The sequence below is a fragment of the Labrus mixtus genome, chromosome 20 (genome assembly GCF_963584025.1).
Source record: "Labrus mixtus chromosome 20, fLabMix1.1, whole genome shotgun sequence".
Classification (NCBI taxonomy): domain Eukaryota; kingdom Metazoa; phylum Chordata; class Actinopteri; order Labriformes; family Labridae; genus Labrus; species Labrus mixtus.
The window spans coordinates 8,243,615-8,311,114 of NC_083631.1; the positions used below are offsets into that span (position 1 = coordinate 8,243,615).

General features: G+C 42.2%; 5 protein-coding genes across 5 annotated transcripts; 1 reads left to right on the top strand and 4 right to left on the bottom strand.

The window, feature by feature from the left end:
• Positions 1 to 9,691: 9,691 nt before the first annotated feature.
• Positions 9,692 to 19,691, bottom strand: LOC132954574 (adhesion G protein-coupled receptor E1-like). The gene is made up of 23 exons (XM_061027165.1): positions 19,609 to 19,691; positions 18,328 to 18,366; positions 17,840 to 18,208; positions 17,579 to 17,710; positions 17,326 to 17,472; positions 17,114 to 17,236; positions 16,814 to 16,957; positions 16,559 to 16,705; positions 16,319 to 16,465; positions 16,179 to 16,216; positions 15,547 to 15,627; positions 14,868 to 14,897; positions 14,606 to 14,768; positions 14,408 to 14,521; positions 13,340 to 13,515; positions 13,073 to 13,258; positions 12,765 to 12,968; positions 12,406 to 12,647; positions 12,245 to 12,311; positions 11,011 to 11,102; positions 10,697 to 10,856; positions 10,521 to 10,586; positions 9,692 to 10,249 (listed from the first exon to the last, which is right to left on the bottom strand). The coding sequence occupies exons 1-23, from the start codon at positions 19,637 to 19,639 to the stop codon at positions 10,205 to 10,207; spliced, it is 2,943 nt and encodes a 980-aa protein (XP_060883148.1). The 5' UTR covers positions 19,640 to 19,691; the 3' UTR covers positions 9,692 to 10,204.
• Positions 19,692 to 22,959: 3,268 nt separating this feature from the next.
• LOC132954290 (uncharacterized) lies at positions 22,960 to 24,920 on the bottom strand. The gene is made up of 3 exons (XM_061026822.1): positions 24,693 to 24,920; positions 24,254 to 24,435; positions 22,960 to 23,877 (listed from the first exon to the last, which is right to left on the bottom strand). The coding sequence occupies exons 1-3, from the start codon at positions 24,844 to 24,846 to the stop codon at positions 23,263 to 23,265; spliced, it is 951 nt and encodes a 316-aa protein (XP_060882805.1). The 5' UTR covers positions 24,847 to 24,920; the 3' UTR covers positions 22,960 to 23,262.
• Positions 24,921 to 26,613: 1,693 nt separating this feature from the next.
• On the top strand, positions 26,614 to 32,034 carry gtf2f1 (general transcription factor IIF, polypeptide 1). The gene is made up of 13 exons (XM_061065255.1): positions 26,614 to 27,100; positions 27,916 to 27,962; positions 28,327 to 28,399; positions 28,586 to 28,779; positions 28,986 to 29,156; positions 29,294 to 29,499; positions 29,621 to 29,771; positions 29,883 to 29,938; positions 30,112 to 30,243; positions 30,358 to 30,428; positions 30,523 to 30,664; positions 30,791 to 30,929; positions 31,687 to 32,034. Exons 1-13 carry the CDS (start codon positions 27,089 to 27,091, stop codon positions 31,889 to 31,891), a joined length of 1,599 nt encoding a protein of 532 aa, XP_060921238.1. The 5' UTR covers positions 26,614 to 27,088; the 3' UTR covers positions 31,892 to 32,034.
• Positions 32,035 to 32,949: 915 nt separating this feature from the next.
• LOC132995292 (GDP-L-fucose synthase-like) lies at positions 32,950 to 36,918 on the bottom strand. Its single transcript, XM_061065259.1, has 10 exons — positions 36,732 to 36,918; positions 35,729 to 35,843; positions 35,477 to 35,605; positions 35,191 to 35,264; positions 34,749 to 34,882; positions 34,578 to 34,642; positions 34,416 to 34,482; positions 34,184 to 34,263; positions 33,544 to 33,643; positions 32,950 to 33,295 (listed from the first exon to the last, which is right to left on the bottom strand). The coding sequence occupies exons 1-10, from the start codon at positions 36,872 to 36,874 to the stop codon at positions 33,240 to 33,242; spliced, it is 963 nt and encodes a 320-aa protein (XP_060921242.1). The 5' UTR covers positions 36,875 to 36,918; the 3' UTR covers positions 32,950 to 33,239.
• A 970-nt stretch (positions 36,919 to 37,888) lies between these two features.
• alkbh7 (alkB homolog 7) lies at positions 37,889 to 40,578 on the bottom strand. Its single transcript, XM_061026692.1, has 4 exons — positions 40,173 to 40,578; positions 39,263 to 39,436; positions 39,050 to 39,174; positions 37,889 to 38,508 (listed from the first exon to the last, which is right to left on the bottom strand). Exons 1-4 carry the CDS (start codon positions 40,446 to 40,448, stop codon positions 38,388 to 38,390), a joined length of 696 nt encoding a protein of 231 aa, XP_060882675.1. The 5' UTR covers positions 40,449 to 40,578; the 3' UTR covers positions 37,889 to 38,387.
• Positions 40,579 to 67,500: the final 26,922 nt, after the last annotated feature.

Sequence of the window (67,500 nt, forward strand, 5' to 3'; positions counted from 1 at the left end):
CCAGTGTGTGCTAATGCTGCTGCTCATGAATGAGGAAAAGAGGCCATATTTCTCCTGTGTTATTTGGCACTGGCTACATTCATATTCAAGAACAAGTTTTAAAATGCTTCTCACCTATAAAGCTCTTAATGGTATGGAATTTAAAATAGTACTTTTACCACTCTAGCACAGAACGCTCCCAAAATGCAGGCCTGTTTGTGGTACCTAAAGCCCTTAGACACAGTATGGGAGGTAGAGCTTTAGATATGAGGACCCTCTCCTTGTTTACTCATTCAGGGCCTCTCTACTTATAAGAGCAGGCCGAAGTCTTCTTTTTGGATAAAGCTTGAGTTAGGGCCCGCTCAGGCTTGCCTTAGATCCCCCAGTTTTGCTGCTATAGGCTGAGACTGCCGAGGGGCCCTAAGCTCCTGTCTCCCCCTCCTCTCTCTCTCTCTCTCTCCACCAGCAGGTTGAAAGCAGGTATTGATCGTCCCAAGAGACCCAAAGATACTGTCCCTCTGCAGGCATTTTGTAACAGCCTAAGCCTGCTGTCGCTTCATGAATAATTCTTTCCTAACTTAATTCCTTTTGTACAGAACCATTTTGACTTATGAAACTTTTCATGAAAGCCAAACAACTAATACCATCTCTCGTAAATTTCATACGCTGTGCAGAAACTTTCACTTTGGATCCGCCTTGAGAGGCTAGCTGTTAGCGTCAAGACACGTTGTCGTCATGCCACTTCTTGTGTTTTCAGGGCCACAAAATTGAGTGTCTGAGGCATCCCTTTTCCAGACACTGGAAAGGGGACACACAGCTGAGAACATTTCCTCTCTACACTTTCTACTTGAGTTATTTTTGTGCATTTTTCTTTTTGGGAACCTTCTTGTCAACTCCACCTTCTCGTGTGTTTCCTTTAATTAAAGCCCAACTGAATTTGGTTATTCCCCTTTTTGTGCTGTTGAAAGTTAGAGAAACGATCTTTGGGGAAATATCAGAAATGTTGAGTGCTGGGTGTAACACCTTAGGGAGCAAGAGAAAAAAGCAAACAGACTTCATGGATGTGGCACACGGCGTGTTGTTAGTGGGAGTGAAAGTGAGCATCCACCTTAAGCAGAGAAACAAACATTCTGCCATAAGCAGGTTGATGGAGTGTGACCACCTGGTCTGCAGATAGAAGAACGGCATCACTTCTTTTATTAAGATGTTATCGGCTCTATCGATACAAGTCATCAATAAATAATAAAGAACGCAGACAGACCCCTATCACAGACACAAACAGCTTTGGAGTGAAATTGAGGAGTTATTCATCGTACTTCACTTGGATACTACCTGGGAGGTCCAAGGTTTGAGTTCTGGGTTCTGGTGTCTGCTTCTCTAGTTTTCTCCAGTCTCAGAGTCAGAGGCAGGGTAGCAGAGGTGAGGTCTTGGAGCCGGGCGTTCAGATCTGCACAATGAGTGGAAGACTGAGCCAGCTTTTATACTGTGGAGTGTGTAGGTAGCTTGATTGCAGGCAAGCAGCAGGTTCTCAGGCTTCATTGGTGGCACGGTGTGTGGATCCACACCCAGCTGCAGGTGAACACACACACACTTGACAAACAAGAAAACACACAAAGAGGGAAAAGAGAAGGGGAAATAGACTGGGACCCTCACAAATATTCCTTTAGATTCCTTCACTTGATTGATCTTGTTTTTGACAATATCTACCTATGGGTGCAAATAAAGTCACCTTACCTTACCTTGCCTCAATTGCGGACACAAAAAAGTGTTTTTTAGAGGATATGTATGCAGAAGTCAAAAAAAAAACAAAAAAAAACATATTCGACTTCAGCTGGACTATAATGCTGACTCTTCTTCAATGGTGTAGCTTTGATTTGTGCTTGCTTGCAGTCTTGGTGAGTCAAGGCAAGACTTCCGTCAACATACCAAACAATCCTCCTCAAGTTTAAGTGCTACTGAATTGTTGCTGCACAACTTTTTCAAAAGGCCCAGGTAAAGGAAATATTGCCTTCACATTCTGTTTTCTTTAGCACCAGTCTCCCTTGTTTGCCCTTTTTATTGTGTTTGGCTAAAAAACTGAGCAGAAAAGGAGTGAATGTATTTTTCCTGCAGTACATCGAGACAGTGCGAAGCTGTGTTGTGTTTTCTGCTTTCAATTATTTAACTGAAATCAAATGTATAATGTGCATGTATGGTATGTATGCAAGTGTGCTGTATGTTTTATTCAGATACTCCACGGGCATGCAGAACTTCCCTGGTCAGCATGTGGCAATAATCCAGTGTTTCCTTATGATGCAACTCATCTCAAAAAGTGATGTTTAAGTGTTTAAATCATGACATCTGGTTCTCTTCATAGACATTAAGGATATGTCAGTGATTAGGATAGTTCTGGGCATGGAACTACTGCTCTGAAAATGCAGAAAGAACTATAAAGTAAAGATGTAGGAGGCATGATGTACCATTAAATTCCACCAACTGTACTGTTAAATCGCAGAGTGATATTTAACACTTCCTACTGATTCTCTGTGTAGCTTCTTTTTTCCCTTTTTAATGTCTTAACTGGAAAATAGGATATGACTGCACTTTTTCTGTTTCTGTTCTTCGGCAATTTAACAGATTCATTCAGTTTCTGTTACTGTCAGTGAAATATAACAACCAAACTTGAACGTTGGAAAGTTTAAAGTCATCTCAGCTGCTGTCTCTGTTCTCCCCCCCCCCCCCCCCCCCCCTCCCTGGTCCTACCACATCCATTACTTCTGTCGTCGGCTGTGTACATTATTTGATGAACACGTACTCTTCTTTTTTTTTCGGTTTTGCAGCGTTATTTACCAGACAAGGTTCCTCAGCCCGCATGGCCTCACGACTCGAGTGCTGCGAGTGTGTTTCCATGGCAACCAAGCATAGTATTAAGAAGAGGGAGCAAAGAGTGAGCGAGGGAGAGACACTGACGGTAACCCTGAGTGCCTGCATTCACCCGCTTTTTTCTCACTCCTGGTCTTTATGTCTCCCAGAGGTGCGGCTGTATAGCTCGAATATCACAGCAGAGCCTGTTAGATTAATTAGAGGCATCTTAAAAAAATGTGTTTTCAGTCGGTGAGCATTGTTGCCTCTTACAGCTCCAGTCAGAAAAAGATGCACACATCGAGTCAGGCCTGTAGGTTGTTAGAAACACTCGACACCACCTGCATTCAGTATCTGAACATAGACTTTGCTTAAACAAAAAGACCAAACAGATTCAGTCAGAATCTGCAGTAATTCAGTAAAGAAATCTAAATCTAAATTCCCTGTAATGTGTGTTCGAGCTAATATACATTTGGGCAGAGAGGTGAAATTGTAAAATGTAGATGACATAACTGGATAAAATGTCTACTATGCAACTTCTACAGTTGCTAACTGCAGAAATCTTTGGAGCGTTTTTTTTTTTATATTTCCAGGAGCATAAGAAGGTAATAGTAGAGGAACTTGGGCCCCTAAAAGTTGAGATACCCCTACCCGAGGTAGAACAAAGCACAACCATATTTTTTCATAACTTGAACATGTCTAGTTTATGAAACGGATGGTTGTATAAAAATATTTTACTGCAAAATAACTTTTTTTGGATGTTTTATGCATCTTACCAAAAAACGAAAATAGGTCAAATTAGGGCTTTTCCGAAAGGGACAGCTCTAGCCTTATCACATGTATCTCTGGGAATCAGAATCAGAATTTCACCAAATTTGGGCAGAATGTTCACAGATAGTTATTAGTAACAATTATGCAAAGTTTTTATCAATACCATTTTCAATTTTTGAATTTTTCACACTTAAACACACATGTAGTTTAGGCGGAAATTGAAAATTGAAACAAAAATTCAAAAGGTATGTATATCAAAGTCTGTAATTTTTTAAGTAAGGACACCAAACATTAAAATATGTCATTTGCATCTTCTTTAGACTGTTATCTCAACATAAAAGCAAGTTATTTGACTTTTCACTTGACCCTATGCTGTCACCAGCCCTTAACAGGAAACTAGTGCAGCCAGGATTTCAGGGCGACCTGGTACAATGGGGCCCTATGGATGTGTATGTGGGAGGAGGTGGCCACAAATAATTGATTAAGACTTAACAACAACAAAAAATAGAATAAAATGTGTACATGCTTGTGAAAAACTGTCTTAATTCATATGAAATAGCTTCAGTGTTTCAAGTGGATAATTGGTTGTGAGCAGCGTTTCACAGTGTGAATGTTGGCTGTGTCATCAGTGGCCTCATGCCTGGACGGAGTCAAGGGCTTCATCGCAAGACTCGACGGGGATGTAATCAGCACTCAAGCAGACAGAACGCAGAGCTCCAGCTGATCCTTACAGACACTTCATTAAACAGCAATTTCTATGGACAAACTTTCTCTCACAGTTCAAATCCATGCATGCAAACACATACGTCCGCTAAGTGTGGAAAAGTGGCTCTCGTACAGAGAAATCCCTCACCTCAAGTTCAAAAGTTTGAAGGCCTACATTTTTAAGTTTTGCAGAAAGCAATAGCTAAAGAAAAAATAGAAGTGTAAGTCGTAATCTCATACTGTTTGATTCATTCCTGTTGCATCATACATTTTTTAGAGTAAAGTTTACGAGTAGCCTAAACACATGGTCCACTCCCACTCGGCTGCATACCACCCCAATGCCTGCTGGAGGTCCCAGTCTGAAGAAGCCAACAAAACTATGTCATCTGTAAAAAGCAGAGATGAGATTTTAAGGCCCCCCCAAACAGGTTAAGAGGGGGTAAAGTGTATCGTGAGGACAACAGGTGGCTTGGTGCAGCATCCGCAGTAATGCTGGAGTTGTTGGACTGTCATGGTGAGGATGGAGTTGAGCCTGAAGGAAAAGCTTTCAGTCGATTTTCATTCCAACGCTCACCTGTGGTCCTGAGCTTTGGGTAGTGACCAAAAGAATGAGCGGAGGAAATTAGTTTCCTCTGCAAGGCTGTCTGGGCTCAGCCTTGGAGATGGGGTGACGAGCTCAGACATCCGGAGGGAGCTTGTAGTTGAGCCTCTACCCCCTTGCATCAGAAGGAGCCAGTTGAGGTGTTTCTGGCAACTGATTAGGATCTTTCTGGGCCCCATTCTTTGAAGTGGGAGGAGACCCTGGGTGAGCACGCTGGAGGGATTATATATCCCATCTGACCTGAGAAGGCCTCAGAATCCCCCAGGAAGAGTTGAAAATCGTTGCTGGGGAGAAGGATGTCTGGGTTGACTTGCTTAAGCTGCTGCCACTGCGACCCGACCCCGGATTCACAGAAGAAAATGGATGGATGGATAAAAGTGGAAAAATACAAATTATTTCTCACCCTTCTTTTTCTTATCCTAAGACCAAAGCATTCGTGCAAAGGATGCTTGCACTACTAAAACTTTTTTGTTCCTGGAAACAGAAAATATATTTTTATCTGGACTTCAGCGTTCTGTTACACAGGCGGTTTTATCTCCAGGCAAAGGAGGCAATTGTCTGGAGCCTTGTGTACCAAGGGGCCTCAGGGCCTCAGGGCATAGTTTGCCTAGGATGTCATATAACATTTTTGATTTAGCCCACTACTTATGTGGCTTAATTTATTGAAAAGGTATGATTGCTTTCAGCAAAATGGGGGAGGGTCTCACCCATAACTAAACCGCCTCCACAGTTAACATGATGAGACGCAAAAAATGAATGCAAAGTAATGCATAAAACCAGCATATAATAACCACCATGTGTCAGGTTCAATGGTAACAGAGGCTGTTCAGGTTTCACACCGGTTTGAGAGGCAACACAACCCAAACCTGAATTACTCAGTTTAAGGTTCAAGCAGTACAAAGCTCTTTGCTTACATCTAGTGGGAGTCATAGGTAACTACACCCACATTAGTAAGTCAGTCTCTTAAGTGTTTATGTGGCTAAATTGTGATGCTATTGCTAACAATAAAGCATTTGCAAACTGACGAGCCCTGTGGTTATTGGAAGTTATTTTCTCAAGCACATTTCAGCAACAAGGGAAATCAAAGTGCTTCACACAATAAAAGCATCATGACTAAGAGAAAGAGACATTTACACCTTTGCAGATCTACCCTGGAATACAACATTTCACCCTAAAGGTATATCAAAATTGCTCCCAGCTGTGGTGATAAAATGCAAACTGGTTCCTTAATTGGTAAAATAAAAACTAAAAGCCAGCTCTGTCTCCGTATTGTGTATTTTCAGGTAGTTCATTGTCGAACATTAGATGTGCTTACTCTGAGCCAAGTGGGGTTTTTCCTGTTTAAGGAGCCTAAAATATTAGTGACCACTGAGGCGCGCTGAAGTAATTGCCTCTGTTCAAAACACACTTAAGAAGCCCCCGGATAGTTTGAAGTTATTATTTAACAAAGGGCTCGTGTAATATTGACGGCACCTTTAATAGTCGGTGTTCAGCTGGAATCAGGATCTGTTTCCCTCCACTGTCTTTGACTTGTAACTGAAGTGTGTTTTTAAGTGTACTTAAGTGCCTGTGCCTAAAGGACCCTGAGGTTGTTGCCGTTAAAAAGAGAAGTGTCGGGGGGAGTGAGTATTATTTATTTCAACTCTGTGCTTAAATTTACACAAAGGATTTCAGCAGCTTCTGCAAATCTGCAGCCCGAGTCCGTCCCTGCACACTGGATCAACTGGAAAATCGTCCAATCCTCATTATTGTATAAAATGTTAAAGAATGAGGGGGATCGTAAAGTCTTTTATAGACAGTAGTAATTTCCAGTGATCACTCTTCTGCTTTGTCAGCGGTGTAGTGTCTGACATATTTGGGACAAAGGTTATGCTCCCCTTAGAATGTGCAAAACACCATCTGGGTAGTGTTTGTATCTGAGACCTGTGTTGCTCCTTGAGTTACATGGAAATACATAAATCTAAGTCAGGAGCCCCCACAGTGGAATGTATACATTGGGGCCCCTGTGTTCGGAGAATTGCCAAATATGGAAGCTGTATGGGGGAGTGCTGTCCTGGGTCCCAAAAACAGGAAACAGATATCCTCTTGTTGTTCTGTGAAATTCTGTATAAATATCACTCTCCTTCTATGTTCAAGAGAGATCGCTATTGGCTTCACGTCTCTCCCAGGCCGATCCAGGGCGAGCCTGGTTGATGCTGTTCTTCTTTGTAAATAAACATATTATTATACAAGCAAGTCAGTGTCAACGGAGATTCCTTCATCATCTGCACATCATCGATGACTGATAAACAACAGCGGTCTGTCCAAGAGTAATGGCGACAACAGATTACATGGAACGGGTGAATTACTTTTTCAAATGTCGGTTATTTTCCTTGTAATTATCATCGGTTATCTATCATAAGTCAACCAGTTTAAATAAGTCTCAGAGCTCCTCAAAACATGTGTGTGAAGTTTCTTGTTCTAAATCCACTCTGATCCTGTATTTGATCATGTCTATAAACCCCTCTATTTCAGCCCTGCTCAGAACAGGCTGTTTCTGTGTCTGTACCTTTAAATATGTAAATGAGCTGTGTCTGACCACGCCCCCTCTCTGGAAGGGCTTGGGTGTCTCGGTGCTTTCTCTCTCCATGTCCTATTGTTTACGGTGAGAAGGCAGACTTAGAGAGCAGAACAAACACCTAGCTGTGGGAGTGTCACCCACCTGGGGGAGGGGCTACTGTCCTTTGTGATGTCACAAAGTAAAAATCTCCAAACGGCCTGTTTGAGCACACATTTTCTGAAAAGTGGAGCAGGCAGAAGATGGAGAGGATGGACTTTTTTCATCTTTGGGGGGTTTGTGGACAGACTAGGGTCACATATTAGAGTTAGAGAAACATGGTGATTTGGCATAATATGTGACCTTTAACCTAACCTAACTGTTAAATTCATTGGTGACTCTAAATTGTCCGTAGGTGTGAGTGTGGCTGGTTGTCTGTCTCTATATGTCAGCCCTGTGATTGACTGGCAAACAGTCCAGAGTGTAACCCCGCCACTCGCCTAATGACAGCTGGGATCGGATCCAGCCCCCTGTGACCCTGAATGGGAAAAGCGGTACAGATAAAGATAAAGGATGGATGGATGTGACCTTTAATTTAGTGGAGCACAGTACTTTCTTTGGACTCCGCTTGAGAGAAGTCCATTGAATTCTCATGTACATTTTCTGGTCTGAATCAGTCTCATGAGCAGTGATATCTGTCACTAGTTCAGCTGAATCATTTGTGTTAACAGGCAAAGAGTAACACAAACAGAAGTTCAGTTATTCAAAAGAGCTTCAGAGGAAAAAACCTCCACCTGGCCTCTTGGATAACAATGCAAAGGTAAAATTGAAATACTGAACGCAACTTCATTTAAATAGAACATTTCAGACCAACATGATGGGAAAGACTTTCACACATCTTTAAGCAGCAGTCAGCAGAATACTTGAATGCATACATGGCATGCTATAGTCTGACCGGGACCTCTTGGTGTAACAAAAGTTAAAATGGTTGATCCGTGCACTGCTGGTGGATTTTCAAGTTGTGTATCTATTTGTATTGCAGGTGTCTTCTATCTTTGTTATCAGTGCGGTTCGATATGTAAGGTTTATATAACTTGGAAGCAAACAATGTAAATGAGAACATGCAGTATGTTTTTCCCCCCGTCTCCTTGTATTTGTCTTGTAAAGTTCGACACACCTCAAAGTGTCCCAGCTCTCATGTAAATGTGATACAAATGGAAGCAAAGAGAAAACAATAAGACATGAATGTTTTCTTTTGGGAGGGCATTTTTGTTTTTTTAAACACGACGCACTGAGAGTGTGAGCAGCAGCGTGTTTGTTGAAGCTCCCCGAACATGCAAAAGACTCAGGAGGAGACGGTTTCAACAAGACTGACCGAGTGTGTCTCAAGACTGTGAGGACTTTATATAATAAAGTATATTTTAGTATATGTCAGCACTGTTATTGTCTTTTTAATTGTGCTTACGTTTATTCATGTTTAGGGCTGCTTGGTTATGATACTTGTTAAATTCTGAAGCTGCTGGGGGTCATTCTTTAGCCCGTCATCTCTCTGTTTCTCAGGCTCAATTAAATCCTCCGAGGCTGATGTGAATCTCTGTCGTTATACTTTTAGTCTGGACACTGTGAGTCTTACACTTTTGTATGAACCAAAACACTTGTAATCTGCACTGTTTAACCAGCTGCTTGCAGGAATGCTCATCCTTTTCACTTAAATTACCCTGACTCTGGAACAGGAGAATCAATCAGGGTTATTCCTCATTTAAATCAATTAATAAGGGATGATCAGATCAGTGCATGAAAGGTTGCATGGTACTTTCCAGCAATGCAAGAAAGTTAGAACTATAGGTACTGTGAGGGGAAACTCCAGTAGTCGTCCCCTCTCTCTTTTTATTGGTTTATCTAATCTGGTATACGTTTTTTATGTACTCTGTCTCGGGACGGCCGGTTCCTCCCCTTGTGTATAAAAGCTGTTTTAGTCAAGGACTAGAGAGAAGAAGAAGAACATACTCACTGATTATTTGGATGTCACATAAGAGTTTTTAGATCACGATCATTCTGTGTCAGTTTCCATGCAATGTGAAGCTACGAGCTAACTAAAGTGTGCTAACATTAGCATGCTAACACTAACAATGCAGGACACTCGAGCACACTTATCTCGAGTAAAGGACGATTTTGTCTGCCACTTGCGCTAAACTTCTTCCTGCAAACTTCCTGAAGAGCAAAGGATTCAGTGTTTCTTTTGGTTTCATGCTGGTGCTCTAGGGAGACACCTACTGGATCAAAAAGTAGCATGTTCGTCCTTTAAATATGTCATAAAAAATAGATATTTACAAACCAAGTGAGGATACGTTGCTTTTGGTAACATTTGTTAAAGTATAATAAAAAACCTTCAGTGAAAAAAAACAGAATCACTTTGAATAAACCAGGTTAGAAACCTTTTATTAGGAAGATGAAATAATGTAGACTCGACAAATCATACAAAATGTCACGCAAAGGCACTCATCGGATCAAATCAGACTAACTTATAGAACAAACCTAAAAGTAGTTTATAGCAGATCAATGAGAAAGCTGAGCATTTACGTCTTTGTATGATTATGTATTTGTGTGGTTACGCAGTGGCCGTGATTACTAAACAGAAGCAAACACACTCAACAACAAAGAGAATAAAGAATTGTAATAAATAATGGTTAAAAGTGTCTCTGGCATGCTCCTCTCTCTTCTCTGGCTCCAGGCTCTCCTTTGTACCGCACACGTTATCTCCGACAGTCCGTCTATTCGCACTTGTCCAAGTCCTCGGAGACTGAGGGTACATCCTTCTGTTGAAAATATATTGTACACATTCTTACCATTTTATTACAAGAATCAAATACATACTGTACTCCAAAATGATTCCAGGAAGATATTTTAGAGAACAAATCGCAAACACAAAGAAACAAGATTTACTGCCTTCATGGTTTTACATCGACTACAAAGACATTTAAGAGGTCAACTATATATATATATATATATATATATATATATATATATATATGTATGTATAAACACTGCCTCCTCTCATCATGCATCGTTAACTCTCATCAAACGTACCACAGATCCTCCATGTCGCTGCTTATTGAAAGAGCAGGTCAGCCATTTCATGTACTCCTCTCTGACCTAGAAAACACAATTAAAAACACTTTGTTTCAGAGTTATGTGTTAACACCACTATGGCTGTCATCATAGTTGTAATGCATGCAAGTACTTTAAAGAGCAGTCAGTCGTACCTCCTTATTGAGCAGACAGTGCACGATGAACAGGAAGGTTCCCTGCTGCGAGTTCAGAATGATAAAGAGGACCTGGAAGAAGAGATTGGTCTGGTACAGGCCCAGGATCCAGGTACAGCCCAGTATGACAAACTGGGCCAGGATCTTGAACACAATCAACCTGAAAATAGTTTGTTAGACGTTTACTGAAGGTAAAAGCATGCATGTATCTGCATTAGACCATTGAATACATTCAAATAGAAATATTTAGAGCCTTGAGTGAAATAGATTATCTATACTGATGCAACAACGATCTTGAACACTTTAGCTCATACCGGGTGTCTTTAGATTGAGAAACATCACTCCTCATGTTGGCCAGCGTGGGTCGAAGACTCCAGAGAGTGGCACAGAACAACATCCAGTTCAGCTAAAAGAAAAAGAAAAAGAAAAAGAAAAAACACAGATGCTGGATTGAGATAAAACAACATGTCATCTGCAAAAACAAGAGCAAATAACTGTTAATTCTACTTATGAGGACATAGGGCCCGATCACACCGTGTAGCCTTTACAAGGACAGTGATTATAAAACAACATGATCATAAGTTAAGGCCAAAATTAAGAAATATAAAAACATTTTAGGAAATCAAATTAATTTTAAATAATTTTAAAAAGTAAAATTAAAGTAAACTAAAATCAGGAAAGACCCGTCGGTAAAAGTGTGTCACAAAGAGGGACGTAAAAGAGAAGACTGACTCGGCTCATTTGCTGCATGCATTGCTGCAGTGCCAACTGTCCATACGATCTAAGTTTACATCCCATCACTGGCAAATCCTGGTCATTTGCATTTCACACTTTTTACCCCACTGGTTATACCTAAGTGGCCTGATGTTTCAAGGTTTGATAGCAAAGCCACTCTCTGCAACCACAAATGAATAAGGCTGAATTATCTTTAGATTTTCTCTCATTCAGTTGATCTTCACCATGAAGACAGCAGTGCAGAGTGTGAGCTTGAAGAGAGAAATCCTGTATTTGCCTTTTAAATTCTCAACATTATTTTGTGAGCAGGTTCTTTAAAAGTGCTCTTGGCTTGTTTACTGCAGTTAGCTTTTTAGCTTAAGCCTGGTACACACTACACGATTTTTAAAATTTTAAACGATTTTGATAAAGTGAGAGACCCCACGCATGACAACAAACCTGTCCGATTAACACTTAAGATCGCATAGTGTGTGGTGTGCAACGAGACGATCAACTCGGCACACCACACACTAACTGATTCATTCGCCGACAATCAGCGTCTCCACTATCACAAAGTGTAATCTTGCGCGGTCAGACACGATTTAAGAGTAAACAAATATGACGGGCAAGCTAAATGTGGCTAGCTGTTAGCTGGTTCAACCATCACAGTAAACATTTTGGTCAAACTCCTTTCATTGTCAGTTGGAATGTGGTTTGTTTTACAGGACATGTTGTAATATAACTCGGGCCCAAAATCAGCCCGGTTATCTTGTCGTGTGTACCCCGCTTTAGAGAAATAGATTGGATGCAATTATTTATACACAAAAAACTCACTCCAAGGATAACAATCACAGGTCCCGTCAGAGCCCAGTTGAAGTTGCGATTTCTGGAGAGCCAGCACCTGCAACAGAATCAAACAAATGAACGATCCTTTCGACCAACATGCACACAGGAGAATATGAATGCGAGCATGTATTACTGTTTGTGTTACTTACACCCCGGCCTCCGTGGCACCATATCCATCAGAATATACCAGTGCAGAAACACCCACAATCACAAATGGAACTCCGTAGCCAATCAGGTAGAGAAGCACACGGGGGAGGCCATCCCTCTGAATGACCTGCACCTTGGAGAGTCTCCTGACTAACAGGTGGAGCTGGAGAGCCTCCAGCAGCATCCACACAAAACTTGCAACGACTAAGAAGTGCAGAAGACCTGCCATGACAGTGCAAGCCAGCTGTGGAGACACACAACAAAAGTCTTTTTGAATGAAATGCTTTGCTTCGCTTTTGGAGAGATCCATTTGAGTATTTTGAAAACCAAAAACAACAATCTGCATCTCATTCCAGTGTACCTCATGTTCAGTATATCTGTCGTTCCACAGCAGCAGCAGGTGGGAAAAGGCGAGGTTGAGGCAGAGGTGAAGACGGGCTGTGTTGTTGATCTTTGGGTTCCAGCTACACAAGAGGAAGGTGAAGATGGCCAAACCGAAGAAGGCAAGTCCTACCATCACACACATTCGGTTCAGCCAATCCAGGAAAGGATTCTCTGCTGGAGGCTGAGGAGACACAGCACACATTCAAACGATTTTTTTTGATCTTCGATTCTGTAGAGGAAACTGAAATATTTCTAAATGAGCACCAACACACTAATCTCTGATACCTCGCCGATCTGCATGATGAGGGCAAATGTGGAGAGATGAGAGCAGCTGCACACGGTGACATTTTCAGTGGTGTAAGCAACCCAGCAGCCCTCCACAGACCAACGCAGCATCCTATTCTTTCTTTGTCCTGTCTCCTCTGTTTTGTCCTCCCAGTACACACACGTCACAAAACCATTTTCGGGTACCTGAAGAAACCACAGAAACAAAGATTTTACCAGCTGTACGTCATCTTAAAAAAGAAGCTCGATAGATAAATTGAGCTGAACCGTCTTGTGCTGGATGGTGAAGTTGACAGGCTCGGTGAGGTTGGTGTTGTTTATCGAGGGTAAGACAGCGGTGATGATGTCAGAGTACATCTCTGTTTGGTTTTCTGTTTTAAAGTAGGTATGACTGAGAAGACTTTCCATGCCTGTTATTGTCAGGAAAGCAGCTGCAGCAGAACCTGGAAAATGTCCACATATTGAAGGAACACATTAGGGAAAATGTACAGCAAGCATGTTATGTGAATATGTAAAGGATAATGTATAGTGAGCAGGTTGTTATCACAGAAAGGAACCCTTACAGGATGAGGAGGACCCCGACATGAAGTGTGCTTAGTTAAAAGACAGACAGACTCAAAAAGAAAGGACGCTTGGATGTGCACATCGGAGCTCTACGCAGAGACCATGACAGCTACTTTACTGATTTTTTGGCTTATTTTGAGTCATTCTAGTCAGATACAGCCAGAGCACTCCAGGATTTCTCGATAAAGGAGGCAGGGATCGATTATATCTCTTCCACCCAGGGCCAAAGAAGTGTACAATGCCTGAGCACTGAACAGAGCACTCACACTAGTCAAACAAACTGGACTTTGGGGGTCAAGCGTGCTCAGGAAAACGGTACAGATTGCCTAGTGTGAGTGCGCCCTTTGTCCATCTATATCACCCAATATCTGAATCTGTTAATTTCTCATTGACAGCAAGCTTCTTTTTCCTCTTGTTTAAGTTGTCACAGTCAAAGTTCTGACGCTTCATTTACTTGACTTCTTGCTGCAGATTGATGTAATATGAGTACAAAATCTAAAGTCTGGGATAAGAGCTCCATCACTCGCAAGACTCTTCTTCAAGATTCTTCACAGCAGAAGTCTTCAATCAATAAATAGCAGAACTAAGAGTGCTGCATTTGACCAATCAGAATCTAGTTTTCAGTACATCCTTGCAATCATTTGGTTGGTTTCTGAACTTAATTTGAGTCCAATTTCAAATCAATATGCACTGAGCACACAATCACATGCGGGGATTTATGACAATAAAGTTTCACTGTCATCCTGGTTTACATAATGAAACTTTTCTCACCGTTGTTATTGTCGGCCAGCCCATCCAGGTTGATCTCCATGCTGTTTCCTTTGGCTGTGAGAACCGAGCTCTCTGCGTTGTGTACTCCAGGCCCGATCATCTCCAGACTTAAGTCTAATACACAGACGAGCGTTACAACAGCCACTCAGTTAAAACAAAAAAAACATCTGCAGTAAACTTAAGAAATGGACCTCTTACCCACTGCTGAACCCTTCACTGATCTCTTTGTTTCGTTCTGACTCGAATGCACTAAGCTAGAAACGAAACGGTCTGAGATGCCCAGGATCACACTGCCGGTCTCCCCGTCACCTTCGCTGCTCACCCTGCTTGACTTGGCGTGTGGTCCAACACCAGAGACTTCCTACAAGAATCATAACAGTTCGTAGACACTGTGTGATTATACTCAAAACTTCCTGAAATCACAGAGTTTGAGTGAAAAGGTTAAATGAGGAACTCGTACCATAGATGCTGCGAAGCCGTTTGCCACAGTCTGTAAAGAAAGCACAAGACAAAAACGTTTACAATGATGTTAAATGTTGCACCTAAGTTTGCAGATTTTGTTTGCATTTCTAGTTTATGTGAAACTAGTTTGGCATACTCTCAGGCACTCCCATTCTAAGTTATTTCAAGAAAGTATTTTTCTCCTACCTTTATTCAAGAGGTCTATCTTTCAAGTTCTATTGGACGTTCTGATGTCAAAGTTAGTTTTTTTTAAAGATACATTTTTGGGGCTTTCAGGTTTTATTTTGATAGGACAGTTGACATGGTAGGAAATCAGGGAAAAAAGCAGGGAACATTTCACTGGTCAAAGCTACGCCTTAGCTTTATTAGTTTGTTGTGAGATCGGTGTGAACAGAAAAAGAGTGCAGTCAAAGGGTCCGAGTACAAGTCAGGCAAATCTACGTGAAAGCAAGAATTTATTAGGCAGGGTTTTTAACTTTTATATTCGTATGCTCCAGTTTTTTCTTTGGTTCCTGTCTTGAAGAAGGTTTCCACAGAAATATAATAGTGTCCAACCGTGCATCATGACAAAGTCAAACACTAATCACATTATCCTCTTTAAATTGCAGTGAAAGATAAATCATGGGTCATTTTTAAAGTTTATCGGAGAGGGCTAACTCTTCTTTTTCTTTCCTCACCGGGCCTGGTAAAAAAATGCCTTCATTGTCTTTCAGTTGTTGATCCATGTTGCCGAGAAAAGCTCTCTCTTTAGTCTCACCCTGCAGCAGAAAGGGAAAAAAAAGAGACTCGTTATAAGGTTACATGATGCAGGGTCTGATCCAAACTTTTACATAGTTTTCCTAATGATATTGTTATTTGTACACCAGCCTTATCTCTGGCTACTTCTGATGACGATGGTTTTTGTTTGATAACGACGACTTATAAGATGGTTTCTATACTGATGTTGTGTCCGTCAATGTTGTGCTTTGCCTCTGGTCACTTCCTGTCAGCAGCTGTGTGTCCAATTGGACTCAAAGCTGATCGTTTGCTCTTACTGACATTGTTCCCTTTTTTCTAGATCCTTGCTTGAGTTGTACTTACTCTCTGATGTACCTCGCTTTGGATAAAAGCATCTGCTAAGTGAATTGTAGAATTGTAGAAAACTTCCCATTACAAGGAAAGTATTCTAGGCCGTGGTATCTAATGTGAAAGAGATGAAACTGATTGTATTCTAACAAACCTCTTGGAAAAACATTTGAGAAACAATATTCCACTAGTGTTAGTAAACTAGTTCACTCTTTGGCAATTAAATTTTGCAGGTAATGTTTACCTCTGCAGGTTCGATCTCATCTAAAATATTCTGAAGACCTGTGGAAGAAAATGACAATAAGAACCTGTGCAGGCTTAAAAAGCATGTCATTATATGAAAGTGTACTAAATATACTTTAACTGGTTATATTCTGAACATACTTTGACAGAATGAGACCCCTACTTCCCAAAAGATCCCTGTTGAAGGGTAAAATCCATCGGGGCAAGAACAATAGAAGGTCCCAGGTACATTAGTGCATATAGTTTGTTTACCACATATACCAGGAGTCTCACTGCACTCGTCTATATCTGAGGAGAGAGAGATAACACACTGTTACACACAGAACACACTTTACATGGTCACAAAATCATGACATGTTAGCAGTAACCACGGTTACATACCTGTGCATGGGTTAGCATGGCTGGCTATCACCTTCAGGTTGTTCAGACGAAAACCCGAAAAGCAGACGCAGAAGTAAGATCCAATGGAGTTTGTGCAGTTGGCGTGAGGACCGCAGACTGCGGCGTATTTTTCACACTCGTCAACATCTGCAGCACGCATGAAAATACAAATGAAACCGCAGGAAAATCTGAGTGAAAAATATGCCATTTAATAAAAATGTTCTGCTTTTGGGATGTGGAAAAAAAGTCAAATACCGATACAGATGTTTTCCTCACTGGGCTCCTGGTCCGGTGCGGTCGGTTCATAGCCCAGATTACATGCACAGGTATAAACTCCAGGTATGTTGGTGCACTTGGACTCAGGGCCACAGACGGTGGAGTTGAAACACTCATCGATATCTGAGGAAAAGTTTACGCCGTTGGAATGTCATAGTTGAAAATGTAGTAGTTCAAATTGGGTATCTTTTTGCTGTGAGGCAACAGCACTAACCGTTCTGCCCCTGATAAGTTATAGTTATAGTCTTATCTTAAAAAGACAGCAGACAGTAGACAGACCTTGGCAAAGAGGAGTTGCATCGGTGTCAAGTTCGTAGCCTGCATTGCATGTACACACAAAACTTCCTATGTTGTTAACGCAGCTCCCCTCACCGCAGACATTTTCACTGCATTCATCTATATCTGTAAAGGAAGAAAATTCATTTATTTAATCACATTGATGTGATTGCAGCTCATAAAGAGCAGAGAGACAGGCTTGTTTGTATTTGTACCTTGGCAGGGGTTGGACGTTGAAACTGGTAAAGTCTCATTTGTTGCAGTAAATCCATCTAGACAGGTACAGAGGTGTGATCCGATGGTGTTCTCACAGGTGGATGAAGAACCACAAATACCGGCGGTCTTCACACACTCGTCAATGTCTGCCAAGAGATGTAAAACTGCATCAGCTAAATGATAGTTATACGGGGAGACATGGGACTGACCTCCCAGGATTTGTCCCACTTAGTATGAAATAAACAGGCTTACCAACACATCCAAATGACTCTAGAGTGGGCAGGTGGTCGGCAGGGATTTCATAGCCAGTAATACAAACACAGCCTCCACCGCTTGTACACTGAGCCAGTGGTCCGCAGGAGTCTGCTGTACAATTACTGTGATCTAAACAGAAGCAACAAAAGAAACAAGAGTGTTTTCATTGTGAAAAGATGACAGTAGCTCTTTTTTAAAACTGCTTTACATTGAAGGGAAATATAAAGTAAATGATGAAAATGAGTAAGCATGTCTTACAGGTTGCATAAATCAGATGGCTTGTTGGATGACTTGATGGTTTGTAAATGTAGAATCCCCCAGGGCAGAGGACAATGCTCATTGTTATAGCATAATTAGTGCAACCTCCAACGTCCGCATATGCCGTCCCTGTAGTTGCAGTGTCAGATTCAGTTGCTGGATATGAAAAAGGAACATGGACGTTGTAATGGCTACCACCTCTGGTGGTTCCATAGCATGTTGCAATGACTCTGTCTCCACCGAGCCCTGTGAAACGTATCCACTTCTCAACGAAAGCCGCGTCATTAAGTGGGAAACCGGGAAAGGAGGACGACTGAAATTCAAAATTCCGCCATGTTTGATTTGCGTTTATGTATCCATCACAAGAACCTGCATGGAAAAAACAACAACAAAGGAACTGCATGTTAAAAAATAAGAAGCAAACTACTGTTACTTCAACAAGCTGCATCTGTGTCTGATTTTTTTTTTAACAAGTGACAGATGCATACCAGAAGGGTAGGCACTGTGACCGAGGATGAAGAGTGAGCCTGTGACGTACACAAGGAGAGAGTGGTTAAAAACACATAATTCTTATGTTAATGCACACATGGAATAAGCAGCAACACAAGTCGTCATATACACACGGACCAATTGCCTATTCAACAGCTCCACAGCCTGTTGTGGGGTCTTCGATGATTCATGGATGATTGCCTCATCCGCATACAACTGGCAACAAACATTTTCACGGATGTTTGGTAGCTCGTTAATGAATAGACAAAATTGAAGCGGCCCCAGAATGGAGCCTTGTGGTATGCCCACATTACAGTTTTTGGGGGATGATATTGAGCTATTTATTTTAACACATTGCTTTTGAAATTTACAGATATGACTTCAACCAGCTGAGAGCTTGATTAGAGAAATTTAGCTTTTTATAATTATTTAAGAGTAAATTGTGGTTTACAGTATCAAAGGCCGTTTTCAGGTCTAGAAATACTGCTCCTACAACTTTAACGTCATCTATTTTAGATTATCTTTTTTTGGATTGGCCTGTAATTACATGCTTTGTCGGGTTCCCCAGATTTGAAAGTTGGGGTTATAACTCCTTGTTTAAATATTTTAGGAAATTATCCAGCGTTAACAAGTACATTTATTATGTGCTCTTTGGGCTTTTCTCGTCTTCTGACTACTCAAAGCGCATTTACACCGCAGGTTACACCTACACATTCAAACACTGATGGCAGAGGCTGCTATGTAAAGAGTCCATCAGTATTAACTCATCCATTCATACACATTCATGCATTCAAGCATTCAAGCTTTTCTGTCATAATTTAGTGGCTTTGGGAATTTTTGTATTGTCTTTGTTAATGAGTCCATCAAAGAATCACAACGTTTATTCAAATCACATGATTGATCAACTGAATCTCTTGTGAAGTTTCCGCACGATTAGCGCCAAATTATGATCAGACAGGCCCATCAATAAATGAGAAGTTCTTGTCTTTCGATCAGATTTGTTGGTAAAATTTTGATCTAAAAGTGTTTGTCTTTTTGTCATTTGATGCAACAACTGAGGGCAAGAAATAGACAAACACAATATATTAAAATAACTAAATCCTGACATTTTTGTAACAACAAGTTGGTGCTCGTTAAACAACAGTTTTCATAACACACATATTTGAGTGATTAAAGATTCAGGTCAAAATTAATTGTGAAGTTTTATACTGAGGACAAAATGCATTCTGTATCGCTTCCCAGTTTAATCACAACTACACAAATCAAAGAGATGAACTCACCCAGAAGGAGTGTGAAAGCGAAGCAGCTCATCGTGACGGGGCCCACTCCACGAAATGCCCATCACCAACGTTAGGGCTGCATACGTGTAGGCACTGCACCCAAAAATTGTTTTTGCAGTGTGTTGCAATGCAAAGGTCGATGCAAATTCATTAACTTGTGATGGAGATGCTTCAGATAAACATAGCTTCATGCCAAGACTGAAGGAGGGAACAGAGCTGCAGTAAAATTTACCACACATGGTAAGAATTCATAAACCAGAAAGTTAACTCAAGGAAAAAGATCCAGCAAATACGTTAACACCAGCCGTCTCCAGCAGATTTTTACAAAATAAAACAAATAATAATATTTAGAGAGAGAGTGTGAGGCAACAAGGATTTATAGGACTCCATCTGTGTGGTTTATTTTGAAAATATAAATCATTTCATATGCATATTTGATGAAGAAGTTGTTATGATATCAGTGATCTATTGTTGTTGTCTGGGGATGCAGACACTGGGGGTGCAGTGGTTAGCGCTGTCGCCTCACAGCGAGGAGGTTCCTGGTTTGAATCCCCATCTGACAGGAGCCTCTCTTTGTGGAGTTTGCATGTTCTCCCCTGTGCATGTGTGGGTTCTGTGGGTCCAAAGACATGCTCGTTAGGTTAACTGGTGACTCTAAATTACCCGTAGGTGAGAATGTGAGTGTGGCTGGTTGTCTGTCTCTAAATGTCAGCCCTGTGATTGGCTGGTGAACAGTCCGAGGGTGTACCCCGCCTCTCTCCCAATGACAGCTGGGATCAGCTCCAGCCCCCAGTGACCCCGAACGGGAAAAGCAGAACAGATAATGGATGGATTGTTATCTGTTTCCAAAGTGAGTCTTGAAATGGGGGGGAAAGAGTTTCAGGTTCTCTGCACCTGCAGCCTGGACTCTCCTGCAGGATGATCTGTGTGTCTGGAGGAGGTGGTCTTTTTTTTTTTAAAGTAGTTTGAAGGTGTTGAATGACGATGCATCAGGATGTAGATGCTTTGAATAATGACTTTTCTGCTCTGTTACTCAGGACATACTGATCTGTGTTTGTAACTGCTCTGTGGTTTATGCCACTCTTAGTCAGGACACTCTTGCAAAAAAGAGATTCTTAATCTTAATGAGGTTCTCCTGGTTTAAAGGGAGACTTTTGATCCAGTAGATGTCGCCCTTGAGCACCCGCACTGAACCAAAACAAACTGCTGTTTGACGACACCAAAGCTATTCTGAAGCCTCCGCTCTCCTCCAGCTGCACACCTTCAACCCACCTCCACTTGAGTTTGGACGAAGGAGTAATCAATTAGAACGCTCCATAATTAAGCACCATTAAGCGCAAGCAGAGGAAAAAATTGTCCTACAATTATGAATGTTTTAAATAATAGAAGTTAAAACAGTTTTGCTTTGAAGAGTCACATGTGACAGTCTGTTAGCGCTCATGATGATACAAAGACAGAAACGCCTCTAAGACGACAGATTGCCTGTCTCACCTGTCAGGCTATTTGTCTTGTAAAACTGTAACATGGCACCTCCAGTCTGTATGGAAATCACTTACAAATCCCTAAAACTACAAGTGGAGGGGGAAACAGACTTTCAGTATAGTTGCTCTTAGTAACTTAGTTCTAAAATAAATTCTTAGAGTTAGGACGTTTTCTAAGAATTTCCCCTTAAAGTTCAGACTAGATCCTGGTAAAGATGAAAGTTATTCACAAAGCTTCTTACTCCTTAAGAAAGCTAAGGTGTAAAACTGTGGAGGACTTTTAACACGAAGTAGAGTTTCTCAAGCTGAGGAGAAAACCGAGAAATGTTCATCAAACCCGACATAAAAAATCATCGTTTTTACTCTTATTTAAACCGAACAGACGACCATGATTTGTGCAGACATTTCAATCCATCTTTGATTTTTTCCAGTGCAGATTGAGACATGCATGTGGAGTTTCTCTACATGTGGTTACCTCCACAGGTGAATCCAATCGCTGATTAAGGCTCTTTACATGCTCTTATAACGATCAGCAAAGAGGCTGCTACAGAAGCGGGTCTTCAAACATTTTGTAGGCTATGTACTTTTAAAGTATGTCTTCCAAATGATCACACATATTTAAATTTCAGAGTTCATAATTACACAATGTCTTTGATTGGCTAGATTCTATATGTGACTTTTTTCTTTTTGGGTCAATCAATCACAGCTTCTGAAGAAATGTGTGTCACCTAGCAACTGGGTCGAGCCCGCCTCCTCACTAAGATAAAAGTTTCTGTCCATTTGTCGCTCTGAGAATGTTCCTGATCTAAAAATCCTCGCTAGACTTTTTGAAAGTTAGGAGCTCTCAGAGAGGATTCACAGGATGTTTGAGAATGAAACTTTACAGTTTATCCGTTTGGTTAAATAGTAAAGAGATGTTTTTCACTGAAACTAACGACTGCCTTTAGGGTTTTATATATTTTCATCTGGGGTTATGCCCAACAACAATAAGAGGTTATCAATCATCAATCAATCAAACTTTATTTATATAGCACCTTTCTGACAAATTAAATTGCAGTTCAAAATGCTTTAGAGTGCAGAAAAGTTATTTACAAAAAAGTAGTTTATAAAATCATTGAGAGACCAATGCACACCAATAAGAATTAAAAAATATGTATAAAAATGAAAAAATAAAATACGACACATAAAAGCAACAAGATATTAAAATAAATACATAAGAGGGAAATATTTAAAATTGTAGTAGGATAAAAAGACAATACAGTAATGTTAAGATTTGAATTGATATAAAACACTATGTAAAAGCCAGACTGAATAAATGAGTTTTAAGACTGCGTTTAAAAATCTCGATATTCTGGGCTCGTCTCAGACCCTCAGGAAGGTTGTTCCACAGTCTCGGAGCGTAACAGCTGAAAGCAGCATCGCCAAAGGTTTTTGTCCTGCTCTGTGGAACAACTAAGAGAGAGGAACTGGAGGATCTGAGGGGCCGTACTGGTTCATAAACTAAAATCATATCTGATAGGTAGTCTGGTGCAAGGCCATGTAATGCTTTATAAACTAATAAAATAATTTTAAAATCAACACGGAAACTAACAGGCAGCCAGTGTAAAGATTTTAAAACAGGTGTGATGTGTGCTCTCCTTCTGGTCTTTGTCAGTACTCGTGTGTATCTTGGCTCCATTAGGAAAACTATTCTAATGTATATCATAGTAAGTTACTCTTCAGGTTACCAGTTTTGTTAATTAAGTACGGTGGCCCTGAAGGTCAACTGTGCAAATATTTCATGAAACACCAAGACATTTAAAAATACACATTTTTCAGGGACTGCAAAAATATATTTCACTTGCTGCAAAAAAAAAAAAAAAGATACCTTCTGCAAAATATTTGGTACTGGTTTAGTTTTTATTCCATTTCATTTATATAATGCATGGATAATGCAATTTGTATTCAATAACTGAATACATTTCTAAGTAATCTGGCCCAACCCCGTCGGTTTCCCCTAATCGCTGCAGTCGGAAATCACAGAATTAAAATTGTGTATTTTGCTTTCTTGTCTGGTGTTCACTCTTGTTAAAGAAGAGCTATTGCAAATAGTCAAAGTGTTTTATTGTCACTTTAACAAGGTTATATAGTGGTATAAAAGATATACAATGAAATAATATACAATAAAAGAATATCAATCTTTCACTTCTGATTTGATATGGCTCTGCTCCACTGAGTATTTGAACAGACTGTTGTCCACCTCATGTTGAAAATATGGCAGCACATGTGGAGGCAACTTCCGCATTCTGCTCTCAACCATCTTGCAGTATATCGCGATTTCATCCGGTTCTTTCTTTGAATCTAGACACTCTAAGGTTTTTCTGATTGTCCGCAGTAATATTTTAGACGACGCCTCACTGGCAGACTCGTCAGACGACTCCTCGCTGGCAGACTCGTAGGGCATCCTTCTGCTTCTCTTCGCCCGGGGCCTGGAGGGGGCCGACCTAGAGGTGCTCGTCAACGGCTTCGACTGAGAGTCTTCTCTGCAGACGGTGGACTCTGCCAGGGGAGCGCATGTCCCTGTCGTAGCGTCGCAGAAGCTGGGCTCCTTCAGAGGGGAGCTGGGATCCTCAAGAGGGGCGCAGGGATCCTCTAGGGGGGCGCAGGGATCACCTAGAGGGGCGCAGGGATCCTCAAGGGGGGCGCAGTGATCCTCAAGAGGAGCGCAGTGATCCTCTAGAGGGGCACTGGTCCCGTTCTCGTTGCAGGCGCCGTCAGAGGGCGAGTCAGAGTCAGCCAGTGAATGTTCCTTTGAAGAAAAAAAAATTCACAATGAGGGGAATTTAACACGATGGATTCTTAAAACTGTTCAGCAAGCATCCGTAACAAAAGCAGAAGATTGCTATCGTTGGGTTAACCTGAAATTTGGGCCGGGGTGTGGTCAGGTGTCCAGTGCGAGTACACGCTTCCCTCACTGGTTAGACACTTTTAGATTATAAGTCTATGGCTGTATTCAGATGCTAAAGACACACTTCACGAGAATGAAACCAAGTTAATGTATGAAAGGCTACATGTGAACAGAGACAGAAACCCCCAACTGGACAATCAGCGGGCCACTCCTTATAAATGAAAAAGGCAAGAAAACAACGTTTTATTTAACTCAGCAGAAAATGTAGTTAATTTACCCTGATGGCAAGATTTGACGCGGTCTCCTTCCTCTTTGTATGAGGCTCCAAAAACTGCAGCCGGGTCAGGATCCACTGCTGCCTGCCTGTCTTTTGGACCCCAGAAGTTCCAGGTGGAGGAAGTCTCTTGTAGCGGGTGTACTGGGTCCTCAGAGACTCCCACTTCTTCTTGAGCTCTTTCTCTGAGACACAAAGGCATTTATTTATTTATTTTTTTTCGTGTGGCTCTTACCCTTTTATTATTATTGTTTATGTTGTGAATTTCACTGTGGACTGATGTGATGCATGCACAGGGACTACAGATGTAAACAATCTTATAGGTAACTCTGATAATAGTCTGCACAGTACACCATGTCCCTTTCAGTAGAAATACATAAATCATGTCTACATGCAGTGCCAACAACGTTTCCAGCTAAAGTGACTACAGTGAAAATCTAACCTGATATGATCATTTTATTTACGATCTCACTCCACAGTGCTATTTTAACCACTCGGTTGGAGTAGAGTTTGTCCGTGAGGTCGAACAGAGGTGGTCTCTCCTGGATCATGGTGATCAGACGGCCCTCTGTTGCCTCTGTCCAGGCCGCCATCATGTTGTGATCCTCGGATGAGACCGTCAGCGGGTACTTCTTCTCATGTGTGCCCTCTTGACTGTCGTCGTTTACTTGCCGTCCTCACTTCCGGTTTTCATTCTCGCGAATTGATTGGCTGAGCTGAACAGCCACTCAGAGTGAGTCCTCTCAACAAACCGCTTGCGGAGTTTATTTTTTTATTTCTAGCCACTTTGTTTCTTATTGTGAGTATTTTAATTATTCTCGGTTGTTTTTGTAATTGAATGATTATAGCTTGACCAGTTTAGGTCGGTGTAGTTCCGTACTGTGCCCACAGGAGGGCGCTAAGAATCCCAAACGACAAATTTAACAAAATGTTTATACAAACTCTTAAAGAGGATGAACATACAACAGCAAAATACACAGGAACAAGTTAATTCAAACTTAAATCAAGACTATATAAACATAAATAAATAAAAATCAATGTTTTCCAAAAGTAAATATCAGGCAAATGTAAGTAGACAACAATCTGGAGCGAGGACAAAAAAATTAAACAAGGGCCAGAAATCAAAACAACAAGAATTTCGATAAGTCAGCACTAATCTTTCTAGCAATCCTGCTAGATTTCAAACTGTAATGCTAAACTAAATCACAGAGTGGCCATAAGTTAGCTAACATTACACATTTTTATAATCGATTATAAGTGTTTGTTTTTTTGTTGCTGCTTGTTTTGATATGCTTTTAATCATTGGAAATGAGGGAAACCTCAATGTCCCTTGTTTCTACACCTTAATTTATACACTTCATTGTGGACAGAATATATATATTTTTTTTAAATATAGTTTTTTCGGAGATTTTGTGATTGTCTTCAGTATAATTGTTTGTCTTATTCATTTTCAGTCGTTTATTTATTCAATATTGTTATTATTATTTAATTATTATGTATTACTGCCGTGTTAGTTCGAGGTTTTAAGAGACACGTATTAAAAATGAGTTTCCACTACCATCTAGTGGTCAAAGTGTGGAACTGCAACACAAAAATTAAATCATCATTAGAGTTGTCATATTATTTTGAAAGTATTCACCGGAACAGGCTGAGTATTTTTTTCCGCTAGCTTGACTAATTGTGGTCATTGTAGTTCAAACTGTGGCCACAGGGGGGCGCCAAAACCTCTAAAGAATTAACCGTAATACTAAACTGCTCATCTAAATCACAGAGTGGTCCTGCATTATGTTAGATTAATAAAATCGACCTTGGTAGACACATAGCGAGATAATATCATTATGAACGACTGAAACGAAAACATTATAAACAAATAAGCGTTGTTCGTTTTGAAAATGGTTCTGTTAATAATCCCTGTTGTTCTGCAGTCTTGTTGTCATAGACAGTAACTGAAGTTGTACCCATGTAAACAAGCTAGATACAATTACATTTAATCACTATAAACAGAGGTGACGCCCATTGACCACTGGATAGCAGTTTTTTTTTATTATAGTATAAATTGTTTTAAATTAATTAAGTAGCGTTGTTGATCACAGTAGAGTCAAGGCAGACAGAGTAGTAAAGTCATACTTCCGGTCAATGGTTTCCAAACAAAACTCAAGGCTGAAACAAATATTATACAAACGAACTGTTCATTACTTGGTCCCTTGCAGTTGGGCACAATTTTGCTAACTTGAAAGATAATACAACGAAAGAAGAGCCGCCATAACTTCGCAAACATTAAACAGAAATAAAGGAGCGTCGATGGCGACTAGGAACCATTCTCCTGGTGGTCCTATGTTTACTGTCGACTACATAAACAAGCGGGACAACGACGTTGGTTACGGTTTGTAGACGAGTGTACGCACCGGTAAATGAGCTAGAAATGTTTAATTGAGTTTGTTGTTATCGTCTCCATGAGCTCGACTTCTGCTTATTGTTCACGTCCCTTCATTTAAACTTTATTTCCCGTTAAATTTGTAACTTTGAATGATGGCGGTACCGTCTCGACACGGCTAGCTAACGTGTTAGCATCTGCTGCTAACAGACTACAGATGTTTTGATACAAAGAAACCGCGTTATCGCGATTTATGTTAAATTATAACAACCTTCACTCCACTTTACGGGCTTCTGATAAAGGATAGACTTCCACTGATCACCAACAAACAGATAAATTACAGCTAGGGCTTCTCCGTCGTCTTTTATATCTTATTTAAGACATTAAACTTTTTGTTTACAGTGGACTCAACTATCCCGAAGCAGCTGTTTATGTGGTGAGAAAATCCAGAGAAACCAACAACAATGACTTCCCTGGTAAGTTTTCTCTTTTGTGACTTTTAATCAGGGACAGTGCATCACATAGTAATAATAATAATAATAACTTTATTTATATAGCACCTTTTAAAAACACAGGTTTACAAAGTGCTTTGACAAACAGCAAAAACAAGAACAAACTAAACCAAACACAGAAGAACATAAACAACAGTAAGAATATAACAGATGCAAAATACTAAAAATAATTAAATACAATTCAACAGAAAAGAACCCAAAGTGCACGATACCCAACAGACATATAGAACCCGACCATCACAAGAACCATCATAAGAACCCAGGCAACACAAGAACAAATACAGAATACAGAAATACAATTTAATCAGGAAGCGATGACTGCTGGAGACACAGTGGGGGAACAGGAAGCTTATCATTACCATATTAATAATTATAATAACTTCATTTATAGAACACATTTTTTGACAGTCAAAACAAAGACAGGAACTCAGTACAATAACAGAATAAACATCAACAGTCCGACTCTGCTGTTACTGTGGCGTTCCTGAAGTTAAGAAACATCTGTCCTTTTAGAACATGTGTTAAGTTAACATGTTGATTGTATTGTTTCTTGCATAACTGTGTAGATATTGATGTTGTCCAGTTTTACTGACACTGTAAGAAACATGAGAACAGTTCTATTTGTGCATGTTTTTACAACACTGGAGATAGTTGTGAGAACGATGTGTTTATTTGAATTGCGTGTTTCTGCATGGCCTTCATATTAAAACAGAACATTAAGCACTGAGACGACAACATCTCAATTAACTCCTCTGAATGTGTGTGTGTGTGTGTTTCAGGGGAGCAGCACTTCCTCGGGCACAGAATACACTGTGAGAGTCCCAAAGTGAGTACCATGGACTGACATGCAAATATTCAGGCTCGGGACAAGCCCTGTGACTGATTCTCTGTGTGATACAAGTGGACATAAATAGAAACACAGATGTTTCCTGACTGTTTGTGTGCAAAGATGAAATGTACCTGATAAGTAAAACAAAACTTTGAAATTGAGGAATGAATGAAACCTTTATTAACCCTCTGGGAAATGTCAACAACCACACAGAGGACAGCACATAGAAACATAGAAGACATTTATTAAAGCACAGCATGACTACATGTAGGGATTGTTAATGTCTTTATTCCTGTGGTGTTTAAAGGAGAAAGCAGGTACAGTGACTGACTTTTTATTTGCTCTTCTGTTTGTGTTGTAGAAACACCAGCAAGAAGTACAACATCATGGCCTTCAATTCAGGAGACAAAGTCAACTGTTCCGCCTGGACACAGGTGGGTTCAAGTCCGGGTGTCAACACATGACTGACAGCACTTGTTATATTTTTGGGCCTCGGATTCGCCTGATAGATCATTTCAAAGCAACCTATTTACCCCTTTATAGAAACATGGAAAGTAAGCAGTCATAATAACAATGCTTTAGTTTGAAGCGTCGTAACATCTCCTTCCTCCTTCTGTCAGGCTCGAATGGAAAGAGACATGAGCGCTCGGCGGATATACGGGGAAGAAGAGTCGCAGGACGGCGCGGCCGGCAGTGAGTTTGGTAAAAAACAGCGAGAGGAAGCGCGGAGGAAGAAGTACGGTATCGTGACGCGTGAGTTCAAAGTGGAGGACCAGCCCTGGATCTTAAAGGTCAACGGGAAGGCAGGCAAGAGGTGAGACCCTGACGCTTCTTGACCCCCTGACTGACTTATTTTCAACAATAAATGTACGATCTTCACATGCCTGAATATCTGCGCTATGACTGAAGCAGACGTTATAGATTTGTGTTTCTCTCCCGTTACACAGATCAGGTGATGGATCCTCCTGTGTACAATAAAACTAAAGTACTCTCTCCTGTCTGTGTTCACGTTTGTGTCAGGTTCAAAGGTCAAAAGAAGGGTGGTGTTACAGAAAATGCATCCTACTACATCTTCACTCAGTGTCCCGATGGAGCATTTGAGGCATTTCCTGTCCACGGCTGGTACAACTTCACACCTCTGGCCAAGCACCGAACTCTCACTGCTGAGGAGGCCGAGGAGGAATGGGGCAGGTGAGAGAGAGGGGAGGGAGGGGGGGGGGGGGGCAAAGAGGGAGGGTGGGTTGCTTTTATAGTGAACAAAAAAAAAACACACTCAGTTCACCCATCTGGTGTTTATAAACTTCAAGCTCAATCTCCTCCTCTTACAGGCGGAACAAAGTAGTGAATCACTTCAGCATCATGCTTCAGAGACGATTCAGGGAGCAGGAGCGAGGGCCGGACGATGAAGACGAGGGAGAGAAGTCTGGGAAGAAGAAGAAGAAGGGCGGTGGGAGAGGGGGCGACCTGCGCATTCACGACCTGGAAGAAGACCTGGAGATGAGCAGCGACGACAGCGACAGCAGTATGGGAGACGGTAAGGAGAGAGAAACTGGTGGGACTAAAGAGAGAGAGGGGATATTCCTCTGTAAGGGAAGAGTTGTTTTCTTCCCTCTGTCAGCAAGTTATCGTCTCCTTTTTTTATTTGTTTTGGACAGATGGAGAGAGCAAGGCGAAGGCGAAGAAAGACAAGGGGAAGGGAAAAGGAAAGAAGAAGAAGAAAAAGGGCGGCGAGCACGAGGCGTTAGAGGACAGCGATGATGGCGACTACGAGGGTCTGGAGGTGGATTACATGTCGGACGAAAGCAGGTCAGGTCCACGTCATTGTTTCACAAGATGTCTGGTACTGTGGTGTGAGAAAAACAGTGTGTTTTTTTGTTTTGACTTTAACCAGAACGTTGTTTTGTTTTCCAAAAACAGCTCAGACGAGGAGCCAGAGAAGGGACAGCCCAGCAAAGCAGAGGAGCATCCAAAAGGTAAACAACAACTACAGATTTATGAGTTATCTAATGAGAGTGTGTCCTCACACTGCCAACAATTCTCTTTCATTATAAGTGCCATTAGAAATGACATTAGATTATATAAGCACTTAGATTATATATCTCTGTGCTTTATCGAACGAGTGGTCAAATGTTTGTCGTTGTTGTAGGCATCGACGAGGCGTCTGAAAGCGAGGAAGAGAGCGAGGAGGAGAAGCCCAACGAAGAGGAGACAAAAGAGGAGGAGGAAGAAGAGGAAGGGAAGAAAACTCCGGTGCAGGCGGAAAAGAAGAAGAAAAAAGGTGAAAACAGACGACAATCTGAGAAAAGTCCTTTCAGGAATCAGATCTCAATGAACAGTGTCATGTGACTCCCCCTCCTGCTTCATTTGAGTTGTGTGGATTTTTCTATCACAGACAGCAGCGGAGAGTCGGAGAGCTCAGACGACAGCGACATCGAGGGAGAGACGGCCTCTGCTTTGTTCATGGTACATAATGTGTCTTTCTAATGTCAACAGAGAATGTGTGAAAGTGTTTGTCTTCGTTGCAACAAACATGTCTCTCTTTTTTCCCCCCTCTCAGAAGAAGCGCACGCCTCCTAAACGTGGAGGTGGGCGTGGCTCTGCAGGAAGCTCCAGGACAGGAAGTCGCCCCGGCACGCCGTCCATCGATTCTGCCGCCACCTCCAACACACTCCGCGCTGCTGCAAGCAAGCTGGAGCAAGGTGTTAGCCCGTACACCATAACACAGTTTAGAAACACACCTTTAGAAAGTGACCCCTTTATATAAGACAAATAAGAGATGTTTTTTTATAAAGTAACACGTCTATCTGAATGTCTCCGCCCCTCAGGTAAGAGGCCGACTCCGGGTCCTGGCACGGACTCACCAGCTGCCAAAAGGCTGAAGATGGAGCCCAGCAGTCAGAGCCCTGCCCCTTCAGGGAAGAGTACACCTCAACCCCCATCAGGGAAATCTACTCCTAGCTCAAGGTACTGAACTTCTTTACTGTTGTGCATGATAAATATGTCAGTTTAAAGTTTATTCAACCAGCCTCATGAGAAGAAGAATCTTTTTTTTGTTTTAAAGAGTGTCCACGACAGGCAGCGGCACATTTTAAGTTACAGGCACAGGCATCTTCCACCCGATGCATCCTCCTCCAACACCTTCTTTCTACTTTTAAATGGTTTTAAGACCCAAATCCTCCTGCAGCACGAGCGGCGTACCTGGAAAACCTCTTTTCCCCATTTCCAGACGCACTTCCTGGACAGAGAGGAAGAAGAAGCTTTGCCTAACGGGTCACAGATCGAAGACTGTAGCTTCCAACATTTTTCAAATGAATAAAATTAAACAAGAACGAGGGAAGGAAAGTTAAGGAATGCTCTTAAAATAAAAACATGCCCGGGATTTAGTCAATGCAGGCCGGCCAAGTCGAGCATACAAAGTACAATGAGGAGTTAGAGCCTTAATATTTGTTATTCATAAACCTCAATTCAGCATGATGTTACACAGTGTCCAGAGAGTGGAGCCACTGAGAGGATGCATGCATGTATCAAACATCTCTGTAGTCAATCAGGAGACTAAAAGTATCAGTAACAAGTCGCTCTTTTGGGGGCATCAAGAGAAAACTATGATGTAATCCTTAAACAAAACACAAAGATATGTGTTTAAAATCCTAAGAAGAAACCGCCTGACTGGCTGTTTGTGAACAGGATTACATATTGTCTTCTGTGTCCCTCTGCTCCGTAGTGATGTGCAGCTGACAGAGGAAGCGGTCCGGCGCTACCTGATCCGTAAACCGATGACCACCAAAGACCTGCTGAAGAAGTTCCAGACGAAGCGCACGGGTTTGAGCAGTGAGCAGACCGTCAACGTGCTGGCACAGATCCTGAAGCGCCTCAATCCGGAGCGCAAGAACGTGAACGACAAAATGCACTTTTACCTCACAGAGTAACCGAACAACAAGAGGCGGGGATGGAGCGACAAGGTGACACGTTTGTGGGTGTTTTTGGCAAACTCTGACCCCCTGGGGAAGAGGTTTAGGTTACGTTATTTTTGTGAGATGCCACAGGACTGAGGTTAAAACTGTCTGCACAGGTGGTAGTAATAAAAAAAGGATTGTGTTCAGTATTGGGAGCTTGTTTATTAGAGTCTGAGATCTGCTCAGAGTCTGTGTGGTTTTTCTCCATGTGTGAACACTTCAACTTAGAGCTGGATAAATAAAAAACAAATGTTTTTCTTTGGTAGTAACTTTTCTAATAAAGACTGAAATCCATAGCAGTGTTAAACTTTTCTCTTTGTATCCAATCTGTCTCATAAAATCAGTGAGATGTGTACTGAGTGAAATGATAAAGTGACCTTACTATCTGATCAGACATTAAGGAAACATGCTATGTTGAAGTGCTGGCTTCTCTGACAACAATGCAGCAGCCAGTATGTTCTCCTTTAGATTCTGGTCCTGAATGCTCTGGATTTGTTTGGACCAGAGAAGGTAGACGCTTTTAAGGCGACCCCACCACACGGCCGTTTTGGACGCCCCTCGGTTTGCCAGATATGAGAGCAGTTATCAGGTCAACAGGTGTTGCAGTGATGGAAGCGGGCAAGAGAAGTGGTTCAGATAGAAGTGATTGTACCCGACCTAAAAAGCCTCTGCATGTTTCTAATAAGCTCCACGAGCAGAAACGTGCTCAAACTAGGATCAATATTGGAGATGCTTTTGAAAAATGGAGAGAGGTTAGAACACAGAAAGGTTTACAGACCCATGCAGAGCTGGATAAACACTGAAGCTTCAGTGTTGACCACATGGCAACCTGCGTGAGCATTGACTCTAGAGAGGAGGGGGCGGGGGGGGGAGACAGCTCTCTCCACTGTTATGAATTTGGACTGCAGTACCCATTTTAAACACTAGGGGTCAGAGTTACATATTGTACCTTTAAAAAAGATTGCTATTGTATATTAATTGGCAAATGATAATACAAACACTTTAGTATTTAAATAAATAATTTAATAAAAGTGTAGCTAAAAGGAGTACTCTGAACACAGCTTTAAAAAGTACAGCATTGTCTCAACTCTCAACTTTAATTATTTCAAAAACACTACAGTAAAATCTGCTGAATATTCTCAGGGGTACAGCCAGGGACACGAGGAACAAGAATCCATTGAATGTTTCTTGTCACCTCTCACAGATTCTTTAAAAAAATTAATAAAAATTTCTAAAATATTGCAAACCAGCACCATATTGTCAAACAATACCACTCCACAACTAAAATCAGTCCACATTTGCAGCTCAGTGTTTGGTCTCGTCATGTCCGGGCTATGTCATAGTTGGTTATAAACCAGTCACAGGTCATCTTTATCGCTGAAACGACAGAAAGAAAGTAATCAAATCACTTTTAACCAGACTGAGGATGCATGCAAATATTCATTCAAATCTCTCGCTTGTAAGTTGAGCAGCACAGAGATGTCTTTCACTGAGCCTTTTTTTTAAGCTTCTCACACTTCTCTTAGGAAAACTACAGAATATATTTGTGATGTCAGCAAAAAAACAGAGTTTTAAAATTCCAGCCACTCAAACGGGCTTTAAAGTGACCTGTTTTTTTTTTTTACCTTCTTTCAGAGGGGTAAAGGTGAAGTCAGGGCGGTAGCTTCTCAGCTTGGCATTGCTGGCTGTCTTCTTCATCTGGCCGTCTGACATGTTGGTGTCATACTGGTGTTACGAGTCAAGGACAGTGTGTAATTTAAGGTAATACACCGATGCAGCAACAAAGTGTGTGACACACTTATTGCTGCAGAAGTGGCATATGACTATAACAAATTCTAAATTCATGACTTCAGGCCAGGCAGCTTTAGTTCATCTAAAATAAAGAAGTGTACAAGGTTCAAAGAAGCCTCTGAGGAGTTAAAGAGATACATTAACTAGGGCCCGACCGATTTTGGGGCCGATATCGATATTAGGAAGAGAAAAAATCTGATACAGCTAAATTTGCCGATATCTTTCTTTGATCTATGTCCAATCTTTAGAGATATATATTTATCGGTTATAGTTGGACCTTTGGTGAGCGGTCGTCGCTACCCGTCGGCCCCTGTTGGCCACAGGCGGCCATTCGTCGCTAGTAGTTCTTTGCCGTCTGCTTGGTGTGTCAGTATCAGCTGATATTATCGGCAGACTGATTAATCAGTCGGGCTCTGCTGGTATGATAAACTAGTTCGTCAACATCGGATCATTCTGGGAATGCAGCAAGGATACGTTTATTTGGCCTTCAAAATTCAAAGCCTCCGCAATCATGTCCACCGCCTCTGTAATGGAGACCTCATCGTCTTCACCGACTGAAAAAGAAACAAACAGTTAATGTGTGAATTTTATGTTCGCAAAGCAATGTGTCTTAACCTTCGATCTTTTCCCTTTGGAGCGTCAGACGACAGTTTCTCCAAAGTGCATTAAGACGATCACCACCATGTGAAAGCGGCTCCGCACTCACCAGACAGGATGATGGGGCTGATTTCTTCATATTCCCTCAGGGCCCAAATGATTAGGCGTCCCAAATCCTAAGAAATGGGCGATAAAGGAAGTTTGATAACGTAGGTTTTTCTTAACCGACGCGTTGTGTTATCATGATGTCATATCATGTCAGGTACCCTACCAGAGAATACACAAACTGTCTTCTAGGAGCTCCAGAGCCGCACACAGTCAGAGGAGTCCCTTCCTCTGAAAGAAAAAAAAAAAGACTCTTAAGTTTTAAGTGATATTATTAACACCTTGTAGCCTGCGCGAGCATCGAGCAGGAATGTGTGTGTGTGTGCGCGTTATTCACTTTGGGCCGTGTATGTCTTGTTGATCAGCGCCGACAGCACATGACCGTTTTCTGTGTTGAAGTTGTCGCAGGGACCGAACACGTTGGTGGGGATGACTGCTGTGTAATGATGACCATACTGCTGGAAGTAAGCCCTGTCAACACACACACACACACACACACACACACACACACACACACACACACACACACACACACACACACACACACACACACACACACACACAGAGGGAGAACTGGTTTTAAAAACAGGCTCAATACATATCAGCCAGTTATGGATGTTTTCTCAGTCACTAAAGCATGGATTTGAAGAGTAAAAACAACAAAAGAAACTACTTGTCTAATCAGGTGCGGCCTCTGCAGACTTTTGTTCGTCATGAATGTGATGGATTTGAACCGTGTCTCCACTCCGCGCCTTTGTTTGCGTTGCACAGCTGCTCACCTGTTTTGAACGTCGATCATCCTTTTAGCATGCGAGTATCCAAAGTTAGAGTCATGAGGGGGGCCGTCGTGGATCTGTGAGAGAGCGAGGAGTGAAAGTACAAAATACATTCAAATAATTAAGACAGATATGTGAGCCATATTGGGCGGGGGCGGGGGGGGGGAGCAAGAGTTCTGTGTGCTGCAGAGAGTCAGTGTATGGAGGAGGGAGGGAGGGGGTGAGGTGCTCTGGGTCCAGGTGAAGGGGGAAGGGAGCGTTCACTATCAAACACATTTTAAAAGCTTACCATGGTCTCATTGATGGGATACGTGGTTTTGTCGGGGAAAATGCAACTGGACAGACAGGACACCACCTTGGTGACCCCCATCTCATGGGCTGTTTGAAGCACGTTGTCGTTGATCTTTAGGTTGTCCCTCTGTTAAAAGTGTCAGACTGTTACTGCCCTGGCATCACATTTTAAAGACGACATTTTCCCCACAGACCCCCGCCTCGTCATCAGGGTCCACATATATTCCCCTAAATTGCATCATTGTCTCACCAGAAAGTGCAGGTTCTCCCTCATGTGCAGGTAGAGGCCTCCCACTTTTGCAGCCAGGTGGATGACGTGCGTGGGACGATACTTCTCAAACACCGCTCTGGTCTGTCCAGCGTCTCTGTTTTAGGATTTCACACAGAAAGTGCAGAGGTGAAATAGAACGTTTTGTAACCTTAGGGTGCTTAAACCTGTGTTTCCACAACAGGAACCTTTCCCCAGAGAGGAGAGACTCTTGGACGTAATCGGTGCGCTTCCATCGTAGGGACCAGGATCCCCCGTTCAGGGTCGTGGGGGGTGCTGGAGCTGATCCCAGCTGTAATTGGGCGAGAGGCGGGGTTACACCCTGGACTGATCGCCGGTCAATAACAGGGCTGACATATAGAGACAGACAACCAGCCGAGGTGACCAGTAACAATCATAACAACCTCTTATGTTCCCCTGAGCGAGGCTGTAGATTCCTTAAACCAGTGAAGTCTTTTTGCAACGTGCAGAAAAGTGCAGTAGAAGACAAATTGGAGACTAACACATTCACTCCTAAATAAGGATGTTACGATTCACTCATTTTTACAAAATGAGACTGAAGACAAATGATGACTGAGAAAGAATCCTTTAGGGGCTCAAACCCCGACAACTTGTCAGTGTGGTTTGGCCTTTTAATGTTTTTTTTTCTCTCAACAAGGGGAGGTGATTGGTTCTCGTCGTGGTGTGGATTAAATGCTGCATCATGTTGGTTGTGCTATTTGTGTAGTTCCCTATCTTCTTGTAATATTTGTACTCAGTTTTTAAAAGACGGCGGTGCGTCCTCAATTTCTAAATCTTGCTCTGCAGCAGCCAACCGCCTCTGCTCTACAGCTGCTGACGCTCACCATATTACTGCCATTCATTTTTCAGACTACCAATATGAATCTTGACTCCTTTGAATCGATTTACCGCGATTTTTACGATTCATCTTTACATCCCTACTACTAAATATATACAGTCAGTGTACAGGACAGGAGGAACTTACGTCAGATTTGCATCCTTGGAAGACAGAAAGATCCACTGTTCTCCCTCCAGTTTCCCTCCTTCCAGACCCACCACATGCTCGATGGCCTTACCCAGCAAACCAGATCCACCAGTCACCAAAACACGCATGGGCCTTGCTTCCATATTTGACCCGGGCTTTGAACTCTCCTTTTCCAAGTGACACAATGAAAACTAAACATGATAAATAAACATTAGGTCCTCACTGCATTCCTTTAAATACAGAAAACATCAGTCAACTGGATCCCCCCCCCCCCTGCATTTAAGCTCCTATGAAATATGTTGATTAGATCTACTATCTGCATATTCCCATTATTAAGGTTTTAAATAAAAGTATGATCAATTCTTCTTACCTGTGTGTTGGAGAGCTGAAGTGAGTCAGATTTTACTGCAGAATTTAATTTATCTGTACTCTCTCGTCTGACATGTACTCCAGGTACTGCTTGGGTTTGTTTCCCCTTCACTTTCAAAGTGATGAACAGGGTGAAGGTGTGGGAGGTCACTTGTGACTCCTCCTACCTCCTGTCTCTACCTGAGGTGCTACCACCTGCTGGTCACAATCAGAAGCAGCTTTATTGGCCAGGTGTGCTCACACACACTCGGTGAACTGAGCTCTCTGTGTACTAAAGGATAACATGAAATATCAGGAACAGTTTGTATCCAGGGTGGGAGGAGTCTGACTCTGCAGTGATGTCACCAGCCCGTTTCCTGGACTGGTGGTATATCTCTCGGATGCAGGGCAAGGTTGGCACCGATGATTTTTTTTTTTCTGCAATCCTGATTGTCATACAGTCTGTTACTACCACTTCACTTTTTCTCCTTGAACCTGACTTCCTGTGTGTAAACATTTAGAAACAAAAAGTGGAAACTTCAGTGGAATTGTGACTCAAACAAATCAATTGAAGAACTTTTAAAAAATGTGTAAAATACATCAAAAGTGACTTAAATATGCCAGCCTTCCAAAAGATCCAGCATGCCATTGTTGAATAATAATCGATGTTTCTGAAAATATGAAGTGATCTGATCCTCCTGTGCAGCGAACAAAACAAGCCATCTTTAACACAAGAGAATCCCATTCCCTCAAAGAACCTTGTAACATTAGCCGTGCAGTATTATCATTATTATTAAAGCGAGGAGAGCCTTTATACAGCCAAGCTTTATTTGTAAATTATTCACAAAGAGTCTGTATTATACAGAAGTAGAGAGACACAAAATAAATGTCAAAATCAAAGGGTTTGCAGCAGGCTCCGTTGAAAAAAGATCTCATAAACTGATATTTTATACATCAATATTGAACATTCCTGCTGTGATTCATAACTGAATTTATCTTTAATCTTAAGCCAAGATGATTCAGTGTTTGTGTAGAGTTGTGCAGAAACATGTTTACTTTAAATCAGCTGTTGCTTCTGCTCCACGGGAAACAGTTATTGGCTCATTCAGCGATCTTGATCTTGAGTGTAATACATACTTTGACAGGCGTGAGCTGACAACACAACAGTGCAGTGTGAAGAGTATCTCAGTTTGACACTTGCATTAAATAGAATGAGGATTAACCGCTTCATTTTTTTTGAATAAAGATAACAGTCCTCAAAATTCAGGTTTTGTTCTGTCAGTGTTTCAATTTGAGTCCAAGCGGGATTTAACCCGGGAGGTTCCGACAGATGATGGAGATACGGCGCAGACGGGGCACTAGCTGTCCACTGAACACAGAGTCTTCCTCTTTCAGGATCTCGTGAGTGAAGTTATATCTCGCCTCATCCCTGAATGGAAGTGAAAGGAACAAGACAATAAATAAATTACTGTTTGCTTAAAGGTCTCATATTCTGTAATTCTGTATTCTGTAATCACTAATACGTGTCTCTAGTCTGTCTACAAACCCCTCAAATGATGAGAAAAGTCCATCCTCTCTGTCTTTTGCCTGCTCCACTTTTCAGAAAATGTGTGCTCAAACAGGCCGTTTGGAGATTTTCCCTTCATGACATCACAAAGGCCAGTAACCCCTCCCCCAAGTGGGTGACACTCCCACAGCTAGGTGTTTGTTCTGCCCTCTGAGTCTGCCTTCTCACCGTAAACAATAGGACATGGAGCGAGAAGCACGAGCCACATCTCCTTCCAGAGAGGGGGCGTGCTCAGACACAGCTCATTTACATATTTAAAGGTACAGACACAGAAACAGCCTGTTCTGAGCCGAGCCGTTTCCTTGTGTATTGACATCCCTGCGTAGCCATAAGGATCTCACATACTTCCTGTTCAAACTAAACCAAATGATATTATTTGAGTAGAGTGCAGTAAATACTAAACCTCAGTATGTAGAGGGAGCGTCGCGGCAACAGCAGGTCCAACCATTCACTGCTGTTATCCTCCCTCACCAGGCGCATGATACTGTCAGACAGGAGACTCAACCCGGCGATGGTGCTACCACAGAACTGAAAACAAAAATGACAGCCAAATGATGAGAACAAACATCCTGAAGGTACTTTCTGTGGAGTGAGAAAAAAAAAGAAAGACAGCTACCTTGACACTGTCGATGTGAGGCTTGATGAAGCCGTTCTTGTCCAGATCTAAAATGTGCACCGGCCCGAGGAGCTGACTACCCTCAGGAAAGGCGGAGGACCGGACACGGTTCAAGACCTCCTCACAGGCCGCACCCCACCTCGCTCTCTCCGTCTCTCGGTACCCGTGAATCGCCTGAATGTGGGGCAAGTGAACACAGCACAAATACCTAAGATGAGTGTCACGCTGCTCTAGCTGTGTTATTACTTCAGTGAAATTATAATAACTGATCAAAATGCAAACATCTGGGAAGAAAGAGTTTTGTGTTGCTTTTGTCCCTTGAACTGTGGCCTTAAAAGGATTTGTGAAATAATGATGAGGTAGAACTGGATGCCGCCTTGAGCCTGTGAGCACATTTGTACACGGCTTTGAACAGTGCATCAACAGTTCAAGCTGTAACTGTAGTCCTTAAAAAAATCGCAAGTGCAAGTTATATCTGTGGTGATGTTGTCTAATTGTCGCCATAACAACAAAACAAAGTTACTACTGGGGGCGCACTTGTTGCTTTTCTTAATTGTTGCCAGAGTCCTTGAGAGAGGGCTTTCTTTCAAGGACTCTACTTGTTGCAAATTCGTAAAACTAAAACTCAGTGTGACGTCATTCCCAGCTCCGAAATCCGACTTCCGAGGTAAATGGAAAGCACCACTAGTGTTGGAAAGCAGCTCAGGGCTTCCGTAGTACTCTTTTGAATCTGAGGCTTCAGCTTCGCACAAAAAACCAGAGGTAAAAAAAAAAACATTAACAGTGACAACAGTGACATCAACTTTTATAACACAGTCACTTCATGAGGTTAGTTAAATCAGTACTTTAACTTTAACCTTCTACTTGAGTAACTCGACTTAATGCGTGTACCATCACTACCATGACTTACATCGTCCCAGTGGTCATATTCATAACGCTTCTTCTTCAGGCCAGGCTCCAGCTCCTGTAGAAAAGCCCCCTCCTCCTCCTCCGTGATGAAGCTCGTCCTCACCTCCACCTGCGAGCCGAGTCTCCGCACGAGCTCCTGGCTTGACCCGACGACCAGAGCGTCATCCCGGACAGGTGAGAGGCCGCTGCTGGGAGAGGAGCTCAGACTCCGGTTCCGGTGTCCGCGGTACAGAGCCGGTTTCTGGGTTCGTCTCAACACCGTCAGCAGCAGTTTCATCCTCCTCTCTGTGATGTCAGTACCTCGGTGCACTGTCCTTTATTCCTTTAGCAACGGTTTGGTCTTGTTGACAAATGTCACACTGCGAGGTGAGACGCCATGTTGGAAGCGCAATGCATTGTGGGAGGTGTAGTCTTTCAGGAGTAAACACGCAAACGCAGAGGGGTTGATGTTGAGATCACGATTACTCATTGATTTCTACATCTGCATCACATGTATTTATCAAATAAACACTCGTAACTTAATTATGCTGATCACAAAAACATGCAATACGTAAAAAACAATTGAGTAAAAAATATACAAAAAAAAAACATATCCTACCTAAATGATACAAAACGGGAAAAAACAGACATAAATAAAATAAACAATATAAAGCAAAAGAAAGGACGCCAGGGGACAGAATAACAAAACGGGTACATTTACGTTTATAACAAGAGTTTATATGAAAACCTTAAATTATGAGCATAAATTCAGTTTTAATACCTTTTTATATAATAATAATAATAATAATAATAATGTAATAGTAATTGTTTTAATGTAGTCTATAACTCCGTTTCTTTCTGAAAAGCAACAAAGTGGGGATTTACTTTGGTTTACTTAGGTTTGAACCTAAGTTGGCAACAAATGACAGTGGTGGGAAAAAACAGTCGAGGACTTTTCTTCTTCTCTTGTCTAATAATGTAGAGGCCAGTATTTGTTTCACTCTCTTCTCCTCAACCACGAAAAGCTTATTTAGAGAAAGTTTCTTTCTTGCTCTCCCTCCATTTCTCGTTTATGACACAACAAAGGTAAACATAAAATCTAGAGTGAATGCAGTAGGTCTTCACTGTAACCACTAGAGGGCGGTAAAAACTCATTATTGCAAATACTCTCCAGGTCAACTGTCCACTTCTCCCTGTGCACAAAATGTGGTGAACACACATTCAAAGTAGAAAACATCAAGTTTTTAATGAGTCCACTGCAGAGTGTGTCAATGCAGTTAATAAGTAAAACACTCTTTAAGGCCTTTTTATTTTGCAGCGCTGATAATTGTAATGCACTACATGGTTCAGGACGTTTGTCACAACTGTCCTGATTAATGAGATAAATATATATCTTAAGTCATTGATAACTTAACTGCTCATTTTCAATTTTTTCTTAGTAACAGAAGACACAAAATAAGATAATAAGATAATAATGAATTGATCCCCGGAGGAGGAAATGCGGACGTTGCAGCAACACAAAGACAAGTAGCAAGTAGGTAGTACAAAATAAAAAATAAAAAAACAGAATACACAAGATAAACACGAATAAAATAAGAGGTTTAAACAAGTCAAGTCAAGTCACATTTATTTATAAAGAATATTTAAAAACATCATCAGCTGACCAAAGTGCTGAACAATGCATTAAAGAAACAGTAGTGGCAGTAGCACAGACTGTAGGGACTCGAGTTGGGAACCAGAGGGTCCCCGGTTCAAGTCCTGGTGCGGACCAAGTCTGGAAATTGGTCCTGTAGCTGGAGAGGGTGTCAGTCGTTTCCTGAGCCTTGCCGAGGTGCCCTTGACCAAAGCACTATACCCCCCCCCCCCCCCCCCCCCATCCCCCAAGCAGGCCCAGGAGTGCTTGCTGAATTGAAATATTGAAAATCTGACAGAAACCTAGAACCTATTCAGGATCAGAGGACTCAAACACTGACATATAAACATTGAATATGAGGGTTTGAAAGAGTCAACAGAGGGGGGCAGACCTGATATACAACTGGAATATAAAGGAGGGACAGGAACTCTACAGGACAAATACAGAACATATATTTTGGGGCTGATGGCTCTATGAACGAAAATTCCATAAATAAAAGATAAAAATGAAGTTGTGAAAAGAAAAAAAAAAAATCTAAATACCAGAAATCAGAAGATGTATACAACAATCTGTGTTTTGTGGCCTGTACTGTAGTGAAAGTAGAGCGATGTGGAACTGAGAAATATTTGAAGGGTTGAAAATGAACAGGAGTATAAATAAAACAGAGAGCAGGAAGACAGTTATGAGAGCAGATAGAGAGATGATGACTTCACCCTCACTGAGATTCCCCCTGAAAACACAGTGGCCTATTTAGCAGTACGGACAGGTTAGCTCTCTCTCTCTCTCTCTCTCTCTCTCTCTCTCTCTCTCTCTTCTGTTCTCAAACGAACCCTTCAGTTGTAAAACGGACTGAATACAAGGAGAGTGAGGCTTCCTTGATGACCTCTCTATGATGTGTCAGATAGAACAGATGTGAAAAGTGTCAGCTCTTAAGGGAGCCAGGAAGAGGTCCAGATGGGGAAAGAAGATTTTTTGCAGAACCAGCGGTGTTACCCTTCTTAAGACTAGGTTAAAAATTCTAGCTCTTTAAAAATGCATTATGCTTATATCAGCAGGATGAAAGTCAGGTAATGTACTTTTGTCTAGCCTGACTTATTTTTGCCTTTGCCCATACGTACAGCGTGTACATCCACTGCGAGGGTTATTAGTGCTCCTTCTGTGAGCCGGCTGTTGGTCTCGGTCAGTGAGCATCCACAATAAAGCTAAGTCACACCACTCCCCCTCCTCCAACACAGACACACAACCGATGTGATGCCCACTTCATTGTTGATGCTATGTCGCTGCCTGCAGCATTACACTCATCCAGCCATGATGAGTGTTTTGGGTTCATATTCTAATTCCCAGTTGGTGCGCTCGTTTAAAGCTTCTACGATTCGCTGCATTATCGTCGGTCAGCTTGTCCTGAGGGCGTCCGTATGCCTTCTGTTGAATCATGCAATTAGACTGAAAACAGCCAGAAAAACACTTGGCAGTGGTCGATTTTGGAGGAAACATGTGTGCAGCCTGTCTGCTGGTAATTCTCAGCAATAAGCACAAAGGAATCATTAGATGTCAGTGCATCACAATATTGTGAATATTGTTAAAAATCCAGCACTGGTCATGCACAGAGACAGCATTTTTTATTTTACCACAGAGAATAATAATGATTTTGTTCGAGAGCGCGGAGAAGGATGTGAGATGAAACACATTTTTAGACGATCTTAAACACAAAAGATTCCAGCTCATACCCTCGCCTTCTCTGTCTCCAGATTTGTTTCCTGTTTCTGTTCTGGTTGCTGATTTTAGGAATATATTAGGGGAGGTTTAAAGCATCCAGTATGACAGCACAGCTTCTAAAATGTTCTGTGTCCTCCTCGTTTTTTGCTCCAACTGTGATCATCTACTGTCTTTGCTTTTAGCTCATCACAATGTGTCTATAAAATCTCAAAAAGTTCTTCATAATTCTTAGAGTCCAAAGTGATAAGTCACTAAAAAGCGTCTTTCTGTCAAACAAACAAAAGCAACATTATGGAGGAATTTGGTTTGGTGTGTTTTGCCGCCCACCGAAGGTCTCTTAGTGCAACTGCACTGTCGTAAAACACAATATAGTATACGACCAGCTGTCAAAGTTACATAGTGCAGAAAACAGGCTACCAGGCCGCTCTGTGGACGCGGGAGCGACGCCATTGTCTCTGTTGAACATTATTGTACTAATAGATCGACTTTGAAACTACCATTTTAAGGTGGAAAAATACATATTGTCATTTTATTATTACAAAAAATGTAAATAGCAGCCCATGCTCAAGTTTAAGAACCAGAAAATGTTCACTTTTGAGCTTGGAAAATGTCCCTAAGAATGTATTTCTGATCATCAATTTTTTTTTTAATGAAGCACTGCAAGTCTTGTAGCCTGCTAGCCACAAACAATCTGTTTCAGTGGATCTTTGTTGGTAAGACACATTTGGAAGTCAAACTAAACTAAAATCAATGTCTGACCCAGTTTTCATGGCTGGACACTTAAATCTACACCTGCCTTGACTCTTAAACTCTGGAAATATAAATATGGATCTTAGGGCAGTGACAAAGTAGCATGTATGCTACATATTGTGCACTGATGTTTTTTTTTAAAGTCATACACAATTTGTTTTGCACGGCCAGCCCGTCTCTCAGACGTTTCCATGTAGTTCTGCATCGGGTCTGTGGAGGAGCGGGTTCAGCAGGGGCGGAGTGCTCTACATGCATCCGGCCATTGAATTATTCAGCCTTATGAATCATTGAGTCACGACACTCCTTTTTAGGCTCTCGCCTCACAGCTCCAGCCTCGCAGCCCACCCGCCATTTGAACATCTGACTGAGGAGGACAAACAGCCGAGAAACAATCCCGACTCTTTTCAACTCCAGAGATAAACTCGATGGTTTTCTAAACAGCATGGAAACTTCCAGAGGAGACTTTGTCATGTTTATCATATGTAGTGATGTATTAATGATTATAGCGGTATCCGACTTACTTTGCTTACAGCGTGGTTGCACATTATTCTCAGTCCATTTAGGATTGTTCACTTGAGCATCATCCCCCTTTTGACGAAGTCATTTAAAGTTTAATTACTTTCTCCATCCAGTTGGGCTGAGTCATTACCTCGATTTTAGAAACGAGGCTGTCATTGTTACTGCTTCTCCGTACAGCTCAGCATCCAAACAGAATGTAAACATTAACTGTGGAGATTTCTGATTTATACCCACACTCACATTTTGCAGAAATAAGCCGGAGCATCGCAGTACAACTTTAGATTTTTTTTGTATGTTATCATGAAGAGGACAGCGAGGTGGAACACACTGTGGGGATGGTACTCAAAGCATTCAGAGTCATAACACCATGTCAGAGACCAAACATGTTGTTCCACCTGCCTCCTCTTTGTCAGCTTTGTTCTGTTGTTCATGTTTATATTCAAGCGTCAGTCATTTATTTTATTAGACTATCCCAGCTCAAAGAGCAGGCAGAGGGAAGCTGAGATGTCCTATCATGTTGCATTATTTTTCTCAGCCAAATCCACCATAAATACATCTATCATCATCATCATGCACCTCTATGTCCTCTGTAGAGACGGTGTATGTGTTCTTGTGAGGTAACAATGTTTTATGTATGTGTGGCCTTGATGCTGTTGCTCCTCGTGCGGCCCGTGTGGAGAAAAACAGGTTGGGACAGAAGTCTGCTGCTCCTCTAAGGCTCCAGCTCTGAGGGCCGATAGATCATTTCACAGATCATCACACGCGAGTGTAAACACACACACACACACACACACACACACACACACACACACACACACACACACACACACACACACACGATATATCAGTCTATGAGCAGGAATATGTATATTTAAAGCCTTTAACTAAGGCAAGTTTCATGTGCTCGTTTTTATTCTGAATTCCTTTGAGTTAGTTTGCTTTTGCATTTTTTTCATTTCAAATTGTAAACAACAAGCACATGAGTGTTAGGATTTAAACTAGGGCTGTCAAACCAAAATGTTAATTGAGATGAATCGCTAAATATCTATAGTTAATCTCGATTAATGGCATTTTGGATCGCATGTTTGAAATTCCTTTATAAAAATAAAAATTGTTAGACTTTTATTTTGATGTTTTACTCTCTTTGTCTAAGAATACTTTACTTGCTGTGTGCTTTTATTTTGAAATACAGTAAGGCCATTCTGGTAGATGGAAGGTTAGTTAGGACATGAAGTTAAGAACAGAAACAGGAAAAGGTTAAGGATCCCAAACTGACGTCAAACTGCTCAAAGGAACGGTAACAAAGGTCAATATGTGATGTCATAAGGTCAATGTGTGATGTCATAAGGTCAATGCGTGATGTCATAAGGTGGATATTACTTTGGACTCGTCAGCTGAGCTGTCTGAGAGTTTGTTGAAGTGAAATGAGACATTCAAAGATGCAGCAGTGTCCTTCTTTTACATCACTGAGACTACAGGGAGACACTGAGGACATCTACGGGGAGGCTAAAGGGACAAAATAGCATGTGCTTTAAAAAACGTAATGATGCCTTCATTTCAGACCTTAATTAATCACAATTTACTAGTTAATGCCGACAGCCCTAATTTAAACACATCCATTGTGGGAATTAAAAAGTTAAAATGTAAAATACCAAAAACAAGCAGAAAGGCAAAACCTCAAAGGGTTAAATAATAGCAAGGATTTTAAAGTTTCCCAGACTTTTCACTACTACGTGTGTTCAAACAATATAATCTCTTTCATTTCATTGACTTGATTGTATCGAAGAGTAACAACATTTAAAAAAAACTAAATCAATTTGATAAGACAGACGTGAAAAGTAGAGACATGAATCCATCAAAAATCGCAGGAAAACTCCTGCACATGTACTAAATTGCAGAAAAACACTGGCAGCGTTTCGGTACCAAAATGTTGCCATTTTTTTGTGCATATTGGACAGCGTTCACGAGCTTGTCTGCAATATCTGTCAACTGAAAAAAACAAACAAGAAAATACCCAATATAGGATTTCTAAAACTTCTATTTTTTGTTGCTGTGCTATCAAACCGGTATCCATGTTGTTTGATTTTTACTAGAATCATCTCAACGTTTTTAAATTAAAATATTGTGACAACCCTGATGATGCCATCATAAGATGCCGAGCTGTGTTGTTCAGGCGCTCTCCGTGGTCCTGACTTGATTGTAGTTGGTGGTGATGTGGTTCTAGGTTTTGGTGCTGTCCGTGGTTCTGAAGTGGAGCCAGAGAGGTTAGCGTTCATGACGTCACAGCACCAAAGGAGAACAACTGTTACCATTTGTATCAGGGTGTTGACTCTGTCAGTCGTGCTGATTGAACAAAAAGTTGTGAACTATCTATCTATCTATCTATCTATCTATCTATCTATCTATCTATCCATCTCTCTCTCTCTCTCTCTCTCTCTCTCTCTCTCTCTCTCTCTCTCTCTATCTATCTGTAGTTATGTATTTCAGTATGTTCCTCTCGTGCCCTTGTGGTGGGGTCAGTCTCGCCCCTCAGCCGGAAGTCTTCCTTAAGTGAACAAACCGATCCCTCTCTCTCTCTCTGACATATCGGATAGACGTTTAAGGTCGTGCAGTTATCGATTTGCGTCCTCGCGGCACGTGCACGGTTTCCTGTCCTGATTCAATATCTTGCACGAGGTGTATTAATTCCCCCGGTCTCCCTTAAATCTGTATTTGTATCATCATTTCCCATTCAAAGAAGCGGCTATTTCTGGAGTCTATCAATTAGGTCTCATAATAGATGAAGAGGAGGATGTCCTGTGATGTTGTGGGATACAAATATACAGAATGATCCCCCCTCCTATCTTGCGGAACTTTACATGGTGGGGCCCCTTGTTTTTGTGTCTTGAGTGACTCATTGCATTTGACTAATATAAGACCAATACCAATTCGGATAGTACAAACAAACAGATTATTATTATAGGAATGTTAATTAGAAATAGAGAGCAGTTCTTATTATCTTTCGGAATTTTTCATCCATATTGTCCTTGTTGCCTCTATGTCATTGAAAATGTGTGTTGTGCCTGGGCTTTGTCATAGAGCATATGGTCGCACCATGAAGAGGCACCTGGGTTTTGGTGGAGGTATAAGAAGGGTGGAGGGGAGAGGAGAAAAGAGGGGAGGAGAGGGAGCCTGGCAAGAAGATCCTCGACTTGGTTTCGGGTGGGAGAGGGCAAGGGAGGGAGGGAGGAGAGCTCTCTTCGTCCATTAATTTCTAAATGTCTGTTGCTAAGAATAGCCTCCCCCATCCACCTTCTCTAACAAACACACACCGTGCGCGCAGTCATTGTCGGCTTTGGTTGCAGCTGAATCTGTGCACATGCTGCATGATGCCAACACCCCGCCTTTCCATCACATACATACACACACACACACACACACACACACACACACACACACACACACACACACACACACACACAGTCAGCTATAATGAGCATACTTACGAGGTCCTGAATCACACATTCACACAGAATTGGAAGGATATGAGAGACACAAAGTCGCTGATGTCACCTTTACGCAAACATGCTGTTTACGTCTTTTTTTTTGGAAATGATTTGGAGTTGGACAGTTTAGAGGTCCAGTCCTGCTGTGCTAAAAGCCCGTGGCACCTTAAAACCAGGCAATAGACGGAGCCTCTGTCCGTGACATACGTCTGGAAGTTGGACGAGCTGCGTGCGTCATGTGCTGCTGCAGAACCCGTCAGGCGCTCATTATAGTTCACGCTGACTGAAAGACAACGATTCCGCGCGCGGGTGCGATCAATATGATTTATAGGCAGACACCAAAGAAATAGTCGGTCCCCTCCCTTTTATTTTTATCTCCATCCATTCACTGGCACATCAATCGGTCCGTCTGTCCGTCCGTCCGTCCCTCTCCTCCTCCCCTTGGGGCCGCTGGACGAAGAGAGAGGAGGCTGCGAGGAGTGCTTTACTCCACTGAGAGAGAGAGAGAGAGAGAGGAAGGACGCTCTGCCAAGACGTTTGGGCTTATCTGTGCCGACAAAAGGTAGACTTTTCGGGGCGGGGATGGTGAGCGACTTTCTCGGCACTGCTGCACCTCGACCGGCCGAACCGAGATCAGGAGAGGGAGTGAAGCGGTGGAGGAGCGGCCGTCATACCCGTGTCTTTGACGACGCCGTCCGTGTGTCCCCTGCTCAGCTCCTGGATGGCCGCGCAGGTGACGGAGAGGAGATGATGGTTGCAGAAAAGGAGGAATTCTGCTGAATTCTTTTGAGAAAAAAAATAATTTGATGAACAACGCTCGACAACAATGACACCATCGTTTCGAAGAAAAACGGTATTTTTTTTCTTTCTCCTTTCTACTCAAGATTGTGCTCTCTGAAATAAGGTGCTTTTAACAACAAATGTCAGCATTTTCCTGCTCTCAAGGCTTGTCAGGGCTCACTGGTGAAATAACTGTGAGGAGGTGGGAGCCACATTATTGCCACACACTGTGCCAAACATTGCGGATGTTTCAGAAATAAATAAATAATCGTAGCTTTCCCGTTTCCAATGCCTTTTAAGTCTTCGGAAACACGGCCGTTTTTTAAAATGCTAAGTTGATCACCACTGACAGCGCCAGCTATAGGCTGTTAATTATTTCCACATTGATTTTGGACAATCTAATTATTGAGGCCTGTGTGATATCAGAGGCGTTTAGATTGTTATTCCCTGCTGTCATGAGAGTAAAGGAATAACCATCCAGAGAGGTGCAGGAGGCTGTGCTGCGCTCTGCTGTAGATATGAACCATGGACAACATGAAACATTCATGTTCATTCGCTACAGTCTCCCCATGATTTCATGTTGGGGATAAAAAACCTGCTTTGAACGGACAGAAGAACCGACTGAGGCTGAGGCACCCCACAGCAGTACCACACAGTGCAACCAGTCAGCCAACCGACCACACATTTAATTTCCTCACACCCACAATTGGCCGTTGGCAGAGACGCGCAGAGAAGAGACGCTTCATGGGCGTCCTCGTCTGCTGAAGCCAGACCAGAGCTGCTCGCCGGCCGCAGGTGTTTAGCAGAAGCTTACAACACAACCCGTTGTGCATATGAGACGTTCTGATCCAGATGGGATGTAATGTTGTGTGGCTGCACAGCTGAGCATTGGTCTCCTTCTCCGCTGCTTCGTGAAGATTGGCTTTCGGTGACCAGAGAATGGCGCGGTTTGGAGATGAGGTACCGGCCAGGTACGGCGGGGGGCCCGGCGGAGGGGGCCCGGGCGGCCGCGGTGGTAGCAGGCAAGGAGGACCTCATGGACACGGACACGGACACGGGCATGGCCACGGTGGACATGGGGGCCATGGGGCGCACGGTCACGGTCCACCCGGAGGTCCCGGGGGCCAGAGAGTGTACAAGCAGTCTATGGCGCAGAGAGCCCGGACTATGGCTCTGTATAACCCCATCCCCGTGCGCCAGAACTGTTTCACAGTCAATCGCTCGCTGTTCATCTTCAGTGAGGATAACTTCGTCAGAAAATACGCCAAAAAGATCACCGAATGGCCATATCCTTTACCTGCTGTTGTAGAGTGAGTAAACTGGTGTGTAGGCCTGGCCCCAGGATCAGGTAAGGCCTGATGTACACACATATGTTTGATTGAAAGGGGGCTTTTTTTTTCTTATTCCAGGAGTTTTAGGCCACTGAGTCCTAATGACAAAGGTGTAACTAACACATACATAAAGGCAGGCCCATGTTAGGAGGTGCTACAGGAGGTGACACAGGCAGTGCACATGTAATTTATAGCTAATTAGGGGGGGGGGGGGGGGGGGGGGCATCAACTAGAGGTATATTTTATGTTGCTGTTTATCATCATCAATCACATTTGTAAGCAATTTCATGTCACAGTCGCGTGGGACCTGCCTGATTTACGTTTCATGTGTACATTGTGAGTGTGTTTGTCTGTGTGTGTGAGTGAGTGAGTGTGTGACAATATGTGCTGCTGCTGGTGATGGTAGTGGTGGAGGGGGTGTCTAGGGGGCGCTGCTGGTTGCTGATGTCAGCATGTGTGCGGTGTAGGCCCAGAGCCTCACGCCAGTGTAGAGAAACAGGAGAGAGAGAGAGAGTGGGGGGAGGGGATGAAGGAGGCAAGGAAAGGTGGGAGAGACTGAGTAAGAGACAGAGAGAGGGGGGTGAAATGAGCAGCTACAAATTGTGTGTATGTGTGTGTGTTCATTTGTGTGTGTCCTTGTAGTGATGCACACACCAGCTTCCATATCAGCATGATGCAGGTGTCTTCCTAGATTTGATGTTTGTGTGTGTGTGTGTGTGTGTGAGAGAGAGAGAGAGAGAGAGAGAGAGAGAGAAAGAGAGACTGTAGTAGGCTATTAACTTGTGCATTGACACAGTATTTACATTTTTTCCCATTTGGAGCCTCATCTTAATCACAAGATGCAGGTGTCACCAAATGAATTGCATCATTTCAAACTGTGTGTGTGTGTGTATGTTTGTGTATGCTATGTACTATAATCAGCGAGCGTGACAGCGTTACATTTCCAGCATTTCCCTGCATTTCATCTTTCATTACACCGGCACGTATTGCACCATTCGGTGGAGAAAATAGCAAGTGAGTGAAATTTTCATTTGCAGGATTTGTGTAAAGTCTGTGGGAATCCGTGCAAATGTGGAAGTAAGTTTCTGTGTGAGTGTTAATGACAAGAGGGGGGAAATTGGAGTAATGATTGTATTGATCTGTGCCGATGCTTGTGCCGTCACATAACTACACACACTAATTGGGCTGCTCTGGTGAAATGTAGGAGCAACTTTAAGTGCCTCTGAATCAAGTCTATTCACCTTCTACATGACGGACGTGTGTGAGTGACAGATGGAGTGTCTGCAGGAAGTCTTGTCTTTTTATTAAGAAGGAAATTCGTTTAAATTGAGATTCATTTGTGCAATGTTTGCAAGTGGCAGACTTTTACAGTTGAAGGTAAAATTTTAGGGTTCCTTTTTTTTTTACATGAAGGATGCTTTTGTCACCGCAACACCTGTGCTTACATGACGGGTCTGCAATAAAAGAAGGTCTCTGTCTTAAATACTAAACAGCCATATATTTGCTCCAAATAGTGCGCACCACTTTACCTAAAGATGAGTTTTCCCCTTCTTGTTTTGATTTATCATTTTGGCACATTGGCAAACATCCAAAGCCTGACAGAGATTGGGGTGGTGAAGGAAAATAAGCCCAAAGAACAGAACAGATTTGGTAGCTTCCTGTAATTGTTGACACAAACAGAGGTAGAGAACATGTAGCTGTACGTACTGCTGACAATACAATGGGTTCTGTTGGTTTCTGGGAACATGTTTGCTTGGTCTCAGATGGTTTCAAAAGCAGCTGAGGAGGAGTTTTTTTCCCATATCATCTGAAAGTTCCAATAACATATCTATCTGCTGTATTTGCATTGTCTTTTCAGGCCCACAGTCCCTGCACAGAGTCGTTTGATACAATAGAACGGTCTCATATAATCCAGGAAAATAGCTCTGCAATAAGTTGTGCCTTTTGTGAAGCTTATAATGTTCAATATTTGCCGCGACTGTGTCAGGCTGTTGATTCAATTTAAGGGTTATTTCTGAAGCCGTACCTCGTCTTTTTTTTTTTTGGTGTTTATTGGATTGTGATAAAGTGTACAGAATATTGAGTTTAACATTGTACACCTCTCCCCGGAGAACACAACGACGCTTTACTGTGTATTCATTCTATAACCTGGTCTATTGCGGGCGACCTTTAGTACGTTTCAGGCCGCAGATAATCTTGTTACTTCTGTGGCCTTACGTGGTGAAACGAACCACGATGAGCTGGAACATAAATGACCCGACCCACTGCAATCCTTGAAACGCTTAAACTGCCTATTTTATTACTATCTGCTTGTTTGGTGTTTGATTGTCTTTGCAACTAATAGAGTATTTAATCTGCCAAAAAGCTTGAGTCCACTGCGGACGTTCACAGTCTGCAGGAGGCGGTGTAGAGACAACATCCATATTGAGCATGTAAGGTCACCTCAGGTAACTCCAGAGCCTGCTGCAGCGTCGTGGACTGTGTCAAAATGTTCTTATCAATTTACATGCAAAGTGTATTTGATCTGAACACTGCTGTAGTGACATGGTTACCATGGTATTTATAGAACTGTTTACATATACATTTATCCAAATTAATATCTGACCTTTTTTATCTGCTCTTAAACTTAAATCAACTGTCTACTCACATTTTACATTCAAGTCGAACAGTGTCAAAGTTTGTATTACAAATATGGACATTCAGTCTGTACTCTGTATCACTCTGCAGATGTTTATTGTCTTTAAAATGCTTCATGTGTAGAAACAGCATTTGTACCTCCAGCCTCTTTGCATGCTGGGGTCAAACAGAAACCTTTGGTCCAATCCTGTCTGGTCAAACACAGATCATTCACCCTCACAGATTTGTACTACATGCTCATGATGTCAAACCTTGATCAAATAAAGACAAGAAGCAGATTAAAAATACAAGAAAGTTGTATTCCCGGTCTTAAAACAGAATCTGCGCTGAGGGAAAGTTTTCAATATGAATTTTATAATGGTCCCATGCATAGAACGCTTATCGGACATTTGGCCAGAATTAAGATCAACATTAAAAAAGAGATCTCACTGCATGCATGACAAAGTGAAGACTCAGTGTTGGAGTCCAGGGCGAGGTTGTCAACATTTGTGATACTTTGATTCTTTCAATGTGTTTAAAAATGATGCACTCTCTATTATTTTAACGACTGATAACTTTAAAATGTACTGAAGCTTTAAAGGTCTGAAATCCAGACAGCGTGCAGGAGTTGGCCTGCAATATGTAGGAATGAAAAAAACACACTGAAGTTACCTACTTGTGGTTACCTGGGACTTCTACTTTTGTTGCTGTGGTATTGAAACAGGTATCGATATTGTTTGTTGGTTTTTTAGTATCGTATTGAAGTTTTAGAATCTGGTATCGTGACAACCCTAGTTCAGGGAAAATAAAAGGAATTTAGATTGATTCATTTGAGCCTGAAGCCAACAGAAACGTTGCCATGTTGATCATCTCACTGATGTTTCACCGACTTCAGATTGGAAACGTTTTTTGATTGAGCCGCTGTACGAGTCTCAGTGGATTCACGATTCAGCAGAATTCTGACCTGCAGCTTTATTTAGTTGTGAACTGACTTCAGACCCTCGGGAGTGCCTTATAAATAACTCTATTCTCTTACATCCACTTTTAGATACAGCACAGAGATATTTGCTTGTTTTAATTAGAGTTCAGGCCTGTTACTGTTCTGTTTTCTTTTCCATAACAAGTGGCAGACATATTGTTAAATATGAATAATACCAACACGTGTCCTTCCTCACTGTAAATAAAGGTATTGACCTTTAGACACACGGCGCTCAGGGACCATCCTGCCTCAGGTTCTTTAGAATAAATTCTCATCACATGGACAGAAACAATAACATGCAATAGCATTTTTTACATTTGGGGATTTGAATGCCTCTATTTCAGAGACAGGACAGTAGAGAGAGTTGGAAATGAGGAGGCGAGAGTGAAAAGAAGCCACCGGTCAGACTCGAACCAGGGCCACCTGCATGGAGGAATGTAGCCTCTGTACATGTGACAAGCCACCTAACCACTGGCCATCTTGCACCCAACCTCATCAGATTTTTATATATTTTTATTTTCATTTGTGTTGTTTTTAGACGGTTATCGCTGTTATTTGCAGTTCTCGTTCTTTAAAGTCTTTATATGTGATTTTTCACACTTGTAATATAAATCAAGTCTATCCTCTGAAAATAACTCTGTGAGTCATGACTGTCTACAATGGGTGTAACACCTGAGTCCCACTGTCTGTGATGCTTTCCAAGTTTTCCGAGTCCTATCTTCAGTTTGTTTACATCGCACGGACAGCCGGCTCATCCCCTCGTGTATAAAAGTTGTTTAATTGAGGGACTAGAGAAAAGAAGAATAACATACTGTACTCACTGCTTAACTGTGTTTCTAGATCACGCTCATTTCAGGTAAATTTACATGCAGTGTGAAGATACGAGCATAATAAAGATCGCTAGCATTAACATGCTAACACAACAATGCAGCGCGAGTTGTTTTGGCTTCATGCTGGTGCTCAAGGGCGAAATCTGCTGGATCAAATAAAGCCTTTAAAAAATAATCTATTCAAGATTTATTTTGGGTCTTTTTATGTCTTTAACTCAGAGAAAGGACTCTGAAGTGCTGCTCAGGACATGTATTCTACTTCTTGTCCTAACGATGCTCTCAGACTCCACTTATCATCTTACATGGATGGGACACTCGAAACCAGATTAGTCACACTGTACGACCTTTCATATGATTTCTCTATTGACAGTCCTACTGACCTTTGACCCCCTCTATGCCCTTTCGACCTTGTCAGGAGCGTATCAGGTGTCATGCTCTGGAGAAATTCCTAACCCTACAATGTGTCAGCTAGGTTCATAATGTGCACAATCTGCAGAGCACTAATTATAGAACCTGCAAGTATATACACACACACACACACACCATATGGTGTAGCCTGCGTCATCAGCACACACTATTCCACTGTTATTGTAAATGGAGAGGAAGTCAATCTAATTTAAAAACGTACAACCCATCCACATGTTTGAATATTTATGTAGCTGTTTATTTAATGTGAATCATCTTTATTTAGATTGTGCACATGGCACACCTTGAGCTTTGTGATAATGTGCTCGTTTAGTGTGTTCTTGTGAGTCTGTTGTTGTGTCCTAATCTTCTTCTTCTGTATCTGATCCCACTCGATGACCCAGAATCAATGAGAGATCAAATGACCGTTCAAAGCTCGTCAGATTAATCTATATGCTTGGCTGCTCCCCCTCTTCCAGCTTCTATTAGTTTAAGAATCATCTCATTGGTTATAGTAAGTTGTAACTGTCCATCATGTTGACCATAAACGGGATTGGTAAATGTACTGACACCTCTGTTGGAGTTTAATTTAATTGACTGAGCTGCTTCCGGTGGTGTGTTGTATTTGTTACTTCCTGGTTTGTATCCACAGAAAGTCAGTACACATTTAGTGTTCCTAATCAGGGCACCACAGGCCCTTGTGGGAGTATATATATAAGATGTTTAAATCTGTATTCACATGTTCAAAAAACTCCTAAAAATTCCCTGAAAGTTTTCTGAAATTTCCTGAAATTTTCAGGGTAGGCGTCGTGTTTGAACCCAAATTGCCTGGAATTTTTCCTTCCAGCTCCCGAGTACATTACCAGTCAGGGTGAGCTGATGTGAGAACGCAGCGTGAAGTATTCAGGAAAAATGCACGGCGAGCAGGTGGGAGGGGTTGGTGACGTTTATGTCCTGCGACTTACAGGTGACCATAGATTGTGTAACCCACGACTGCAGCAATCATCATACTAGTGTTCTGCTCCACTCTTTTCATTGATACCTGGAATGTGTTGAACTACAAGAGGCATCGGTCGTGCTTCATACTTCATGTCCTTCCCCCTGAAATACCCCCCCCCCCACTCCCCCCTCTCCCGTCCGACAGGGTTAGTTAGCGTCCTGCTGTGAACATCTAATGCAGGAAGATTTCAGGGGGCAGTCTGCCTGAAATTTTCTAGAAACTGTCAGGAGTGCATATGAGAAAATGGGTTTAAGAGAGACAGACGGAGAGCAAGTGATACACACCAAGAAACACAGAGAGAAAGAGGGAGAGATGGAGAGAGAGAGAGAGAGAGACCTGTGTGTTTTTGGGTGGATGTAGAGAGTCAGTGATCTACATTCGCTGCAGAATCTAAATTATTTATTGGCCTTTCTCCAGCTTGCAACTGTCAGCTGATAACTTAACCGACTTAAAATCAGCTTGGGTTGTTTGTGTGTCTGAGATTTGTTTCTTTTTATGTGTACGTGCTTATTCATTTGTGTGTATTTGCCACTCGCTCTCACGCTTTGGTCTCTGTCCTGTCTTTCTTTGGGAAACACACACAAACTCACACACATGCTCTCTTACAGTACACACTGTGCTCATATTGATTCTGTGTCTCTGTCCTCAAACCGGTCACATCCATGAGTCACTGTCTCTCTCGGATCAGGACGGCCTCAAAATAACAGACGCATAAACTTTATATAGATTCATTTGCATTCAAGATCTTTGGAGAAGGGGTTAAGAGGTTAGGGTAAGGGTCTGAGGAAGGCAGCAGTGTGCGTGTGTCTGTGTGTCTGTGTCTGTGTGTGGACGAGTTGAGTTTTTCTTAAGTGGAGGAAGAAAGGGAAGCGAGCGAGTGAGAGAGAGAGCTGAGGTAAAAAGCTGTTTCTGCTCTGCCTCTAACATGCAGCTGGAGCGGAGAGAAAGATCAGAGAGATGGACTATTGAGTGACAGAGGCAGAGAAAGGAGGGGGGAGGGCAGTAAGACAGACTTTATAGAGAGGGGAAGACTAATGAGAAACGATGGAGGAGAAAGAGAGAGAGAGGAAGAATCAAACTGTCTGTCTGCATATAAATCATTTAACACAAAGCAGCGAGGGGAGACAAACACTCAAGGTGCTGCAGCTACAGATGGAAGACACACACACACACACACATCTGTGATTGTCACTTACAGACAGATGTTGCATTCACTTTTATCCCTTAAAAACTCACCTCTGCACTACTTACCCATCCATAAGTAAAGTTAACCACCATCACAGTGTCTCCAACTGCGACCCTGATACGAAACAGAAAAGTTAGCACCAAACATTGTGTGATGGTTTACTGTGTTTAGAAATGAAACCAACAACTGCCCTAACCCTGTCCACACAAGAGTCCCACGTTTAAAACCCTGTTTACACAACAATGATTTCAGAAGAAAACAATAACCTTCTGTTGCATTTTGGCAGTTTGTTGACACCACAATGGCATTTTCAGTGAAAAATGAAAAGTTTCAAAAACAGATCCCAGGGTGTGTTTGTCATTCTTTGATTTATCTGTGCATAGAGCTCAGGATATTGTTGGCCTTTCCTCTTTAAGCAGACATGATAGGATGCAATCTTTATATTTTACTCAACCTTAACCTTATACCGGTTGTTCATCCGCCATGAGTGAGTGGTGAGTTCGCTTCTTTGTTCCCAGGCGAGTCACTTCAAAGTCCACGAAACGCAAATTCAAACTCAGACTACACGTCTGGTCTGTAGATTTAAAAAAAAATCCCTCAGAAAACAGTCAACATTTAGCACCATTCAATTATTCTAAGCTAAACACAAGATCACAGCGCCATCGGGCAAGCAATATTGCCCAACGTGGCTAACGTTAGCATGCTAGCACCGCTTAACGCGCCTGTTCTGGTTACAGCCTACATAAAACTTCATCTCCTCATTTTAGCTCAAAAGAGAGGCCTTCTGTTCTCTGCGCTCCTCTGACCTCTCTTTACATCCAGGTAGTAGAGCATCATGCAGTATGGCATATTAAGCGGAGCTACAACCCTGACTTGTGGCTGGTGGCTGCCTTACAGGAGACAACACCTCACCAACTAATAAATCGATAAAAGGCACACATCCACTACTACAAGGTCTCACAGCTTGTTTTGTTGTTCCTCTTAGTTAAGCGTCTTTGAGTAAACGTCTGATGTATTATTATTATTATTATGAAGTGAAGTAAATCATGAAATCAGGTCACTTAGCATCACAGAATGTTAAAACGGTCAAAGAGCTCATTCTCCAGCAGATGAATTCTGATGGCTGTAGACTTTGTAGCTCTGATAACTGCACACCCCTCGATCCTCTCCCGCCCCAGATTCTGGACACTTCTGGCGCCAGAAAACCCCACATGGTGCATGGTGACGGCCTGCTGGTACCTTTTTGGTAGTCAAAATGTCAATCAGCGTCTTCACATTGGCAACATTAATGATTTACACAGGGTGTGGTTGGTTGTCTCCAAATTGTAGCTGCAATCCAAACATACATATGACAGACTTTAGTGTTACAAAGACTTTCTGCTAATGCCTCCCCCCCACCCCCACCATTCCTAAAAACCCAAATACACTTTAGCCCCCTCCCCTGCATTGTCTCTTTGACTGATAAGAAGTGAAGTTTTGTCATCTCCTCTCACGTTTCACTACCTGTACTTTTCTTCCTTCACTCCTGTCCCATCCATCATTCTGTCTTTCTCTCTCTCTCCCTCTCCCTCTCCCCCTGTGATCCTGCTGTTTCACTCGCTCTCCTCCACTGCGTCCTGTCCTCTCTCTAATTGGACTCTTCTGCCTCTTGTGATGCTAATTCAACACATTTGTTAGATGTTTTTTTTTTTTTTTGGGGGGGGGGGGGTATTTTGCAGAACATGCTGACAGATAAAAGTCTTGTGAAGTTAAAATGCTCATTATTGTTGGGGATAAGAAGTGTGTGTGTGTGTGTGTGTGTGTGTGTGTCTCTATTCCTCATGTTGGTGTGTGTTTGTGTGTGTGTTCCCTCTGGGCTCAGTCCACCTATCTCGTACCTTTGACTGTTTGTTAATAAATGTGTGAATTGATCTGTATCCTGAGTCCCTACGGGCAGACTCGCAGTGCTAAAAACTGAATTGAGCTTGTGATGAAAGCCAAACCTATTTATTTTCACATGTGGAAACATGACTTTTTATTTTTCTCATATTGTGCTACATGCATTATGTTTCCCCTGTAGTGCTTTGTCAGAATAGGTGACCAGATTGATGAGTGGATGTTTTATTTTTTGAGCGTTTTTGCCTTTATTTGATAGGACAGCTGAAGAGAGAGACAGGAAATGTTGGGAGGAGAGAGCGGGGGATGACATGCAGAAAAGGGCCGAGGTCAGAGTCGAACCCTCGGCCACTGCGACGAGGACTATAGCCTCTATACATGGTGCATGCAACACAACTGCCAGCCAATCGGGTGCCACGATCAGTGGACATTTTGAGAAAATGGAGAAGACTTCTTTGTCTATACTTAAACTATGCTCATTAAACAGGTTTACCTGTAACAGCATATATCTGTACTTTGTAATACTGATCATTAGTAGCATCATTTTTGGATGCCTGGATGTGTGTGTACATATTTGTGTGTGTGTGTGTGTGTGTGTGTGTGTGTGTGTGTGTGTGTGTGTGTGTGTGTGTGTGTGTGTGTGTGTGTGTGTGTGTGTGTGTACTGAAATATATCTGTCTGTCCTCCCACTGTGTTCTTACACTGAGGTGGAGGAACACTGAGGTCATCTGAGGAAAAGAGAAATCATTTCCCTCTCTCGGTTTTCTGTTTCTGTTTCTGTCCATCTCTCTCTTTCTTTAAAGCCGAACTGAAAATGTATTTACCATTTTTTTAAATTTGCACAAAGTAATAACAAGTGTGTGCTGTGAGACATAATGTAAGAAGCTTCAGATGATCTCAGCAGAATAATGCATACACCACCACAGACTATTTGCATCACAAGCAGTAAATGCTTCAGTGTATGGGGAAAAAAAGTCAAACTCTAAAGTGTTTTTTAAAGTCTGAATAAAAAACTGATAAAAGAGAATTAAGATCCTGAAAAGCATTATTTCACATTTTTATTCATATTTATCTTTGGCATTGATTTAGTTTGAATGCACCGAGAATCGTCCTGATGTTTTCGGGATGAGGTGCATGTGTGAACGCAAAAAAGCCGAATCTGTCACTCCCAACCTTTACAGCATTCTGCCTTCCAGCCCTTTAGTACATTTTCTGCAAGAAGTCGGGTCGAGCTGATGTGGAAATATTCTCACCAGTATGTTCCTTTCCGCTCTGTTGTTCATATCATGAATATGTTGAGGAAGCATCGATATTTAGGCAAAAATGATCATCATAGTGTCAGAATCTGTTGCATCATCCGTCCCTACCGCGTCATATGATACACCCCACCCAGTCTCCGGCTGCATGGGGGTGAAATTTTCTACAACTGTATCCTTTGTCTTTGAAGTCTAAGCCAAATCAACATGAGTCTCAGAGCACTATAAAGTGCTGTGGAAGCATCTGGAAATCCTGACTTCCACTGTCTCAGATTGTGAGCTGATCCGCTTAAATTCGATAAATGCAATGTAGCTGTTTTTTTTTGTTGTTGTTGTTTGATACACTGCAGATGGCTGCCCTTGTAACATATGTGGCAATTTGAGAAATGGAAGCAAAATCAATACGGAAACACGCGGCCATGTATCAACTCGGAGATACATCACTGTAGAAGCATTGGTAGTGAAAGCTGCTGGCTTAATTTGCGGTGTCAGTCAAACCAGGTGTGCACAGATGTTTCACACTGCCTTTAGTTGATCTGGTGCGTTCCTTTATTTTGTCAAAGCTACGACAAGGACCTCATACTCCTGTCCTGTTTGTCACCTGAAATTACCCTGAACACTAAAAACCTGCAGGACGTCACTGTCTTTAACCTCCTGGATGATAAACATGCTACATTTACATGCTGAAATCTGATTATGTTTACACACAAGTGAGAAGAAGATCTTATTTTCTCTTTTCATTCCTCTTTGTTTCTCTCTCTCGCTCTCTCTCTCCTTTCCCTCTGCATTTTTCTTATTCCTTTTTCTCTTAGCTGTGCATTCTGGCTCTGTTGAATTATTCAGTTTCAGTTGCAGGCTGGTTTGGATGAGTGTGTGTGTGTGTGTGTTTTTTTGTCTTTGTGTGTGTGTGTGTGTGTGTGTGTGTGTGTGTGTGTCGGAGGGAGGGGGTGCAGTGACGTGGAGCAGAGCTATTTTGGGGATTCAGATACGTGGAGAGAGAGAGAGAGAGAGAGAGAGAGAGAAAGATAAAGAGACAGAGGGAGAGAGTCTGTGATGGATTGATTTTTTTTCATGCCCGTGTTCTTTAGTCATGTGCTGCGGCTGTTACTAGACAAACACTGCTGGAAACCTGCGCTCCACCTGCAGGGTGTGCTGGCACACACACAAACACACTCACACACACACATTAACATGTACACTCGAACACATTGGCAGGTGCACACAGTTACATCAGAAAGGGTTGTGAGATGTACAAACATGTTCACTTTAACACAACCGCACTGCCTGAACATGCAGCCAATGTAAATGCTGCTCTGATATACACACACTTACACACACACACACACACAGACACACACACACACACACACCAGCGTCAGCATCTTGTACAAAGTGACAACTCGGCTGTACGTGGGTGGTGAGGGAGAGGCAGTGGCAGGGGTGAGATGGAGACACAACATATGCCGTGCGGAGTAAACAGGCAGGAGAAGTGGGCGATTTAAGGACTAAACACACTGATTGATGCTAAATCAGACTGAGAGAGGCCAAGCAGGGCTAAACTGGCCTTCGGGCACTCCCATTTGTTTGGCAATGGATTCAGAAATGTTGCCAAAGTTGGAGAAAAATGTAGAATTTTGTTGCAGCACTGAGGCAATGGAGATGTGTTTGTTTTTAGGTTTCATATCAGACTGTGTTTTCGTCTCAGCTCTTTTCCTGCTGATGATCACAGTATAGCTGTTTTCACATTATGCACACTCCCAAATGTTCCAGACTAGCCGCTGAAATCTTCTTGAGTGGCTTTTTTTCCGCACATGCACCTCACGGCGGGAGAGGAGGGTCTCAGGAGGTCGGACAGTACGTGAAAAGAATGACAGGGAAGAGGCAGATGATGCTACAGAGGCAGACGCTGCGATGACAATATTTTCATGTCGTCATGCACCGGTCGCAGGACATCCTCAATTGATCATTTTTGCATTCACACATGCAGCTCACCCCGAAAAAAAATTTGACGATGTGTCCAGGAGTTTGTGTTTGACAATATGGCAGGAAAAATGCTGAATGTGACAAATCCTCTCAGTGGAGGTCGTGTCCATTTGAGGACCTTCACTTCCAAACAGGTGTTTAGTAGGGAGACCGAAACAAGTTGGAGGTTTCTGCTTATCCTCATTCTGAATTCAGACATAGGTCAAATGTTATTGTAAAAACTTGAGTAGGGCGCCGGTGGTGTCGTGGTAGGTGCGCTCGCCCCTAGGCGGGCGGCCCAGGATCGGGTCCGGTCTGTGGCTCCTTCCCCGCATGTTGTTCCCCAATCTTTCTCTCCCTGATATCTGGATCTGTTCACAGTCCTATCGCTATTGAGGCATGAAAAGCCCCAAAAATAAACCTTAAAAATGAACCTAGAGTTGCTGTGTAATGGTAAGATTCAGATTTCAAGATTCCCGGGTAAAGTTTGTGGACATACAACTTATTTCCATTCATATCTAAGAGAATAAAAAATATTGCTAAATGTGAACATGTGAGGAAGTATAAGAAATAAGAAGATGCTGCGATTCAAACGACTCTAATTAAAATGTGTGATGCAGGAATAAAATGAAGTGCTTCAGCCTCGTCTCTTATCTGCTCTGGCTGCTGATTATCAAAAATAATTAGATAGGATTCAACCAGGGTGCTTTATCCCATTCATTTGATCAAATCAGTGCTTCTAAAGGGAAAAGTGACAAGAAAATGAAGTAATCATTTGAGCCGTTCTGCCAGAGCTCTGCTGCATAATGTAAGAGGACGGAGAGAGGGAGGAAGGAGGGAGGAGAGGAGGCAAATAGAGGAACTGAGAGAGAACAGGGAGGCTGCTACGTTAAGTGAGTTCAGTGAGTTCTTGATTTTCTCCCTTTGTCCTCGTCTCCTTTTTAAAAACAACACAATACATTCATAAAGGCTGCACAAGACAAAAATCCCTGAGTCATCACGGGTGTTTTTTCAAGACTAAACGGAGAAAACAAAAAGTTTAAAATTAAAAATGTATCTTTAAGAGGACTCAAAGTTTTCAGTTTAACTCCGCTCACAAACACACAGAAAGAAGGAAAAACAGAATAAATAGCAACATCCTTTTCATGCGGTGCTTGTGTCCTGTCGCTCTGATATTAATTTGATCAGATGACGATAAGGACTTTTACAATTTTGTGGAGGCCATTTTTTTCTTATCACACATTTCACATGAATGTAAACAGTAACATATTTATTTAATAAAAGAAAAATCACAAATAGTGAGTGTCAGAGTGAGAGAGAGGCCGACACTACCACACTGGGTTTTATTAATAGGAGGCTGGCACCGTCCCAGAGGGTAGCAGCTGGTCTGGACTTCATTGGCAGAAAAGTGAAGGGAGGTCTGTCTGCGGTGTGTGTGTGTGTGTGTGTGTGTGTGTGTGTGTGTGTGTGTGTGTGTGTGTGTGTGTGTGTGTGTGTGTGTGTGTGTGTGTGTGTGTGTGTGTGTGTGTTGTGTGCTCAGAACATGTGAACCACAATATGGCACATGCTTGGATGGGGTGTGAGGCGCAGCTTTGTTGAGGCTTTCTGACAAAAAAAAATATTGAAGTTGAGGATGCAGCCTGATAACGGACGAAACACAAATTTAAAGAGTCTTCATGGATCACGTTTCTATTGGTTGGTACTCGGTACCCTCCAGGAGCTTCATCAGGTAGACCTGTATACGCAGTCATTCAGGTGGAGCTTTCACCTTCAAGAAAGGGGAGCTGCTGGAAATGAATGCATTGGAAAAAGTGTGGCATGTTTCTTATGGGTCTCTGCTTAAAAAAAACTACGACAATGTACCATGAGAAGTAAGGTATATGTGTTTTTTGTAAACACACAGTAATGAGCATCCAGGGTCCAGATAATGTAAGCTCAGGTTTGAATATAGCAGTTTTTTGGAAAGTGCCATGTGGCGTTGTAAATAAAGCTCCTGTTTTATGCAAAGTTCGCCCAAAGACTCACAACCGTTTTTTTTTCAGTTTTAAGCAACAACATGAAAGGCCAGAGCTAATGGATTCAGCTAAAAGCAGCTACAAGTCTCCCAGATAAAGATGGAGATGGAGGACGTTCAGCCTCAGAACCAATCGTCAATCACTTTCTGATAGACGAGATGTGCCTCTGGTGACATGAGAATGCACGTGTCTGTGCATTTGTGTGTGTTAGCATGTGTGTGTTTTGTATACACACCTTGTTTTTTTGCATCCTGCATCAGATTGAAGCACTTCAAAATGTGACACACTCAATATTTTGAGGGGGGGGGGGAGGGGGGGGGGACATATGCTCATGTGATGTTGCAGAAAAGTGTGAAGAGTTTTAAATGTGGAAGCTTGTGAGGGCTGCAGTGATTCAGTTTCACACATACATACTGTATGTGACAGTTTAATGTATAGTCTCCCTCCCACTCTCTCTCTCTCTCTCTATCTTTTATTCCCCTCCCTTTCCTTTATGTGTGTGTGTGTGTGTGTTGGTGTGTGTGTGCGCTGGCTGCCACTAACCTACTTTCGACAGAGCATACACAGCGCTCAGGAGAAGAAAATACCGCAATCCTCTCACACCCCTCTGTCATTCTCTCTCTCTTCCCCCCCCCCTCATTCAGCTCTCCTCTTCCTCTCTGCCCTCCTCTCTTCTTCCTCACCTCTGTGCCTCCTCGTCCTCTCTTCTCCTTTCTCTCTTTTTTAGTCCTCCCCACTCACTCCTTTCAGCCATGTCTGTGCCCACAGGACAGCTTTTCCTCCTTCAATTAGCCCTCCATATTTTTTTTCCTCCTTTTCCAACCTTTTTTTTTTTTTTTTTTCTTCTCCTCATCACTTCTCGTACTCTGCGTCTCTCGCTGTCGGTGCCTTTGCTGATGCGGCATCTTATTCGATACTGAGTGAAGATGGCGTGATAAAGATAGGGATGATTGATGGGTTGACTCAGAGGGATGAAAAAAGAAATACACCGAGGAGGGATGCAGGGAAAAGCATTAGAGACGGGGACACAAGAAGGGGGAAAGGAGAAGAGTGGAGATTAAGAAAAAATAGGAAAGAAATAAGAGGGAGAGAATGCCGTATATGGAAGAAGAGAGTTATGGGAGAAAAGAGAGAGAGGGGGCTTAACAGGGCAGGTAGAGAGAGAAATATATCAGTAAGGAGCAGGCAGGGGGCTTTAGTGAGGAGGACAGAGTGAATGTAGCTGGATGGACAAGGTTGGGAAAAGGCCAGCAGAAGTGCGTATATATATGTGTGTGTGCGTCATTTGGCTCCGCTGGAGTATTTCAAAGGCCTCACTTCCCCTTTTCTTGGCGAGACAACACGGTGCACGACCTACTACTGTCCCTGTTACAGTGTATAAACACACACAAACACACAAACACAAACACACACCTAGACAGTTAACAAAAAAGCAAGAATATGCAGAAGCTTGGGTGGAGCGAGAAACACGGGAGAGAGACTGAGTACAAAGAAAACATAACAAAGATGAAGGGCGAGAGGAGGGTGAGAGAAACATATCCTCATCTCTCTCTCTCTCTCTCTCTCTCTCTCTCTCCCTCCCTCTCTCTCTCTCTCTCCCTCGTCTTTCCTCTCTCCCTGCCTCACCCCTGATTCCTCCCTTGCTTTTAACTCTGTCATGTTGCTAAATTTAGCGGTCGAGGAAGGCGGAAGAGGAGATTCATAATTGAAACGTTTCATGGCAGAATTTGATTCATTTATTCCTCTTCTGGATTTTTATACATTTAGATGTGTGTGTGTGTGTGTCATCTTTCAGGAGACGGATGCCTCACACACACACACACACACACACACACACACACACACACACACACACACACGTTGGGTAAGAGAGGGGATCAAAGCAGGCATCTTGAAAAATAATTCCTCACATTCACGGGGCGGCCATTTTCCTCCGACGTCACGTTCAGGGTGTGAAGCTAAAAGGCTGTTAAACTGTCATGCTGCTGTTTTACGGGTTCTTACTCGTGTAAAACGTCCGGAAATCTGAAAGACGATTCAGTTTTAACTGCTTCCAAAATGATCAGCAACTGAAAACACAACAGCTGGAGAAAATCGAGAGGGCCACTTCATATTTCAAGGTTAAACAACATATTTAAGTTCATAAGCTACAATCAGACAACAGCTACAGTAAGAGTCAGGACCAGGATGTAGCAGAGAGGAAGAGGTTGTTGTGGTGGGAGATTTTGGTCCTGATGGTCCGCAGCCTCTCTCATTCAACCGCCTTTGAGCCGGCATTACTGATAATCTAGAAAATCAAACAGTAAGTTGAGTTTCTAAATGGAGATCGAGTGGAGAGATGACATCTACAAGAGGATTGTTTTCTGCACTTCTTTGAAGATATGGATGCAAATACATCAAATCTGGCGCAGGTTTAGCGCAGTGGTTTGAGCTTGCAACCCGTGTACAGAGGTTATAGTCCTCGTCGCAGCAGCCATGGAGTTTGAAACCGACCCCGGCACTTTGCTGCATGTCATCCCCAACTCTCTGTTTCTAACATTTCCTGTCTCTCTTCAGCTGTCCTGTCGGCTAAAGGCAAAAATGGTCCCAAAAAGATAACTTAAAAAAAATGCATAGAAAGACAAATGATCATGTAATGATTCTTCTTGGGGTCTGGGATTGCATTATGTCCATGCATTCCTTTCTCTTGGACTGTTTTCCTGCAAGCTACTAAAACTCATCTGGCTGAAACTACTCAGACTTTCTCACTCTGAAAAAGTCGCTCCCCCGCCTCCACAATTCTTCCCGATAAAATTATCATTTTTATGTTTGATGTGTTTTTTCGATTAGGTAAATCTCCAGATTTCCACTGTTAAATATCTTTTAATTCCCTGATCAATCTGCAGTTACTTACTTTCTGATTGTTATCAGAATTCCTACGTTTACTTTTGGCCTTGAACACAGCAGTTATACCATAATAACGGCATCTGAGCTTCCCACCCCGAGTGTTACATCAGAGGAAAAATGGCTGCC

Bases quoted from the DNA above. Each gene is read 5' to 3' on its own strand.
- LOC132954574 (XM_061027165.1), bottom strand. From the start codon at position 19,639: ATGAGCTGCTTCGCTTTCACACTCCTTCTGG. The intron at 14,769-14,867 runs GTACGAGTTCCT...TGATTCTTGTAG, and splicing joins ACGGCTTCGCAGCATCTATG to GAAGTCTCTGGTGTTGGACC. The intron at 13,516-14,407 runs GTGAGAAAAGTT...GACATTTTCCAG, and splicing joins GCTGGCCGACAATAACAACG to GTTCTGCTGCAGCTGCTTTC.
- LOC132954290 (XM_061026822.1), bottom strand. From the start codon at position 24,846: ATGATGGCGGCCTGGACAGAGGCAACAGAGGGCCGTCTGATCACCATG. The intron at 24,436-24,692 runs GTTAGATTTTCA...TTTGTGTCTCAG, and splicing joins AAATAAAATGATCATATCAG to AGAAAGAGCTCAAGAAGAAG. The intron at 23,878-24,253 runs GTAAATTAACTA...TTTTCTTCAAAG, and splicing joins CGTCAAATCTTGCCATCAGG to GAACATTCACTGGCTGACTC.
- gtf2f1 (XM_061065255.1), top strand. The intron at 30,429-30,522 runs GTACATAATGTG...CCCCCCTCTCAG, and splicing joins CGGCCTCTGCTTTGTTCATG to AAGAAGCGCACGCCTCCTAA. The intron at 30,930-31,686 runs GTACTGAACTTC...TCTGCTCCGTAG, and splicing joins AAATCTACTCCTAGCTCAAG to TGATGTGCAGCTGACAGAGG.
- LOC132995292 (XM_061065259.1), bottom strand. From the start codon at position 36,874: ATGGAAGCAAGGCCCATGCGTGTTTTGGTGACTGGTGGATCTGGTTTG. The intron at 34,883-35,190 runs GTGAGCAGCTGT...GTGTGTTGACAG, and splicing joins ATGATCGACGTTCAAAACAG to GGCTTACTTCCAGCAGTATG. The intron at 34,643-34,748 runs GTGAATAACGCG...TTTTTCTTTCAG, and splicing joins CAAGACATACACGGCCCAAA to AGGAAGGGACTCCTCTGACT.
- alkbh7 (XM_061026692.1), bottom strand. From the start codon at position 40,448: ATGAAACTGCTGCTGACGGTGTTGAGACGAACCCAGAAACCGGCTCTG. The intron at 39,437-40,172 runs GTAAGTCATGGT...CCCCACATTCAG, and splicing joins AATATGACCACTGGGACGAT to GCGATTCACGGGTACCGAGA. The intron at 38,509-39,049 runs GTTTAGTATTTA...ACTTCCATTCAG, and splicing joins CGCTCCCTCTACATACTGAG to GGATGAGGCGAGATATAACT.